Source organism: Pseudopodoces humilis, chromosome 19 (assembly GCF_049639895.1).
Source record: "Pseudopodoces humilis isolate 2021_Gansu_Grassland_sample_001 chromosome 19, ASM4963989v1, whole genome shotgun sequence".
Classification (NCBI taxonomy): domain Eukaryota; kingdom Metazoa; phylum Chordata; class Aves; order Passeriformes; family Paridae; genus Pseudopodoces; species Pseudopodoces humilis.
The window spans coordinates 6274509-6343676 of NC_142218.1; the positions used below are offsets into that span (position 1 = coordinate 6274509).

The 69168-nt window shown below is 50.6% G+C and overlaps 3 protein-coding genes and 1 long non-coding RNA gene across 7 annotated transcripts; 2 read left to right on the forward strand and 2 right to left on the reverse strand.

Annotated features, from left to right (window-relative positions):
• Nucleotides 1-966: 966 nt before the first annotated feature.
• HNF4A (hepatocyte nuclear factor 4 alpha) lies at nt 967-36675 on the reverse strand. Of its 2 annotated transcripts, none has more exons than XM_088064654.1 (10): nt 36507-36675; nt 15631-15805; nt 13748-13842; nt 11564-11670; nt 8945-9100; nt 5986-6073; nt 5317-5472; nt 4806-5042; nt 4037-4159; nt 967-3390 (listed from the first exon to the last, which is right to left on the reverse strand). In XM_088064654.1, exons 1-10 carry the CDS (start codon nt 36553-36555, stop codon nt 3248-3250), a joined length of 1329 nt encoding a protein of 442 aa, XP_087920780.1. In that variant the 5' UTR covers nt 36556-36675; the 3' UTR covers nt 967-3247. The 2 variants fall into 2 exon arrangements, with proteins under 2 accessions (XP_087920780.1, XP_005524737.1); XM_005524680.3 differs by lacking the exon at nt 36507-36675 and adding an exon at nt 19289-19505.
• On the forward strand, nt 23320-33966 carry LOC106628274 (uncharacterized). Of its 3 annotated transcripts, XR_015774182.1 has the most exons (4): nt 23320-23488; nt 26617-26844; nt 27928-28017; nt 29160-33966. It is a non-coding gene; the product is annotated as an uncharacterized LOC106628274 (long non-coding RNA). The 3 variants fall into 3 exon arrangements; XR_001331582.2 differs by having other exon boundaries at nt 27928-33966; XR_001331585.2 differs by having other exon boundaries at nt 26617-26812; nt 27928-33966.
• Nucleotides 36676-38636: 1961 nt separating the features above from the next.
• R3HDML (R3H domain containing like) lies at nt 38637-42305 on the reverse strand. Its single transcript, XM_005524682.2, has 5 exons — nt 42045-42305; nt 40703-40821; nt 40049-40181; nt 38876-38991; nt 38637-38776 (listed from the first exon to the last, which is right to left on the reverse strand). Exons 1-5 carry the CDS (start codon nt 42303-42305, stop codon nt 38644-38646), a joined length of 762 nt encoding a protein of 253 aa, XP_005524739.2. The 3' UTR covers nt 38637-38643.
• A 16566-nt stretch (nt 42306-58871) lies between these two features.
• FITM2 (fat storage inducing transmembrane protein 2) lies at nt 58872-63951 on the forward strand. The gene is made up of 2 exons (XM_005524683.3): nt 58872-59044; nt 61268-63951. The coding sequence occupies exons 1-2, from the start codon at nt 58872-58874 to the stop codon at nt 61908-61910; spliced, it is 816 nt and encodes a 271-aa protein (XP_005524740.1). The 3' UTR covers nt 61911-63951.
• The last annotated feature ends 5217 nt before the right edge of the window (nt 63952-69168 follow it).

Below are 69168 nucleotides of genomic sequence, written 5' to 3' on the forward strand. Positions count from 1 at the left end.
GATATTACTTATATGGAGTTTTTAGGGCATATACCCAGGTAAAACCAACCATGAATCACAGCAGATGAGTCCTGGGGTTTTTTTGTTCCACAATAAAAAAAATGAATTAACTCCTTTTCTTTCTCTTGCCTGGACTTAACCACTCAGTCCTGTGTGTGCTGGGAATACATGTCCTGTGACTGCCTTTGGTTCCCTTGTTCAGGCATTCAGCAGTGATGCTGGGGCTCTGGATCCTCACAGGTAGTGAGGGCAGGTTATTTGAGACCTGTCCTGTTCTCCCAAGTCCTTAACTTAGAGTGGAGACAGGCTCTAAATGCCTCAAACATGGGCTAGATCTCATCCCTGCATCTCAGCCCTGCTGGCAGTGTGACTGTCACTTGGACACCACTGGATGTGCTAATGGAATGGAAAATCAGGCTGCTTCTCATCCCTTGTACCTAGGATGAGACTGCCCACCTCAATTCTCATCAGAGGTGGGAGATGGGGGAACATGAGGGCAAACTCCCGCAGAGCAGAGCTGAAAGTGCTGGATGGTGTTCCTTCCCAGAGACCTAATCTTTACAGCCATCTACACCTCTCTCCCCTCTATCCTGTTCTCTTCCTGGGCAGGCTACAGCTCAGGCTACAGCACAGGCTTCTGTGGTCAGAAAAGCAGGTCGTTAAGAACCTTCACTAATTACTAGTGTATTCTTTACAGCCAGTGATAAATTGATTTTCACTTGATCATCTTACTGTGCCCTATAGGCTCAGTCTGGCTTCCACCTGCTGCCAGCAATATGGTGGCTGTGTTTGAAACAAAGGACAAACACTCACCCCAAAGTGCTCAGAAATTACCTTTGAAATAGAAGAGGGACATAAAAATGAACATGTTTGAAATGTGAATAAGATATTTTAGTTTCATTTGCTTGGCTTTCCGAATGTGGTTACTTCAAGCCTTTAAGCTCCCCGGAATCATGAAAGCAAATATTTATTCTTCATGTTTGTTTTTCTTTTAATGAAAATTTGGATTGTCATTCAGTCTTATGATTCCAGCACACGTGGCTTCAGGACAGATACCAGCCAGCATTGGGCTTGCCAGGAAATAGTGACAGCTGGCAACAGCATCAAACACTTGTTTGGGCTTTTTTTCTCCATACACATATGCTTTGTGCTCAGACCAACAGGGAGGTTAGCTCCTTGATTTAAAATAAATCCTCCCAGAAGAAAGAAATCCATCTGTCTGGGAAAAGTTAGAAAATATTTTTGCATTTATTTTTCTTTTGTTTTTTTTTTTTTTTTTTTTTTTATGAATACAAATTCTTGTGAAGAAATATTCTTCTGTTTCCATTGGAAGGCAGAAACCAGCAAAAATTAATGTACAATATCAAGGAATACCTGGTGCAAATGGACCAAAAAGGATTCCCCACAAAGTATGTCTACATACAAGAAAAAAGTTTGCTGCAGTTGGAAAAGACAGCCTGGTTATTACAGGGTTGGGGTTTTTTTTGCATTTAATCTCCCAATTATAAATAATCAATGTGATTTACAAAATAATTTACAGGAAATGATTGGATTCATCATTGCAATAAGTTACTTGGTACGATGCCACCAGCACTAAGACCCTACAATACCTCTGACACCACCAGCACGAGGTGTTTCATTTTTGCATTGGAAATCAAGGGACAGAGCTGCAGCTCCTCTGGCTGAGCCGGCTCAGATTTGTCCCCACCAGAGACCTCCTGGCAGCTGTGGGCCACCATCCTCATCCTCCCAAGAGGCCAGCAATGACTCAGGCCTGCAGTGGTGCAGGGCTCTGGGAGCTCAGCCCTGCTGGCACTGCTGGGTGCAGGAGAGCTCCTTTCCTGGTTTCAGCTGTAAACCAAAGGTCACATCCACAGGTTTTGGCACAGGCAGGCACAGAGGGACAGGGGCACGAGGGAGCAGAGCAGTGTGGGCAGACCCAAGGGGTTTGGGTGAGACAGGGTTATTGCTTGACCTCTGTCACATTTCTCTGCAGGACTTGAAGAAAATTCTATTTTTGAGGTTGGTGCTCTTGAACACTCAGAGGTCTGAAGGAGCCATAATCAATTCTTATCATGTTATAAAGACCTATAAATCTGTTATCAACCACCCACTGAAGGAGCTGAGGCTGAAGGAGTGGCACTGCACTGGAGAAGTAGATTGTGTGGCATATCTTAGCATTAAAATTGGGTCTGAACTGAGATCCTGCGTCCCAATGCTCCCAGCACTTAGAAAGCCCAAGACCTTGTCCAATCTGTGACACTCAACCTTCTCAACCCATAGGTCTCTCCCCTTCCTACCTCTTTCCCCCACTTCCTTCCCAATAGGCATCCAGTGGTCTTCTTCTGACTGCTGAGAAGGAGTAGTTGGGCCAGTGATATTTTGGGCAGTTGCTGCCAGCCTGTAAAGGGGTGAGCCCATCCCATTAGCTGAAATCTCTGGAGTCCCATGGTCCCTCAGATTCCCAGGAGGCAGTGGTGGTGCAAGGGAAGGGCTTGGCAGTGGTTGCCTCTCCGAGCATTGTGGTGAGAGGGCAGGCACGGCACAGAAACACCAACACCCCTCAAGAGGCAGAGGGTTACAAACAGTGGGGTATCTTGGTGGGCCAGACTTTGCCCCAGCATCAGCTGAAAAGACTTGTTAGATCTGGCTGGGGGGCTTAGAGTGCTGGAGGGTGACACCACGCAAAGACCGGGGACTAGCCGAGGCTGAGGAGCAGTTCTGGCAGTGCTGCCTGGGCAAACCCCATGCACTTCACCTGCTGTGATGCTCCTGGGGGAGCTTCCACCTCCACCAAGTCTGGCTGGACTGGGGACTGGCAGGGGGCTGGCACAGCCATGGGAGGGAAACCCTGCACTCCCACGGCACAGGGAATTGCTTGTTCACAGGGTCTGCTGTGTGCTGAACCAGTGCTGAGGTGGCAGTGGGGCAACAGCCTGTCCCCAGCCGGGCACTGCCACCTCCCCACAGAGGGAGGCAGGAATCTGGCCCTCCTTACAAGGACTGAGGGTTTTGGCTTCAGCCTTAGTTCTGGAACTCTAGGGCTGCCCATGGCACGTGCTGTCCGGAGCTGCAGGAAGACAGCTGGTGGTGGTCGGTCCAACAAACAAGTCCGTGTGTTTGTGCCCAGGGACCTCTGGATGGCTTCTGTTTTCACAGTGGCAGAGTCAGTTCGGGCTTCTCTCCCACTTCTCTCTTCTTCTGTCCCACACGGTGTTCCTAAGGAGGCTGGCTGCTGTGGGGGTTGCTAGATGACCTCCTGTTTTGTGATGGCAGGCTGTGGGATGGACGTGGGCTGCTTTGCCACGGTTGCAATGGCTCCAGGCAGCAGCTTGTACTGCTCTGATCCTGAGCCTGCGGGTGGAGAAGGCTGTGGAGTTTCTGGAGTAGCTGAAGAGAAAGAAACCAAATTAAAAGAGGGCCTCACAAACCTGACAGCACTGGGATCTGTCCTCAGTCCTGCAGGGTTCAGATGTCAGCACAGCCTCTTAAGGGCTTGTGTGTTTGCTCTAGGGCAGCCCAGACATGCAGGCATGGTTAGATGCCCCAGGAGAACCACAATAACCAACATCAAATAAGGGCAGCTGCTGATGTTTGGACCTGTACTAACCACATTTTTGGTCAGCCAAGGTCACCTCAGCACAAGGTCCCCAGTGGTGGCCCCATGTGGTGGGCCAGGTCCTCCTGTGTTTTTTCAGAGGATAAGCTGAGGTGTGTCTGAACCATTCAAGGGAAGGGGAGCCTTTCCACTGATTTCACTAAGCTCTGGATAGGATCGTTCATCCCTTAAGGGCTATGTAAAAGTTACAGTCTGCCAAGGAGTATCTTGTTGAATCATTTAGTCTGGCCTAATCTAATCTAACCCACCTCTCTGTTTGTCTTTCCCTCCTTTCTGCATAGGAATTTCTCACACACTCATTACCAGAGACTTTGTCTTGCTTGCAGATTTCCTTGCAAGATAGAAATTACCTCCACAGACACACTGGAAAGCTCCTGGTTTCTCCCAGGAGCTCTCTGTCTCTCTGGATATACTCACACATCTGCCCGTTGTGCATCTGAGGAGGCATTGTGTTGGCCACAATGACGTTTGTTCCCAGGTTCTCCTGGATCAGATGAGGGTGCAGGGGGTGGTGGGCATGTGGCGTTTCACTTGATGAGCCTAGAACATGCATAAGACATTAATTGCCACAATGGCAGAAGGAGACACTTCAGATGGGCAGACCCACTGCACCCAAGGCTCCAAGGCTTTGTGCACAATCTGCTTGTGCACAAGTGACTGGAGCACACCCTTCCCTTTCTCTCCATGGATGCCTTGAATTAATTAACCCCTACCTGCTGCCTGCATGTCCTCTTGTACACAATTGTATTCCTTATTCACACCTCCATGTGAAGAATGGCACAGTGGGAACTTTTCATTTTGTTTTGTCCCATTGGATTCTCCCACTAGAAAATCTAGGATGTTCTTTCAACCTGAGCTTTCAGACCTTTTTGTTTTGATGAGTCCCTTCTGGCAGAAGAGGATTGGTGTCCAGGGGTGCACAGCAAAGCTTCTGCATGTGCAGGGGCCTGGGGATGCCTCTGTAAACACAGGAACAGCTAATGCATCTCTTTAGGTGAGGAGAAGTAGAGAACCCTTGGTTACCCCTGTCAAGGACAGGGGAGATGATTTTGTGTGAGTCAAGGGCTGACCTGCAGGCTGGCTGTCTCTAACTTTTCTAGACAGGGAGCAGTGACTAAGGAAGGTCTCACAGGGACAATAATCAGGGTACACTGAGAGGCCTCTTGTCAGACCCTCAAGTACTCACCTCCCAGCAGCATCTCCTGCAGCAGGTTGTCAATCTTAGCCATGCCAAAGAGCTTGACAAACTGGATCTGCTCTATCATCTGCCAGGTGATGCTCTGCAGCACGGGCAGCAGCAGCAGCAGCTCCCCGAAGCGGCCCCGCGAGTCGTACTGCCGGTCGTTGATGTAATCCTCCAGGCTCACCTGCACCTGGTACCGCATCCGCTTGATCTTGGATGGGTCACTCAGTCCCTTGGCATCTGCAACAACCCACACAGCAAACTCTCCAGGCTGCTCCCCTGGGAGCTGCCTGCCAGTGCCAGCATGAAGTCTGGGCACAGCCTGAGGTGAGCTGCCTCTGCTTCCCCATTGTCTGCTGTGATGGACAATCTTCCTCTTCTTTGACTTCTCCCCTCCCTCTCTAAGAACAGTTTGGCCCAGACAGGAGACCAGGCACCATTTCCACCATGGTGTTAGTCAACATAGTCCAGACTAGGCCCCTCTGATGGGAACCCTTGCCAAGCTGGGGCATACCTGGGTCAAAGAAGATGATGGCTTTCAAGCAGGCATATTCATTGTCATCTATCTGCAGCTCCTGGAAGGGCAGGACCAGCTCGTCCAGGATGCGGATGGCCACACGATTCACCTCCACCAGCTCGGGGCAGTTCCGCGGGATGATGTGATCATTTCCTTCAGACAAGCAGCACAGACACCATCACGCTGTCATTGCTCAACACTTATCCAGGGTGACAAGGAGTTCAAAATGCAGGTAACTAATGCTGAGATAATCAAGGGGGTGGAGGAATTAAGAAGTCCCTCCTTCAGCCCCAACCCTGTCTCAGAACACCAGAAATTTTGATTTGTGTTGCCAGAGCAGCTTCTCATTACAGAGGAGCCACTCAAGTGAGGAAAAGCTGACCAAGGAGTGAGAGCTTTTTTCTCAATCCAATCACAGCCGGTTTACACAAACCTGGGGGTGCACCATGAATGTTCACACAGCCCTCACACATTGTGGCCTTGATGTCAATGTCAGCCAGGCCTAGCTGCACCCAAAGGTTTTGCTGGGCTTGCTAAAATGCAGAACAGCTCAAGCCACCACCCTTGCAAAAAGGATGTCCACAAACACTGGACCACCCTCTCCTTCACCCCAGCAGAGAAGTGTCACAGAAGCAGATGGGCTGAGAGCAGAAGGACAATTTTTACCTAGCAGCAAGACATCCTTGAACACCATGGACCTCTTGGCAGCTCCCAGTAACAGATGCTCCCCTGCGTGTGCACGTAGCAGTGCTACCTGCAAGGGCAGGGAAAGTTATTTCAGTGATGGAGAGACTGAGACAAAGCTGTGATTTCATGTAAGCAAGAGGGAAAGGTCAGCATTCCTGTACTGCACTCAGGGATGGGGAGTGAGGGCCCCTCTTCAGTTACAGGCAGAGAAAGAGATCAAAAAACAGTCTATGCTAAACCAGTTATAAATCCAGGAGAACCAGCAGACAGCACCTGAAATATCCCACATTCAGGACACATGTAATGAGCAAGACCGTGTTAGGCTGTCCCAGGATCTCCCAGCACTGTGGGCTGTTTGCACACAACTCCTACCAAGTGCAGAACCAGGGGCCACACTCCACCCTGGGAAGTGGGGTGAAGTACAATCTGCTGTTGGACAGCTGCTGTCCCTCTGGGCTGTGCCCATCTGCCACTGAAACCACAGCCTTGGGGACCCATGTCCTGCTGGCCCTCCACAGCCACAGGAATTGGGGACAGGGAAGCCAAAGGGATGTTTTTCTCCCCTGATGTTAATGATTGAAGTGTTTCACTTTACACCCTCCAGTGGCTCCTGAGAATGTTCTGAATCTTTTGCCCTCCTTCAGTTAAAATTTCAGAGATTTAGGCAGAAAGAGAAGTTAACAATTGGACATCCTGACACAGAGGCTTCTTAATGTCCAGCCAGGAGCTTCTGCTGGGGAAAACAATCATTAAACATTAATAGAGAAATGCTGAAAAGTATGTCCTGATGGGAATGGTCCCCTTTTCCAGTGTGTTATCCTCAGCATCTGTCAAAGCCAGGAGAAGTCTCACCCTACCAGAAATGCCAGGAGAATGTATCACCCATAGAAGAGAGCTCTGGTTAGGAAAGATGCTGATGTCTAGGAGAGGATTGTGGTTTTTTCCCCCAAATGGTAAAATAGGTTATGCAAAATAAAGAGAGTAGAGATCCTTGCAAAAAGACTGAACACACATGACACTGGGGAATCTTTATCTAGATGCCAAAATCTAGCCTCTCTCTATTGCTGTCCAAACATGGGTGGATATGTTAGCTGAGCTGCTTGGAATTACCTGAATTACCAAAATTTTTTACCAGGAATTAACAAAACTGAGCTTTCCTACCTGAAAAAACTTTGACAAGGAAAAAACTGCCAGTCCCAGGGGGGGAATGAAGCTCTCACCTAGAAATTTCCTGCCTATTGCAAATTCAAGAAGGTTCAGTTTGTAACCCCCTTTTTTATGTCCATAAAATTTTATTGTTTGAGCAGGGTTAAAGTGAATTAAATCTTCAAGAAGACCAAACCATGTCATTTGATATTTGTTCTTGCAGTGATGAACCTGAGATCCATCGTTCCATTGTGAACTAGGATAAATATGCAGTTGTAACACAACAAAGCAGAACTTGGATTTCGAGATAAAATGGTAGTTTTGACATTTTGGTGAAGAAGGAGAATGAGGGGTTGTGTATGATCTTTTCTACAAAAGGAGATTATTTCATGCCTGTGGAGCAGCCTCTCCCTTATGGGAAGGCAGGGTTCAAACTGTGCCATCTTTAGGTTTTGTTTTCTCCTTTGAGGAACTTTGCAGCCCCACAACTCGTGTAAAATGAACTCATGTGGAAGCTGCTGTAGTTTGCAGAGTTATTGGCCAGGTTTAGGGCCTCTGTTCCAAATGGCACAAGGATGTGATGGGTTGTGCAGAGCTGCCCCAGGTCTGTGCTGGGCTGCAGCCTATTTGCTGTGTAAATGGCTTTTGCCATTGGAGTCCATTTTGGTTTCCATAAATTATGAATTGTATTTTCCTCAGCAATTTAACAGATTTCTTATAATTTTAAACAATATAGTACTTGCAGACAATAGAAAAGAAGGAAATATGCTCCCATTTTAAGAGCACTGAGTTCCCCAGAGCTCTAGGAGCTGCTGGGTGGTTACTAAAGAGCTCAGATTTAGGATTTAGGAGGTTTTGATCAGCTGGATACTCTCAACTGGATATCCTTTTTCTTCATTACATAAAAATCACCTTTAGGTCAATAGGGCTGGAGGCTGGTCCTAGCTGAAGAGAGCACATGCTGGTTTTGTGACTGGACAGACTGGAAATACCTTCCTACCTGTGACAGGACCTGTGCTGGCCCTGCCAGAAGTGCTGTCCCAGCCACATGTGCTGCTCAGGACTGGACACACATCATGTCCTTCAACACCTGCTGCAGACCTCTGAAATTCAGACTTCCACAGGAGGCCTCTCCTTGTACCTCTTTGAGGCTGCCTGAGATCCTGCAGTACAGCTCTAGAGGACACCAAACCCACTGTGCTTATCTGCATTAGGCAACCTGCAAATGTCATTTCAGTAATTTCTGCTAAATGCAAATATATTATTGCTTTTTAATCCTGAAAAAAACATTTTCTACTGCTTTGGGAGCAAACTAGTGCTCAGCTTCAAAATTTCACGCTGAGAGCATGGATACAAACATACCCCTAGGCAGGAAGCAGCAAGGGACAGGCAGATTTTAGGTTTTGGGCAGACCTTAGGCCAGAAATCTCTGCTGCTAATTCTGATTACCCCAAACATTTGTATAGCACTTCAGGTTTTCAAAGTGCTGCACAAACCATAATTAATAAATGACTGGCTGACCCCAAAATGCTGCTCTGATAAGGACCCAGTTCGAGCTCAGCGTTATCTGGCTGTGCTCATCGGCTGATTAGCAGCACATGCAAGTGGCCACTGCTGGCATTGTATGGATGCCTGGCCTGTGCTGGCATTGTATGGATGCTGTTCCCAATCAGCTGCAGCAGTCAGGATAACAGAGTGCACAATGAGCATTTTCTTTGAAGGTCTCAGCTGGCTTTGGCTCCCCGCTGCCTTTAGCAGAGCAGAGCGAGGTGGGGTGGATGGGGGGACTTGCCTGGTCATCCAGGGGCAGCTCACAGAACGGGGGGATGTACTTGGCCCACTCCACCAACACCAGCAGCTGCTGCTTCATGGACTCACACACGTCAGAAATATTGGCAATCTTCTTCCCTCGGATGTCTCCGTTGAGCACAGGAAGCGGGGATGATATCTGGAAGGAGAGATCCTTCAGCTTTCAGTGCCACAGAGGAACCCCAGACAGGAAAATCCCCAGCCCATGGGCTGTGTTGGTGCACACTCCAGAAATTACAGTTACATTTTCCTATTGCACACAGCCTGCTCCCAAAGCAGGTGACCCAACAAGACTCACTGGACCTAAGATCAGCTTGGGGATCTGTGGACATGAATGGCTGCAGAGCAGAGGCTGTGGATCATCTTGATAAACTGTAATGCTTTGAATAGACTGGAAGGTGCAGAAGAAACATTCCTAAAGCCAGGATCTTCCTCCCACTGAACAAATGTGCTCAGTCAAGATCCAGGAGGGAACAGAGGGGCTTGTGTGGCCGTCAGCCTCACCAGTAGAAAAGACACGTCCACCCAGCACTGCTGCACAAGCTGCTTGGTCCCACCGAAGTGCAGGGAACTGTTCCCTCTCCCACCCTGCTCCAGAGGCAGTGCTTGGCCAGAGCTGCTGTGTCTGCTTTCCACAGGAGGCCAGCAGGCTCTGCTCCTCTCCTGAGTCATCATGAGCACACCAGGGCACAGTTTGGCAGCTCTGACATTGCACCTGGTCACTAATGTTTGACATCACGTGCTTCGAATAGCTAAAGGCAGAATTTAAAGAGAAAGCCTCCCACGTCCCACTGGCTTTTAGGTCCTTTTGGCAAAACTGGGCAAGTGCAAACATGCCCACAACTCAGGTCACATTTATTACATGGTGAATTTTTTGTGATTGCCATTTCATTTGCAAAGGACAAACCTGACAACTCGGCAAGTACTGTCTCCCAGAGCTGGGCAGAACATCTCCCCCAAACCAGGCACCCAACCTCCTGCCTGGTTCTCATGCATAGCTGCTCACCCAGGTCACCTGAAAATTTGCCCTTAGTCACAACTTCATCCTCATGCTTCTGTAAGCAATTAACTCAACCCCATCACTGCCCTCTGCCTGCCCTCTGTGCTCTTGTACAACATCAGCTCTTCCTGTCCTATTCCTGCCAGCATTTTCAGCTTGGACCCTGCCAGCCTCCCCAAAGAAATAAAATTCAAATACCACTTATTTTTTTTTTTTTTCTTTCCAGGTTGCATTACCTGGAGGCTTTCCAGCTCACCAGCTATTATTGAATAAATAAGATTGTAAAAATCTCACCATGTATTACCCTAATCAGAGGGCCCGGAAGGCTTAGCAAATAAATAAAGACCTCTGAGTGAGTGACCCTAGATCTTGGAGAAAGCAGCTCCTCAGCAGTATCTTGTTCTAATTAGCCAGGCACATAAAAGTTACCAATTACTGTGCTGGAGCCTGCCTTGTTTAATGAGTCTCTCTGTGCTCTGTGGGAGAGCAGGAGCTCCCCTGGATTTGTCCATGGCTGTAGTTTTTATCAGCAGACCCTGCTTACATGTGATGGCCCTGCAGGACTCTGAGCCCTGGAAATGTCCTTCCCTTGTAGATTTGGTAACTTGAGACCCCATCATCTCACACCTCTGGGAGCAGCACCAAGCTTATTTTTATAGGGTATATAAATATATTCAGGCCTGCATAGGACAAGGTGAGACGTGGGATGAGACTGGATATCCTTTTTGTGTACGAGATTGGCTCTTGGCCCTTCTGGCATATCCCCTCCTTGGGGAAGTGGACCTTACAGCCTGAGCCTAATGTGAAGCCCAGAGCACAGCATGTCCTGTTCTGGAGCATCTCCCAGGGCAGCCTTTGGGGTACAGTGACCCTTGAAACAGCGTGGATGCCAACTCAGCCCCTTGCTCTTGCCCAGGACACAGGGTGCTGTTCTCCCCAGCTCCCATGAAGAGGGGCAGCTCTTGCCTCCAGCACAGCTCCATCCTCATCACTTGTTCTCCCAGAAAAACCCTCCCTGCAGGCTGTGTGTGCCCATCCTGTCCTGTATCCTCCCAGAGCTGTCTACACCTTTACAGTACCCAGTCTCTTAAATCAGAGTTATCTTTTCAATGTGAACGCTCTAGGAAACAAATCATGGCAGCATGCAAGTGGAAACAGGGAATTTCAAGCAAGCACTGGAAAAGGTATCTGCATAAAACAAGCAGGAAACTGATTCCTCATGAAACTGTGCAGGAATCCAGAGTTCCTGACAGCTCATGGGGAAGGGAGGCTGCTCATGCAAGGCCAGCCCCTCGTGGGCTCAGGCAGCCACAGCACTTTGGATTGCAATGATTCTATCCTGTTTTCTTCCATCAGGCTCTCCAGCCTTCCTAAAGCAGAAGAAATCATTGCATATTGTTACAACAGAGTTCTGGACTAAGGAAATTTAAAGGGATGGCTTCAGATAACAATTTATTTTTGAAAAATCAGTGTTGAGCTGGCAGAAAAAGCACTTAGAAAAGAGGTGATAATTTGAAGACTGAGCTATTAAACACTCAGCTGTCTCTACAGGCCAGGTAGTGCCTGATGCTTTTGCATTTGCTAAGAAGAAAGAAGAAGTACCTGCTGTGCCAGGGCTTCTGCGTGCAGGAGGGCATTGATGGAGGGCAAGCTGCTGTCCTCGTAACTTGATCTTCGGGTGCTGATTCGGTCCCGTTCATTTTGTACAGCTGCAAGAGAGGATTTTGGCTGAGCTGCAGGTCGTTCATGGCAATGCACACTAAAAACTAGCACAGACTTTTGGCGTTCCCCTTCCTTAGCTGCAGTTTCTCAGCTTCCCTGCCAGGCAGGGCGGAGGTGCAGCTGTGTCTGGTTTGTGATGGGATGCCAGCGAGAGCCGGCTACATCTGGTGGATCTGATTTCTTATTTGCTTTATTAGACTTTCCAGGGATGGGGTTGATTCAGAACCCAAACACCTGTAGAGTTCAATGGGGAAAATTTCCTGGCAAAGGATCTGAGCGTTTTGATTTCATGATACGGGGTTTGAAGCGGTGGCCACGCTCAAGTACTCAGCCCAAAGCTGATGTGTGAAATGGAGGAGTATCTGCAAGGTTTCCTTGCCCACATGACTCCTGTGAGCTCCATTCAGAAAGCTGTTGCACTGGGCAGGTGTAACTGGAAAACTTCTGTTTCAACTACAGTATGGAAGGAAGTGCTGAACTGCTTCTGTTTGTCCATCCAGAGCAAAAGAGTTCTCTTTCACCTTACTGCAAAAGCATCCCAGGACAGGTTTGACCCCAGTGTGCCTCCCTGTTTGGTCTAGTCTTGAGAGCCTTGAGGGCTTTGAAGGGGAGGATTTGCCTGCTCTGTCTGTCACGAGGCCTGGGCTGGCCATAACTCACCCTGGGCACACCACTCAAAGCCATCTGCTCAAATAAGCTATTGATCCGTGGCAGGGGGAGCAGCACAGTCCCTGCCTTAGGCTGGTGGCTCTGGATTGATACGTTCTCGATGTATAAATCTGCCTGATAAAAAGCAATAATGAGGCTGGGCCAGGAGAAAAGCCCTGCAGTCAGCGGCTGTAAATAAGAGCTCTCAAGGTTATGCTGCTTGTTATCAGTAGCAGGCCCCCGAGTTCAGTCATGCCATGATGTTTTCCAAATGTTTGCTCAGTATTAGCTGGTCATGCACCTAATGTAACTTCTATTGAATATTAACAGACAACAGCACAACTCTGGGCAGGGGATGAGCTGCATGGAGAGGAGGATTCCTATATTCTTCAGGAAAAGTCAAGAAAAGTTGCTTGTGGTATCTCATCCCCTTTTATAGGGAATAAATGTTCCTGCTCAGAGGTCTTCCTGCAGCCACCAACGTACCAGTGGTACTTCCTTGTTGTCTTCAAGGACCCTTTTACTCCAAAGTTTCTCCTTGAGGAGGTGTGAACTGGGAGGAGCATGGGGTTTAATTTCCCTGCATGAAATAACAGGGCCAAATGCCTCCCAGTTGTCCCTCTGCAGACAGGAGCGGGGTGAGCTCTGGGGGATGCCTCTGCTCCTGGCACTTTGTCCCTCCACTAACGGGACCACCATCAAGGCCACCAGGTTTTCCTGAAATGGGGCTAAACAGGGGGAGAATCCTGCTGTGGGGACCTGGAAGGGCTGCAGAGACAGGGAGCTAGGGAAGCTGAGGGGGTGAATATGGGCCGTGCAGGGATATCTCTACTCTTTTCATACAGTTAAATAGCAAAATTGCTCCACTTTACTCTGGATCCTTTCTGCTGTGGCTGAAACTAAACTAAACTCACTGCCTCTCTGCAGTGGGTCAGCAAGAACCGATATATCTATCAGGAAAAAAAGGTGCAAAATGTCAGTGTGACTTTGGCTGGACTCACCCATCCAGCTGTGAGCTTTGTGATGACTCTGGGGCAACAGCACTTTGAGCAGTTTTACTGAAGTGTTTGCAAATTTCCAGGCCTTCTTTGAAGTTTCTGCTGCTCAGTGATGTGGAGAAGCATTCCCAGACCCCTCCAATGGACTGGCTGTGGGGGAGCCCAGGTTCTGTGTGTGTCAGTGTGAGCACGAGTGAACTGAAGAGCCTGGTGTGATTTGTGTGCACAAGCACGGGCACTTCTGAGACACAGGCATGGAGTGTCCCTAAATCCCCCTGTGGTGGGGTCAGGATGTGTGGAGGAGACAGGGCAAGGTGGCTGGGTGAGTGTGCACCTGGCAGGGACCAGCCTTGGGCTTCCTCAAATGTACACAGCCAACGTGAGGGGCTGCTGCTGGGGGAAAGCCACAGTCACCCACCTTCCTTCTTCATTCCTGCTCGGAAGCACTTCTTAAGCCTGCAGTACCGGCACTGGTTTCTTTTGTCTTTGTCTACCACACACTGCCTGTTAAACCTGGGAAGAAAGAGAGAAAGAGAGATGTAAGGAGCAGCAAGATTGAGCCTGAAGGCAGGGCAAGACAGAGCCCCAAGCTCCAAGATGTGCTCAGAGCAGGTTCCCAGAGGCTCACCCTGAGAAAGGAGCCCCACTCTGGGATTTTTCCACTCTAGCTTTAGCCTGTGGTTTCTTTTTTGCACCAAACATCTCAGCTCTCCCCTCTACCCCTGGATGTTCAATAAGGACAGCCTAGAATTGAGTCACAGGCAGGAGCTCAGGCTCCTGGTCTTACTCAGTAACCATTAGGGATAGGATATCTGTAGTGGACTAACAAACCCTAGAGAAGTTAAAAGTGTGATCCAGGAGAGTCAGAACCAACTTGGAAGCTGCTACTGTAGATCCCAGTAGAATGGAAGGAAGAATGTCTTTATTCTGAGTTTTAAAAAGAGGTGGAAGGTTGTAGTAAGGTTTGTGAGGTTAAGAAGTCAGTTTAAATCCCTGCATCTCTCCAGGGCTGTGTCTGGGATTCTCAGAGGTTGTTTCTGACCTCTGGGCAGCATTGCTGGTGTGCAAACTGCTCTGCTGCCACTTGCACTTCAGCTCCTTCCCTCCAGGCTTGTGTCACCAAATCCTCTGCACATGGGGGGGAAAACACTGATCTCCCATGTGTGTGACTCATGAGCCTGGTGGCCACTTGCAGCATGAATTTTACTTGCAAATTTGCTCTAATTTACAGCAGATTGATCCAGCTTGCAGAGTAAAGATAAAGGAGTACAGAGCTGGAGAAGGGCTCCCAGCCACGCAGAATTCTGTAGCTTTTGAAAAGACTTCCTTCTACTGTGCTTTTTAAAACCCCCAAGCTATGATTTGCCTAAATGGATACCCAAAAGCAGCTTTTAAAATATTCCTGTAGTACATATAAAAGCCTGAGCTTCCAAAGAACTGGGCACCCTGGCTTTTCTGATGGAACTGGGAGGGGGGGTCAGGTAACAACCTTGGGGTGCAAATGATGATGTGCTTCACAGGCACTCATAAACCTGGGCCTTCCCTCTGTCACTTAGGTTTTAGAGTCATGTTACTCTTTATGCTCTCCAAGTGCCTGTCAAGCCATCAGGAGTAACTGACTCAAAAAGCCCAAGGGATTTTAGACACTGCAAACTGAGGATTCTTCAGTTTCCTCTGTGACTCTCTCCAAGCCAGCAGCACACAGGTGACAACTGCTGATGGCACAGGAGAGCCGTGGCTGCCACCAATGACACGAGGTGCAGAGCATGAGTTTCAGGAGCAGCAGGAGTGCCTCGTCCTCAGAAAAGTGCACCTTGTGCTGCCCCTCATGGGGCTCCTCGGGTGTTCTTGCACCATGTGGCAGGCACTGTGGCTGGATGAAAGGCACACATCCATCTCGTGATGGAGAAGGATTGCCCCCAGGGAGTGAGCAAGGTTTGTGCTGCACACAGGGCACTGAGTGGTGAGGTGCTAAGTCCCTGAAATGGGGCTTCTCCCCTGGCTTCTTGCTGCTTGCTGGGTATGGTTGGCCATAGCCATTTGCAAGAACATGTGCTTGGCCCCTAAAATGTGGGGCAACACCTCTCAGGGTCTTTACCCAGCGATCAGTGGAGGGCAGTCCCAGAGTCAGGGCACTCACTGAGCCCTCCCTGCTGAGGGTTTAGGTCAGGGAACATGGAGGAGGATGCAGAGAAGCTGCGGAAGATGAAGGGCCTTGCTGCTGCACCTTGAGGGCTTTGCCATCGAGCCGTGAGGGGCTGTTCTGTCTGAGCCATGGGGCTCTGTGCCCTCTGTCCTCACCTGCAGGAGTACATGTGGTTCTTCCGGACGCTCCTCCTGAAGAAGCCTTTGCAGCCATCGCAGCTGGAAGCCCCGTAGTGCTTCCCCGTGGCGCGGTCCCCGCAGATGGCACACAGCGTGCTCACCCCAATGCTGCTGGAAGTGTTGAGGCTGGCTGCTTCTGACGGAGACGTGTCTGCAAGGGGAAGGACACAGCAAGAAGAAGACAGTGAGACAGCCAGCCAACATTTGCTAACTCAGCTACCAGCCAGAGACTCTTGGGGAAACCAGGCAGCTGCAGCCTGGCTGTGTGGCAGGGGCCAGGCAGAGAGGTGTGTGTAAGCTCTCTGTGCTTAAGTAAGTGCATTTTGGGTGCACTAAAACTTCCTGTATTCCACGGTGAGAGCCCTCTTCCCAAAGGCCTGGCTGCAGCAATGCCTTCAGATAAAGTGGAAGCCCATTTGCAGGAGTGACAGAGCAGAGCCAAATTTCCTTGGGGATTTGCGGACGCTTTGGGCTGCAGTAGTGTGGCCAGAGAAAAAGCTGATGCAGAGTTAAAGCTGAGGTATTACAGCTCAGGGTGAACAGCTGATTTATTAGGGAGGTGTTTGTGTTATAGCACTGAAAGAGCCCAAGACAAGCCCTGAGCAGATGAGGTGAACAGTTCCCTTCTGCAGGCATGGAGCTCCAGCCTGCACAACCCTTCTTTGGGAAAACAAGACTTTAGGTAAATAACAAACTCAAATGACTTCAGCTGGAAAACTCATGTGAGCAAAGGCTACCCATGCAAGGAAGGATGGATTAAAGAAAAAAGGTGGCACTCTGGCATGGAGGAGGCTGTAGGCTGGGTATCTTCCAGAGTCTGGTAGGATCACAGTGAACATTGATTTGTCTTGCAGTCTCTACAGACCAAGGGGGAATGGGACTTGCAGGGCTTTTTTTTTGGAGGATAGGGAATTGCAGCAGCCTCTGGAGGAAAAGACATCTGAAAGGCTGAAAACCCCTCCAGAAAGCCAAACAACCCTCAAGGCTGAAGGGATCAGCTCTTAATTCAGTTGATCTAATTGACCCCTCCCATGTACATTTTTCTGTGTCAGCAAAGGCACATCCCCCTCCCTCAGTGGAAATACCAGTCACAAATCATACCCAGGATCTACAAAGCCACAGAAACCTGCTGGGATTTTTAATGCCTGAGCATATTGGCCCCTGATTTCTGGGGTTTAGCAGGGACTCAGTTAAGGCTCACCCTGGAAGGGCCACAGCTGCTCCCACCTGGCACCCAGCAGAAGGGCTGCTCCCAGCTGGGATCCCATGCTAGCCCAACTGTGGGTGCTGGGGGGACCAGGGCAAGTCTGGCTGGGGCAGGGCTGCATTTTTAGCTTCTGTTTTGCAGAGAAAGGGGTATTTCAGCAGGTGCTGCACATCCTGCTCATCCCACCCCTCAGCAGGAGCAATTGGCACAGAAGCAGCAGTGAGCAAGTACAGGGGGTTTTGAGCCTTCCCTACCTCTGGCTGCATCTTTCATTTCCCTGCCTGCTTTCTGTCCTTCCAATTCCTCGTGTCCCTCCTGTATTTCTTTCTGAGTCAGTTTGCTGCCTCTCTGTGTCCCTGCCTGGCACACCCTGTCACGCAGCTACAGCAATACCAGAGCAAAGCTCCTGTCTCCACTCCCAAAGCCCTGAGCCTTCCCAAGGCTGTCCTGGCTGTCTCTTGTCCCTGTCAGCAGCTTGCTTCTGAAAACATCCTTCCTCCATATATATCCTGAGGGCTCAGCTGTGTCACTCCAGAAGGAAAGTCAAATTCCCAGTTTCAGCTAAACACAGGACTTAGATGTGAGAGGAAGAGCTGATCTGCCTGTAATCCCATTACTTGTATATCTGTGAGAGCCCAGATAAATCCCTTTTTAGCAATCTACCACGCTGTAATCAGATGGACATAGAACAGGAAAAACTGGCACTCTTATCGAAGAAATTGCAACATCTCAGTCTAATAGTCAACAACAATGAAATTATTGCCTAATGGATAATTTTCCAATTAAGTTTATTTTGCCAAATATGTGCCAAAAATGTGGGCTCTGGCTGCTGCAATCAAGTGGTTGGAATTAAGGTAAATAGAGGAAAGAAAAAATCTGATTTTGAGACCTTGCAGCTGAGCCCTGTGTTAGGACAGAAGCTGCTCAAGAGGTCCCAGAACCTGTCTAAGCACAGGATGCATTTTGCCTGTGAGAGGCAAACTTGGTCCCTGCTGAGCAGCCACCCTGGGGCTGGAGCTGCAGAGCTGTGCAGGGCAGTGGCTGGGCTCTGATGCAGTCCTTGGCCAGAACAAGAGGCAGAGGTTCTGCAGGTGGAGGTTCTGTAGGAGGTGTGTCCTCCAGGGCAGCTCCTGCAGTGCCAGAACAGCCCTGGAGCTGGGCCCAGGAGGAGAGGAGTTGGTGCTGCCTGCCCCAGCTGACTCATCCACCCCTGGAGTGTCACAGCGCACTGGATCTTGTCACAGGAAATTATCCTCTGCCCCATGGAGCCCAGGGTGGGAAAATCACAGCCCCTTGTGCAGATGCTTGCTGGGTGGAAGAGGGGCACAGAGACGGAGCAAGGCCTGAGCTTGTCCCAGAGTGCCCAGATGGATATCAGTAGAGCCAAAGGGGGTGACTTGTGGCACCTAAATGGGTAGGACCAGCCCCCAGGAGTGGAGAAGGGGCTGGGACCCAGAGTGGAGGAGGTTACTGCACAGCAGAGCCACTCTGGCACCACAGTGTTACATCCCTGACAGAGCAGAGCCACGACCCTGGGAAGACCCACACAGGCCGTGATGGAAGAGTCCACACAGGCAGCACAGCCCTCCTGGGACAGAGCTGGCCAGCAGCCCCAGTGGCACAGCACATGGGAGGAAAGGGCTCGGGGAGCCACGTTCTGTGCCTTTGCTTAGTCATTAACCTCATATTTAGAGAGACTTTAGGGGGGACTGGGAGAGGAATCTCCTGTTATCTCTGAGCATTTAATCACCAAGACTCTTTGGTCCCCAGATGGATGGGCCAGCATTGTGAATTCTGGAGGGTTAGGTGTGATGCTACCCTCCTGAAGGGATGGGAACATTTGTCTATCCTCTCAAGGCCCCCTTGTCCCTCTTACTGGGGGCTGAGCCAGAAAAGGGGATGCCACCCCTACACCCCAGAGCTGCACTGGGGAAGGGCTGTGGCCTCAGAACAGCTGCAGCAGCAGTGCCTAAATAATTTCTGGTGGTGATTTTCACCCCTACCAGGTGCTAAATGCCTTTCTGCTCCAGGGACTGGCTCTCAGCTCTGGAGACACAGGGTCAGTTGTGTGTCTGGTGAACCACCAACAGCACTTCATACAGAAACTTTTGGCTGAGGTATGAGACCCCCACCATGTTCAGCCCCATTCCCTGGGATGAATGTCTGGAGGGGACCTCTCATTCCACCCAGCTCCTGGCGTGTGCCTGCTCCCAAGGGCTCTGGGCTGCAGGACACCATCCCTGTACCAAACACAGCTCTGTGTCCCTGCTCTGTTTTCCCCTGGGGAAGCAGAAATCCCCCTGGGAGCTCCCCATCTGACACCCCTTCCCTCTCCGGGAACATTTTTGGTGCCACCCCAGGGACTTCTCCTCCTGCAGCCCCCGGCTCATCCCACCCAGCAGAGGGGAGAAGACAGAGGGGACTTACCATTGCCCATAGCCAGCACCTGCATGTTCTCAAACTCCAGGGTGGTGTATGCCGGGTCTAGCGCTGCGCTATAATCTGCCATCTCCATGTCTATGAGGGCTTTGGAAAGGCGCATTATCCTCGGCAAACACGGGCCAGATTGTACCGATTCCCTTGTCCCAGGCTATTGGCCCTCCTGCCTTCCTCTGTCTTCACTGCGTCCCCTACCTGTTGTCTTTTAATTCAGATATTTCTCTGAAAGGATTTGCTGAGCCTCAAGGCCTATACTCCCAGAGGGGTGGAGGCAGGAGGCAGGGGGTTAATCTTTAATCATCTCACCCATTGCCGAATACTGCTAAGCTGGTTTCTTTTTTTTTTTCTTTTTTTTTTTTTTTTTTTGGTGGAGCAGCAGTGATTCTTGTTGACTGTTTATTATTGGATCTCAAGGCGTTTCTGATCCAGGCAGCACCACAGGAGCAGGCACTCGCCGAGGGCTATTGACCTTGATGCTGAGCTGCTGGTGCTGCTCTTAATTGTCCCTGGGGTGGAAAACTTGGAAAAAGCCCTAGCAGGAGAATAAGGCTCTTCTCCACTTCTGTCATTGCCTTCCTCTCCTCACCACTGGTTGACTACACCCCTGTTTTTCCCTTTTCTTGCTCCCTCCATCCTTTCCAGTCCTTCTTTTCTCTCCCTCACGGTCAGAGAAGGTCAGCTCCTGCCTGGAAATGTACATGTTGCTATATAAAGTAAAACGTGTGACTCCTTTTACTTCCCTATAAACCAAGATTTACAGGGGGCTGGATGCTCTATAAACAGATCCCATCCTGCAGCCATGGCCAAACAGCGAGCAGGGCTGGGGGGTGGCACAGACACCCTGGGAATCACCAGGGTGGCTCTTGTCCCACAGCTGAAATCACCCTGTGCCAGACACCCCCCAGCCTTGGGTTTTGGCTGATATGGCATAAAAGTTTCATGAGACATGTTACAAGGGAGCAGCAGGAGTTTTCCTTCTGCGGGTGCACTGTCTGCTGCCAGCACCAACAGCGGTTCTGTGCCTCACCCAGACCTCGGGTCTGACCCCACTGGTGCTGGGCAGAGGGGCCAGAGCTGCCTGAGCTCTCCTCCCCAGCTGCCCCATGGCACATCGCTCCTCCACTTCAGCCAGAACTGAGACTTTTCAGTGCAATTGCGAGATCATTGAGTGGGAATTTAACCCATCTCTGAATGGCACCGGCTGCATGGCGCAAGAGAACCAGGAATTAATGATTTGGTATCAGGTCGCTCTGCAGTGAAAACAGCCCCGTGGTTTCGCAACCAGCAGCGACTGAGTCCACACGCTGCCGATCTGGGCTCCCAGAGCCTTGTGTTTGCTCTTCCCAGGCACCCCAATGCAGCCCCAACCCCACTGGCACCACAAGCTGCCCTGGCCACGGTGCCATCACTGCCACGACACAAATCCAGTCTCTGGCTCCACACCAGTAGATGCCTTTGGGAAGTTAGGCTGGTCGTGATTTTCTGTTCACATTTTAGGAGCACATGGAATTGTTCAAGCAGCTGTCTGCTCCCACAAAACTAGGACCTACATAACACTTCTGAGCAGCTTTCTATCCTGAGGCTACAGGTCTGCCGGAGTGAATCTGAGCACAGGGGAGAACCTTCTGCTTTCCCATACTTGGGAGGTGAGAAATGATCCTTTGCTGCAGGGGAAACAGTTTCAGTCAGTGCTCCTGAGGGACAGGCATTCATGTGCTGGTGGCTCTTCCTTTAGGCAGATACAGTCCTTGCCAAAAACTGGTTTTATGATGTGCAGACTGGGATGGAGATGCAAGAGTACAGCATAGACCCCTTGATAGCCTCGTCCCACAGACCTCCATCCCAATCCTGGCCAGGCCATGGTGATCCCTTTGATTAGATAAATGCTACAGACACCAGGTCAAATATGTGCAGGATTTGCCCCAGCGTCTAGTAAAATATCGTAAAAGCAGGGCCTGTTCTGCTCTGCTCAGCAAAACAAATCTTTTTCTTCAATAGCCTGCTGAGCAAGGAGGCTGCAAAGGCCATTTACTTCCCAGGCAGGAAGGATTAAAAGGGCCAGGAATAGAAATCGGAGAGGCAGCGTGTGCGGGAGAGCGGCAGATAAGGAGCGGGGAAGTTTGGAGAGCATTAGGTGGCTCACAAGGCTGGGGCTGTCAATGGGACATGGTGTTTTCCACCCAGGGTTGTGTTGACTGTTGTGTTCTCACTGCCAGTGTCCTCTGTGGGTCACCAGTGCCCCCTCCCAAATCCCTCATGTTGGTGTGGAGGTCGAGGGCCAGACCAGCCAAGGACACCACGCACTTTGCCCTGGAGATGGGCTCCGCTGGAAACGCGTTGGCTGCTCCCTGGGCCCTGTTGCTGGAGATGATGTCTCCCCTGGTGTCTTCTACCTGGGGAGTCCTCGTCTCCCCCTGGCATCGTTGTGTGCTGAGTTTTGGGACAGCTTGCCAATGCACTCGTGGCTTGTACTGGCCAGCAGGACCCCACAGCTCTGTTTTGGGTGGGAGATGTTTGAGTCAGCAGCTGCTTGTGGGGCTGTTTCAAACACTTCTGGCTACAGATGTTTAGCCATTTTTATTCCACAGAGAGACAACTCATAGCAGACCCCCACTGATAGGTGAAGGCTTTTCCCAGACTAGGTGCTCTGGGGAAGTTCAGCTCCCAGCTCTGCTCCTCTCTCCTGTCCCCATTTTCTGTACGCTGCACCCACTGTTTCCTGTGTCAGGACATGGTTGCAAAGGAGACCATGACAGCTCTGGGGCATGACCTGTTCTGTGCCAAGTGATTATTTAATTTTTATCTGTTCAGCAGTAAATCCTTTCCCACACTGGCACATCATGGCACTAATTCTTGCCTTATCTATATATCACCATCTGGCAAATTTATGCAAACATAAAGGGGATTCCCTGAAAATAAGATCTGTGCTTCTCAATAGGTGAGGATCAGGAACAGAGTATTTAATAGGGCATTTTTGGTAAGGATGCCGTCACCTGTGCTTGCTAGCTATGCATGTCAAGCAGGTGAGCAGGCCCCTCTCAAGGGGCTTGTCTCTGTTGCTTCTTGAACAGGTTGTTGTAGGATCAGAGGATAACTGATGTTGGAAGGGACCTCAGAGTCCCTGTTCCAGGCTCCTGCTGGAAACAGGGCCAGCTGTGGTTCCTTGCAGCTTCATCTATTTGGGTCTTGAACACCTCCAAGGATGGAGAGCAGCCTCAGCAGCCAGCTGGCGCTTGACTGTCCTCATGGTTAGACACTGGCTGAACGTCTCTCCAGGTTTTATGCCTCTTGATCTCCAGCCATGCACCCTGTGAGGAGCCTGGCCACACCTTTTTGCTGTTCTGTGTGTGTTATGCTCCTGCAGTTGCTGCTGGCCCAGCTCTCCCGCCTGATGCAGGACACAGCCCTGTCTACCAGTGGATCGACCAGGCGCCCCAGTCTGGGGTTGCCTGCAGAGTTTCTGAGCATTGACCATGACCAGGGGCCCTCCTGCCCTTTGCTTTTCTCTCTCACAGCTCTGCACTCTTAAGAAATGCCCGGCAGAAAAGGCAGTGCCCAGAGCCAGCAGGAGGACCACCCTCAGCTTTCATCGGCAGTGCCATCGCTGGCCCTGGCAGCCCTGACTCCAGAGCTCTGCTCCCGTGTCACTCACACTTCCAAGGCCATTGTAGAGCTGGAATATTTCACATGGCCTTTTTTCCCCCACATGCACACGAAGCAGAGATGGGCTGAGGTGTGAAAGCTCTCCAGAGCAGCAAAGGCCTGAACAGGCCAGGGCCCTGCTCAGCCCGTCGCCATTTCACGAGCGAGCTGTGGGGAAGCAGGAAGCCCAGTTACGAGACAAAGAACAAAAGTCCCAGGGGAACGTCACCAGCGTAGTCATCTCCACACATGCAAAGGTCCCTTCTGACTTTTTTTTTTTTCCCCTTTGAAATTTCAAATTCCAGTTTGTGGACAAAGTCCTGCCTATCTGAGAATATAGATCTCCGACCACTGACCAAACTCCACTTCAAGCAGTCCCGAGGACTGCTCTTCCCCTTGCCCATGGACCTGTCTGCTCAGTCCCTGGATCTCCCAGGATCATGCCGAAAATTTTGCTCTGGAACACAGCACTGGTACTTGCACAAAGTGGATTTTAAACTTAATGTCAGCAGCTTCCTTTCTGGGAAGAACCTCGGGAATAACCAGGTAGGAGCCTTATCAGCAGCAATTAATTTGGCCAGGCATTGCAGAGAGAAAATGAGAAGGAGAAACAAGGGCTTCCATTGTGCTTGTACCAGCAATTTTAGCTCATCATTTAAGTAAGGGAAGGGGGGGAAAAAAAAAAGCAGCTTCAGAGGGGATGAAAAACAAGAGGAAACATAAGCTTGTGGAGGCAGAGCCACTCTTTATGGTTAACTGATAACTCCAATTTGCCTCTTCCCTCTCATCTTTTCTGATTCTCCCAATTAAGCTCAACTTATTCTCATGCTAATCATTTCTTGACCTGTTTATTCTGCATTAAAAAATTAACAGAGAGCAGTTTACTGCATGACTTGCTCACACAGAGCTGCTACAGATTAGCAGGCATGCTTTAAGCCCCTACACAGGACTTTTGGGTCTCGCAGCCAGTCTGCACAGCTCGAGGATGAGCTTTTTTTCCTGTTTTTAAAGAACAGCTTTTTCTAAAGTCAATATAAACCCCCCTCCTTTCATGCCTTGAGTATATTTGCTCGGTGACTATTTCCAAATGGGAAAGATAAAGCCAAGGGCTTGTGTTTTGTCAGACTTTTTGTAAACAGGGGTATTTAGGCCATACTGTCAAACCCTCCTGCCTTCTGCCTTGGCGTGCCGTGACTCCAGAGCAGAGTTGTCAGAGTGTTAATAAGCAGCTCCAAGGAATTTGTTGGTGCTGGGGGGCTGCAGGTCAGCACAAGCCCCCAGCTCAGGGGGCAGATCTTTGCCTCTGCTCTTGGCAATCATATGACAGACACACAAATGGGGGTCTGCTCCCATGTCCCTCCCCAGAACTTCCCCAAAAGCTGTGAGAAGCCTCCAGGAAAACAGATGATTCAGCAGAGGTTGTTTAGGGTCTGTTTGCCCCTTGCCAGCTGCACACTGCACATCCCTGCCCCAGCAAAACACTTTGTGGAGGTGAAAATGAGCCACCAGCTCCATCCAGGGAGGTGGAGTGGAAAGATCTAGCAATGAGAGGCAGGAGGAGACCACAGCCACGTGCCAGACCTTGCCTGGGGAAGATACAATCAATTTTATCATCCTGTTGAACAGCAATCACTCCTGGTGATTTACTTTCCCCAGGGCCTGTGGCTGGGGTTGGGGCAGATTTGCTGTTTGGAGCTGGGGGCAATGCCCAGGACAGACAATCCCTGAGCAGAGCACAGACACACTGCCGCTGCTGAGCTTGTGACATGTGCTGGCACCCCAGCACAGCTCAGGGGGACAGAGGCAGCTTCATTGCAACCTTAGGCTGTTTCTGACCAAAGTTATCAAAACCAACTAATTTTGTCCTGGTCCCCAGACCACAAAATCCCCGTATGGAGAATCGAGGCAGCTTTTGGGTGTGGGGAAGAGTTAGTTTACAGAAGGTATAAGACTCTGCCTGAACTCCTCTCCAAAAGCAACATGTGCATTTCAGCCTCAGCTGGGATGATGTTAGGCCTGGAGGCAATTATTGGAGCTAAAATAAATAGCTGCTCTGCAAAACTGGTAGGGAAAGAACTGCAAACATGGGTACAGACAGACCATTTCAGCATATACTGCTCTGGTGATAACACTGTGCTTGCTTTTCATCCCAGGACTAGAGAGGGGTTTATTATCCTGCCTAACAAGGGCTCTGAACTCTTGAGGAAGTAATTCTTATTTCTCCTGAGAGCTGTTATTATGCAAGGACAGTGAATTTGAGCTGTTCCCAGAAGGAAGGCTGTACTTGAAAATGGCAGGGCACTTGCAGATGTGTATTTGCCATCCCTCTGCCTGCACTGCAGCCCCTGAGAGCAGCATCTGCCTCTGGGGCCTGCAGTTTTGTAGCTGTGACTCTGGAAACCTGCCTGCTCTGTCTTCTTGCAAAATCACACAATGAGCCCAGGGCCAAGAGAGGGAGGGGAATAGATTCATCTTCTTCCATTCCACCAGCTGCAGCTTGGCCCAAGCTACAGCTCCCACGACTGATCCCACCTGCCCCCTTAGGGCCCTACACCACAAGCACTGCACTCCATCCAAACCCCAACCCGGACACTTTCCTGCTAACACTGTTTGGGAGGAAGTCCAGAAAAGCTCTGACTTTGCCATGTGCTGTTCCAGGTTCACTGACTACACTGGCAAAAGCTTGGCTGAAATCCAGTGGTTTAAGCCCCATTTAAATGGGGGAGCAGGAGCCTCAGGGCAGCAGCAGCACTGGAAAGAGGGTTTGCTGTCAGCAGCAGACACCTATTGCTCTCCATGCCTGGCCAGCTCACACATTCAGTGTGGCAGGGATCTCAGCAGCCTGCTCTGGACCTAGGGGGAACTTGTTTAGCAGATGGGTATGATTCCTTTGGGCCTGAAGGAATCCTGAAGCTTCCAAGGAAGAGGATCCCTCCTGAGCTCACAGTCTGGCAGACAAGTGAGTCTCTCCCTTCAGCCCTGCCAGCTGTTTGCAGGGCTTTTACGTTTCATTGACATTTATACATTCATTATACACACATGAAACAGCCCCTGAATCGTTTAAGCTGTGGAGCAATAGGTGAAGGAGGAGAACAGCCAAAATCAACAGAGGTTAAACATCAAGTTTTAGCTCTTTTTTTTTTAAATAACTTTTTGAAAAGCTGAGTGCATCGGGAAGCCACATCTGGAAGTGACCTCCAGTGGCTGCTGGGGCTCTCAGAATCAGCTCTCCCTCAAAATTGAGGCAAAAGACTGAATGCTGCTGAGGGGTGGAGGGAGAGCTGCAACAGGACAGGGGTGTCAGGGGACAGTCTGAGCCCATGGCCCTGGAGGAGGGCAAGTCAAGGGCACCTCAAGAGCAAAAAGCATCTTCCTGGACCAAACAGCTCCAGCTGCCCTCCTGCCCCAGGCTGGCTGGCAAAGTCAGCCCCAGCTGGGGAGCTGAACCTGGGGGAACAGCCCAGGACAGGGCCATCTCTGCCTGGTGGGAGGAAGCATGAGGAAGGAGGGAGGCTGCTGCAAGTGGGAGCACTGGCAGGTCTGAATCAGGAAAGGCAGGCTGGGCATGAAAAAAACCCCATAAAACACAAAGGGGTGGTAAGTTAAAATTTGGGAGATTCTAGTTTCTGGAGACAGAAGGAGATAAGTTAATGCAAAATGCTTTTTCTCTGCAGGAGTGTGGGGAGTGCCTGAATAACCTGCTGTGTCCCCAAAGTCCTCAATCACTAGAGCACAGCAAGGGGTGAGTGAGAACCAGACAACACTCAGGAGCTCCAGGTCCACAGCAGCTGCACACCCACCACACACCCTCCTGTGTGACACAACCCTCCTGTCCACTGCCAGAGAAACAAAAACACAGCAGAAGGCAAGGTACAGGAACATGGGAGCCTTCTACATGAAAGGTTTGTTGCATGGGGGACAGCAAAGGCAGGAGATCACACATCCCTACAGTTCCAGAAAGCCATGGCCAGGCACTGCAGGGCCAAATACCTGGCTCCCAGCTAAAAAACATGGGAAACTGCTAATCAGCCCATGAGTATTTGACCTAGGTCTGCAACACTGGGTAACGCTATTGTTTGTCCCTTTACGTTCCTGCAAGTCCCAGTGCCATTGGCCTCTTGTATCATAAAGAAATTAAAATGTATTATGACCATAAACTACATCATTTGAGGAAATGAACCACTTCTAGTAAACATATCATGGGACACTGAAGCCATGAACTTTCCTAAATCAATTGCCAGCTGATAAAAGAGCGCAGATATTGCTGGGAGCAGCCCCCAGCATGTGACTCCCCACTGGCATGGGGAGCTCATCCAGTGGGATGGTGACTGGGGGTGCAGGCTACCCCAGGAGGCACAAACCTCACCACCAGCACAAGCCCTGCTTGGGAGGAATAGCTCAGGCAAGAGGAGCAGCTCAGTTTTTGAGTCCTGGAGTGGAATGGAGGCTGTTGGGGTGTTTTGGGGGTGAGGTTGTGTGAGGCATAGGGGTCCAGGGCTTAGGAAGCACCAAACATGTCCAAGTTCCTCACGGTGCTGGTAGTGGTCTGCAGGAACTTGGACACATTTGGTGCATCCTAAGCCCACCCAGCCTCCTGGCCTCCACACCGAGGTCCCCGTGGATGCTGGGGTTGAGGGGCTGAGTACAGAGCTGGCTGGAGAGGGCCACAGAGGGGAACCCTGAAAACCTGTCTAGTAAGGACTCTGTGCAACCAGTAGAGTTTGCACTGGAAGTGTTTTTCTCTTAGTTGCTTCTAAGCTTTCATTATGAGGGCTGGGAAGTTGGGCTGCAGACCTGGCTCAGGAGCAGAGGTTGTGCTGCAAGTGGCAGGATCTGTCCCCAGGCCAGCTGAGGCTGCAGCCCGGGGCAGTAATGCCAGGCACTGGGAACTGGCCTGAGAATGACTGAATCATTTCCCAGACAGCACAGGAAATCACTGGGGTACCCACGGGATGCCAACCTAACTCTACCACCTCTTCCCCCAGGAGTCACAGCACCCACCATGCTGCCCATGTTGGGGCATCTCTCTCTTGAGCCCCAGAACTAACCTGGAGCCATCACCACCCACAAATCTGGTATGTTCACCCTGCACGAAGCCAAACAGAAACCAGAGACATGGGGGTCCCATCCGGTGGGGACCAGCAATACCAGTGGGAATGAGCATGTTCTGGCAGCTCCAAATCCACACTGGAGACCCTGTCAATGCCCTTCATTCACATAAACTCTGCAGCGCTGGTTATGCAGCTGCTTCTCTCCCTGCTGAAGTGCTGGGGGAGCAGGGGGGTACCTGGTGTTTCCTGGAACAGGTCGTATCTGCTGCCATTCATCTTCCAGGGGCGCTCAGCTGCGTGGGCAGAGCTAGGGAAGTCTCGCCCCTGGATGGGGCTGTGCAGCCGGTGAGCCCCGCGCGGGCAGCGGGGCACGAGCCATGCCCAGGAGCTGCTTGTGGCGCAGAGGCAGGGACAGGCTAATCCCTTAATGCTGGTCACAATGAGATTTGATGGGGAGCAGGAGTTTGTGCCGCAGAGCCGCAGGTTTTAAAGGGTTCTGGCCACTGCCCGGAGGAAAATTCTAAGGTGGCTCTGGGTCTGTGCCCTGCTGCCAGTGCCCGCAGCGATGCCCGCTGCTTTCTGGGCCACCTTTCTGAGGTCCCTCACCCTCCTCTCTGGCCTGCCACTGCATTTCTTTAGGGCAGGGAGTACCTGACCATCTGTGCGGCCCTGGAGGTTGATCCAGAAAATGTGCCTGGGTGTGTCTAACAGCAGGAGTGGGCCTGGCTCCTCCGGGAGAAGCTGACTGCTTTTGCTTTAAAGTGTTTCTATATAAATAACCAGAACACCGTGTCCTTGAGCAACAATCTTGTTTTCCCCTCCCAGCTAACATCACAGCACAGGATGGCTCAGTGCAAAGGGGAGCAGGGACACTGCTGAACACCCAAAATTTTCTCCTTTGCAGGAAGTGTGTTCTGGCAAGTGTGGGCCTGTTTATAATGGAGGAGGAAAATGGTGTGAGGGAATAGAGTGGCACTTCACTGGGGTTTCACAGGCACTGGGTGGATTGCTGAAAGGGAGGCCTGGACACCTCTGAATTCAGCCTTGGGCTGCATGGCTGTGACCCAATTAGAGCCAGGTCTTATCAGCCTCTGTGTCCAGAAGAACCAATTCAGCGACAGACCCACCTGAAACATCCATTTCCCTGCATTTTCCTTCCTCCTCAGATGACTCTTTTCCTGCCAAGCCTACCTGTGCTTTTGCTGTGCCAAGGAGAAGAGAGCTCATTCCCACCCTCCAGCCATCAGGTCCCAAGCACCACCTCAAAGGCACTACTCTAATGGAGCAAAAGCATTCCCAAGCCATTCCTGTCTCCACAAGCTTTTGCTTCCACTCAGAACTGCCTGAGTTATATTTGAGTTAATTTGGAGTGCCCACAGTCAGCAACTTCCAGAATGCTGCTGGTGGGTCAGGAATGGGGAGTGAGCAGCAGCTCTGCCCCTCAGCTCTGTGCCCAGGGAGGGGACCAGCAGCTCTGTGCCCAGGGAGGGGACCAGCAGCTCTGTGCCCAGGGAGGGGACCAGCAGCTCTGTGCCCAGGGAGGGGACCAGCAGCTCTGTCATCAGCTCTGTGCTGGCAACAGGGGCTGATGCCCAACATTCCCATGTGGAGCAGGGAGCAGCATCAAGGGCAGGGCTGGGACTGAACTGTGCCTAACCCCATGACACCTCCATGCACCCCTGTGTTGCCACACAGGTTTTAGTGGCTGTAACAGGGAAACACACCCAAGTCAACAGACATTTCTCCCAGACAATGGCAGTCTCCAGGCACACGCCCATGGATGAGCCACAGGCAGCACTCGGCTCTGCTTCCACCACCTCGGTCCCACCACCTTGGTGGCAGCAGACTCCAGGCAGGGGAGTAGCCAGGGCTGTGGATCTGAAGCCTGGCTGTTTGTCCCCTTGTCCCTCCTGCCTCCTTATTCCACTCTTCATTTCCTGTTGCCACCTTTGGCCTGCCAGCACTAAGCTCTGCTTGAGCCCTCAGGCATCCATCAGAGCTTTGTCCATTCTTCCCTGCTGGGCCACTTCCACCTCAGCATGTCCCTGGCACAGGACCTGCTCAGGCTGCAGGTGAGAGGCTGCTGAGCTGGATGGGGACCTGCAGCAGTTGTTACTTTACACCTTCTGCTGAGCCCCTGGTGCTGCCCTGTCCATTAACCTGACAGCATGCCCAGCCTCACAGCCCATGGCAAGATTCCTTGGGTGGTGTTAGTGAATCCTCTTCCCAGGCTGAGCTGCTGCTTTTCACCAGGGTGGTGGGGTGGCTGCTGCCATCCCACCTGCTGGATGGGCTGCAGGCATTGTCCAGCTGGATGGAAGCCAGGGCAGGCTGGAATGCTGCAGAGGAGCAGCACCAGCCTCTTCTCATGGGGTATCAAGGCTTTGGGGACCCTGTGGCAAAATGATCAGCATCCCTTGGGAACAGAGGGGGAAGAGAAGTGGCTGAGTGGGGCAGGAGGAGCTGGGCTCTGACTCCATGAAGGGTACTGGGCCATAAACCCAGCACGGTGGCTGTCGTTTGTGTGTCGGCAAACATGTTGAGTGGGCTTGACTATTGATTCTGACCGTATAAACCGGTGTTGTGGCACTTGTTCAGGTTTGTGCAGGTTTTACAGCTCTTGTTATGAGAAGTGCCCATGTATTTGGCTTTGCTCCTTCCTTCAGGTCTATGTGTTGACATTGGCTCTCCTAACCAGAGCGTTGGACCATGCCAGGAAGCTGAGTGTGTGTCTCTCCTTGTGTTTCCCACTTTACCAGGGGTTATCACCTTTCAAAGCTCACACACACCCATGGCTGGGACAGGTTTCTGGTGCAGAGGCAGGTGAAAGGTGTCTGCTGGTCCCCACCACTGGCTGGTGGGTTTGGGTTCCCTGTGCTCAGTGACAGGAGATGAGCACCCACCCTGACAGATGGATGAGCAAAACTGCAGGGTTTGCAGACTTGTTGGGATTTGTTGCAGACTGCCCTGGGAAGTCTGGAGTGGAATGAGCGAGGTCTGTAGGGCTGTGATGAGGATCAGGCTGTCAAACCAACTTGCACGTGCAGAGAAGGAAAAGATGCCCCCAGAGCACCATCACAGAGGATTTGGGCTATGCCTGGTCACCTACAGTGGAGGCACATACTATCACCCATTCCCTGCCTCCAATCCGCTTCCCAGCAGGAGCTGCCAGCAGCAGTTGTGCCCTCAGGGACACCTTGGTGCTGGAGGCTCAAGGGCTTGAGCTCACAGTGATGGTCCCCATCTGTCACTCAGCACCAGAGCTCCATTACTGTGGGGATGCAGCTGGAATCCCTCTGGTGACTGCAGGATTTTGGGATAGGAAGTCTGGTCAGCCTGGCAGAGCCAGGGTCTGTTCGCTCCTTGACTGCTGGTGCATTTTCACAGCCACTTGCTCTGCATGAGCTTCTCCTCCCACCCCTTTGGTGCAGCATCCTGAGCCTACCTTTATTTTTTGAGACATGTATTTCCTGAAGGGATTTGCTGAGTAATCTCTCTTGATGCCCAGGCTGAAGCTTGGACAGGAGCCATTCCTGGGAGTAATTGCTTCTGGGACTTAGCTTTGCTCAGAGGCCCCAGTGCCTCTGCCCAGGACAGGAGGGCAGACCCCTCAGCCCCGGGTTCACCATACAACCCCTACCTTCAAACTCGCCTTCCGTGAAAATTCTGCAACATTTGCCATTTCCACATACATTTCTGCCAGGAACCTTGTTTGCTTGAATATTTGAGGAAAGCAAACAGAGAAGGAGCCTGAACACAAACAGTCATGGATGTTTTTTTGCAGTCTTTGCCCTGTTCTAACCCCAAGCCTGCCAGCAGGCATCCCCTGATGTACCCCTTGGCTCTGCCCTGTGTGCTGCCCTGTCCCCCACTGCTGGCCCTGGTCCTGCTGTATGTAAAAGAAACTCACCCAGCCCTTGCTGTCTGTGGGACCACCATCACTCACACCCCTTTGCACTCATGCTAAGTAAACATTGTTTAATGCCATTTAAGAAATGTCAGCAGATGACTAACAGAGTACAACTGGCAGACTTACACCTGCCCTGCTGAGCTCAGAACATCTCTCAGACACTCCTCAAGCCTTCCTGAGCCTCTTGCTGCTCACCTTCCAGAGCTGGAGCTCATTTCCTGCTGACAGCAGCCCTCTGGGCTCACTCTCCCTATAAAAATACCATTGTGTTTCAAGCTAAGCCCAAGCTGAGGGTGTGCTGCTGGCCCCATAAATGGCTGGAATGAGGTGGGAGAAGTCACAGCCCTGTGGGTAAGTGCAGACACCCTGTGACACTGAGCAGCATCCCCAGCTCTTCCCCAAGGGAACCTTCACCAAGCACCAGAAAACAGCTCTTGGGAGCAGACCAAGGTGCTAACACAGTGATTGTCCCTTTTGCATCCTAGCAAATACCTGTGTTTATTCCTGGCTGCACCAATACTCTGCTCAGGCACTGGAACGTGCTGACCTTGCCAGCACCAGTGTTACAGCCACCCCAACATCCAGCAGGGATGGCCAGAGTGGGAACAAGGAGGGGGGATGTGCCAGATGTCCTAAGAACCATCAGTCCCTGATGGCTGCTAGGCCACGGACACAGAGAACAAGGAGTAAACAGAGGAGTTAAAGAGCAGCTGACATGAGCAGTCAAGGAGGAAAAGTTCAGTTGAGGTCATATCTAGAGGAAACCTGTAAAAAACTTGATGTATTTGGCAGTGAAAATTAAAAATACTCAGGAAATCGGCCCCCTCTTCTGTTTCTCAGTTGAAACTATTCCCCACATCTGACCAGAGCTCCTGAGCAGCAATGACGTCTCGCATTTTTCAGCTGTTTTCCAAAGCTGCTTTACTGCTCAGGGCCAGCCCTAATCATGCACTGGTCCCTGCTGTAACCACCAGCCCTGGGGATCCCCAGCTCTGAGAAGATCCAAAATATGAAGGAGCAGTGCTGCCTGCACTGGGATTGAGACCAATTGCCCAAATTGTGCCCAAGTCTCAGTGGGAGGACAAAGGTGGGTCAAGGGACCCATCCCTTCCTCGCTGCCCAGGAGATGTTCCCCTTGCCCCCTCTCCATCCTCCACCTTCTGACACACCTATTTGCAGCTTCCTGCAGGATTTAGCACCAGTGGAGCCCTTTCCAGCTCACAGCCTGTCCTCAGGTGCTGGTGAGGATTTTGAATGTGCCTCCAGCTCCACATCTCTCCAAAGCTGCAGCATCAGTCCCTTGTCCCCCAGGGACCCACCCAGGGTGCTGGGGACAGGCCAGCTTTGTCACTGCCTGGCAGGGCATCCTCCAAGTCCTTTACACAAGGCACAGGTCTGATGGGAGGGAGATAAGTGCCCCTAGGGTGTCATTTAGGGAAAATGCTGGTGATAGTCTGGAGCAGGGATGGATGGGGAGGGTTGCAGTAACTGCAGTGGGGGGATGCTCCTACTGATGCCACCACTGCCAAGAGAGGGCCAGACCTGCTCACTGTCCCAAGGCTGAATGCCAGTGCCAAGCTTCCCCATGGGAATATACCCCTGGCTTCAGCTGGATGCTGAAATCCTGAAGCTCCTAAGACAGATGGGGAGAAGGGAAAATCAGAAAAATCTTTCCATCTTCCAAAAGAAACTGAAAATAACTCTGTGACCCTCTCCAAGGCTGAAGGCTCCTCTGGAGGACCCTGGTGTGCCCCCATCAGGCATGCCAGCTCCATGGCCTGTCCTGCTGAGGGCTGGGAGCTGCTGGCTGCAAGGGCATCACTATGGGCATGGCTGGGGCTCAGCACCACCACTGCTGTGTGAGCACCCACACTGCTTTCAAAGGGAATAAACTTCTCTCTTGGGAAGGGTTTGGCCACCACCTTGCCATCTGCAGGATGGTGCATCCTGGCTGCTGTGCCCCCTCTGCTGCCCAGCCCCAACCCAACCCTACAGAGCTGCTGGGGAAGCCAGGCACTGCCCAGTCCCACATCCCACCAACCCTTCCTCACCTCTATTTGGATAACTTTTTCACCCGATTTATTTACAAGGACTCCCCTCCTTCTGCCAACACTCTGAGTTTCCTCTCGCTTTAGTCTGGGAGGCCCATCTCACTTTTTTATTCTTATTATTTCTCTCTCCCCCTTGCCTGGCCCCAGGCTTGCAGCGGGTGCCGGCCAGAGCCTGCTTTTGTTCAGCCACAGGAGCAGATGGGGAGAGCGGCCACAGGTGGGATGGGCAGTGATTCCTCCCCATCCACCCCACAGCACCTGGCTCTGCCTGCACTTGCCCAGGCTCAGCACGTGGCTCACTTACTGACTCTCAGACTGAAAAGTTAAAACCAACTTTAAAAATCATAATTAATAAAAATAATTTTTAAAAAATTCTGGAGAAAATTACTGTCAGAAAAATTTACTTGCCTGTGTTTAATGTCACTGATATGCCAGGGCTGGCCAGTGGCTGCTCACATTACAGCCAGCTGCAAGTGGGCAGAATAACTTCATCCTAAGTGATAAAAGAGCTTGTTCAGCTCCTCATGTGTCAAGCAAAGCTGGTTGCTCACTGCAGAAATGAAGTTGGCTTTGCACCCTGGGGTGCAGGCACCCTGGATGTGGGCACAGCCAGACCTGGCCACCCTGCACCACCAGGTCTCCCAGGCTGATGGGAACATCCCTTGACCCTCCCCCTCTCCAAATGAGGTGCAAGTCAGTCTGTGAGCTGGCTGGGTCAGGAGCTGTCTTCCACCAGCATCAGGGGCTTCATCCAGGAGGATGCTCAGCACTGGCTCCTCCTGGGCCAGTTCTCACCCCAGCATCTGACCCTCTGCACATCTCAGAGGCGTCAGTCCTTCGTTTCACCAGCTCACACATGTCCTTCACCACAGGCCCCTTGCACTTTGTCTAAGCAGCACCAGCTGGACACAAAGACACAGCCTGCACTAAACAGACCAAAACCTGGACAGTGTTTTCTGGGCATTTTCCTGCTGCTGGCTCCTGCAGCTCAGAGGCAGGAGTGAACAGAGCTCCTCCAGAGACCTGGCTCCTGCAGGCTGGGGATGCACAAATGAGCAACCTGATAAAAGCAGGCTAAAACACCATTCCATAACTGCTTGATCACAACTGCCTGCTCCAGCCCAGGCCAGTGACACTGCAGCAGATCCTATACAATTCCTACACATTTCCATTGCACTAGGCCATGGACCCACTGAAATGCTGGTATGCCCTGTGCCTGCCATGGCTCACCATGGGGTGATGTGACCTGAAATGATCTGCAGGGTACTAAAGTGCTGGGGGCTGGGGCAAAGTGGCACAAGGCAGAATGCCACGACAGAGGTGGGCTGGGGCTGGAGGTGACACCCGTGGGAGGCTGCAGGCCTGGATCAAGGGAAGCAACCACCCAAAGAGAGGCCATGAGCAAAGTGCAAAAAGGTGTCCTGGGAGTCTCAGAAGCCCTCCTGGGTCCTGGGTTTTCACACACAGTATCTGGGAGGTGGGCTGGGCAGGGGCTGCACACTTGTAAAAGAAAAGAGGAGCAGGACATGAAAAACAGAGTGAGGAAAGGAAAGGTAGTATGATGGAGAGCCTCATGAGGTGTGATGGAAAGCCAGGGGAAACGATGGAGAGTTCTGGAGAGCCATGAGGAACTGATGGAGAGCCACAAGGAAGTGCTGGAGAGCCATGAGGATGTGATGGAGAACCTCATAACTGTGAGACCTCAACTGCTGGGACCTCACTGCACAGCCTGGCCATGCCCAGGGAACCAGGATTCCCAGAACACACAGGACCAAACCTGCTGCGTGGGGATGCTGGCACAGTTGCCCCATCTTGAGGATAATGATGTCAGCCCGGGCAGGGGCACCTGTCCCCCGGGGCCCAGGTGCATTTGTTGGCTGTTGGCATCTGGCACAACCAAGGAGCACAACACGGGGCTGCTCCAGGCTGGTGCCCGCTGTGCCACACCGGGAGCACGGACACAGGCCTGGCAGGCATCTCGCCGTGGCCAGGTGCCCAGGCAGCATTGTACCACCTGGTGCTGAGCCCCGCAGAGGCTGGAGGCTGCTGCTTGTCCAGGCACTACACTCCCTGCCGGGAAGCCAGCCCAGCCGTAACGCTGGCCCTGGGCAGGAGCGCGGCGCTGGCAGGAGCCCGCTGTGCCCACTCACACAGCCCGGGCGTGCCACGAGCCACCTGCAGCCTGTGCATCGGGGCTGGCTGTGTGTCCTAGGGCAGCACTTCACCTCCTCTAAACTGCTGCCACTTGCGCTGCGAGCCCGGCAGCAGCAGCCCCTCTGCCAGCACGTGGGGCCACGCTGCTCCCTCGGGCACGTGCCTTCCTCTTTGGGTCAAGCAGAGTGAAAGAGAGAAAAACACACACAGAGGATTTACATATCAAAATCAACCAGAACCCTTCTCCTGCCTCCATCTCCAGCCTTTGCAGATGCCTGAGGCAGCGGGGAGCGCGGCGGGGCTGGGGCGTGGGGCTGGGGGCTGCTGGCTGCTCCCAGCCCCGCTTCCCGCGAGCGACGCCAGGCCGGCAGCGCGGGCGATGGGAACGCTGTACTCACCATATGGAGCCTCCATCTTAGCGCTTAGCTGGGTGCTTACATTGACCATGTCTCGCCGGCTACTGCTATGGGCACTTGGGGCGAAAACCAGAGGAAGTAGAGGAATAAAAAAGAAATCTAAATAAATAAATAAAAATGTCTCTCACTAAGGAATTAGGTGAAGGCAGGAGGGAGCACGGAGAGGCAGGGCGAGGAAACCTGCCTCTCCTGTTATCTTATTGATTCGCTTAATCAGGGCTAATGTGGGTGGAGATGTTAAATAGTAACCAAGCTCTTATGGAAACCAATCTGCAAGGTGCCGTTGCTGTAGCTATAGTAACTGCTGCCAAGCTAGAAACTCAAACACGGCTTTTACTGGACTCTTTTGGGGCTCCCGCTTCCAGATGGTGTCAAGGCCGGGGCAGCCGCCGGGCCAGGGTTCAGCCCTGGCCACGGGGAGTCAGGGCTGCTGGATCCAGCTCTGCGGTGCCCCAGGTGCTGCTGCGTTTTGTGCCGTCGCCCACCCAGGTCTGAGCCTGTATACAGCGAAGGGCAAACACAGCCTGGGGGGCCAGGGGCTGTGGGACCAGTGTAGGGACTGGCAATGGCACAGCAGAGCCTGGCTGAGGCACAAGAGCCAAACGCCCAGGCCGTGAGTCGGGGCTTGTCAGCCTGGTGCCAAAGCAGAGAGGTTGCTTGGGGATGGGGAGATGCAGGGATGCTGTGGTGGGATGCAGGGTGATTCCCTGAGCACAAAACTGGGCACAGGGTGCTTGCAGCTCCTCTCCATCTCAATTTGCTCCCCAAATTGGGGGTACTCATGAGGTGCCACAGACACTTACGGTCATCTGTGCTCCCTCTGGGACTGCTGTGTCCAGGACCTCATGGTAGCAGATGTGCAGATGGGCTCCCCAACCTCCCCACGAGGCTGTGGCAGCCCCTGTGCCACTGGGGGCTCCATGACTGGAGCAGTCTGGGCTGCCAGGGGCTATGCTGAGGCCAGCAGGGCCATGTGCAAAGAAGTGTTGCTGAAAGGACACCAAGTACATGGGGATTCCAGAGCTGAAGCTGAAAAAATGATTATCCATCAGCACAGAGCCTTCCATATCTCCTGAAAACCGCAGGAAGAGGCCAGGCTGGAGGAGGCACAGATCCTTGCCATTCTCAGGATCCCCCCAGAACCTCAGCTATTGAAATCCTGCATCCCTGAGGGGGCAAAATGAAGGATATCTGCTCCTCTGAAAAGCACATCCCAAGGGAGCGTGCAGAGGGGGGAGTGCTGCTGGATGCAAAGGGCTGCAGGAACCCACAGCTGGATGCTCAAATCCAAGGACTTTTAATTCAGGAATCCCCGAGTCTGCTGGGTGCTGAGAGGTTCTAGAGAGGGAGGGGATGTGGATAATGGGGTGCTCAGTGGCACTGGGGGCGAGGTAGAGTAGTGGGATGGTGTGGGACAGCCTGGGAGGGACAGGGAGTTTGTGGACCTTCAGCGTCATCATCACCTCGTGTCCCAGCAGTGCTGGCTTCTCCCACACGATGGAGCAAAGCACCCAGGAATCTCCTGTGCCCACAGCCCTTGGCCCCACCGAAGGCTTCTGCACCCCCTTTGCTGCTCACCCCCAAAACCAGAGCAAAGGCAATGACTCGGTGTCACCCCGAGGCTTCAGGCTGTGAGTAAGGCAGAACCAACAGGATGGGGGTCTCCAGGCTGCTTTATTGGGGGGCTCAGAGCTAGAAGCCCCACAGTCAGAGGGGCTGCTATGGAGCAGGAGCATGATCGGGGCTCCCCACTTATCCAGCTGCTCACCACGAGGGGAACATCTTGGTATTCACTTGCACCGACCTCTGCCTCAGCACTGGGGGGCAGAGGGGAAAGGCCTCCCAGTCTGCAGAGCAGGGACCATGCCAGCCAGCCCCACTCCCTCCATGGACCCCTAAACCATCCCTATTTCAGAAAACAGGGACCTGAACTGTCCCTAGTTCCCCCAAAGTGGGAAGCAGACAGACAACACTGCTGGAGAGGTGTTAGAAAAGCATTTTCCTACGTGGCATTAGGGATGAAGCAGGTTGGACAGCCAGACTGCCAAGGGGGTCAGTGTTATAAATAATTCTTGTTCGCCCCATCTCCATTCCCAGGGCTCCTCCTGGGGCTGCAGCCCTAGAACCAGCTGACTTGGTTGGATTTGACTCCGGTGAAGCACATGTTGTTGGAGCAGCCCCCGCCGTAGGTGGGGGGGCAGGCTGAGCAGGGCTGCCCCACCTTGTAGGGCGCTTCTCCCAACCAGTTGCCCCTAAAAAGAGAGGAGGGTGACAGCTCTGAGCATCATCAGCCACTGCTGACACTGGCGTGGGGAGGGAGGATGGCCTGGGGGCTCTCCCCAGTCACTTACTTGATGGCGTAGTTGCAGACGAGGAGGATGGCGTGGCGCCACGTGCTGCCCCACACACGCACGTTGGCACAGGTGCCCAGGGCACAGCCCAGGCGGCTGGAGGTGGCCCACACCATCTGTGCCAGGACAGAGAACAGACACTGTTGGTGTCCATCCACCCAGACATCCCACAGCTGATAGCCCCAGGACACCAGTACAGGGCTCTGTCCCACCAGGGAATCGCATCCCAGCTGCCCCAATCTCTTTGGCTGGATGCTGTCCCATCACAGGCAGTGCTTTGTTACCAGAGGGTGACTTTCTGCTCTCTCTCTCCTACCTGCAACCTTCACTGCCCTGCACAGGATTGCCTTGCCTCGCTCACATCCATGAACAGCAGAGTCTGGGCCAGTGCTCCAATTTACCCAGATTAGCTCCTAAACCTCACGCTGAACCACAGCCAGTTTACCCTGCACACAGGGAGCTCAGGCAAAGACAAAAGCTCCTCCTTAAGCCTTTCCAGGTTAAATCTCTTCCAGAAAAAGTGTATATTGCCCTTTTGCAACCAAGAGCATCCCTGAGTACCCCCACGTATGAGCCACATGGGGATGCAGATGCTCAGGTAAAGGTTGGAGCTGTGAAGAAGAGGTAATGGGGCTGGCACAGCTCTGCTGCCAGGCAGAAAAACAGAGGAGTTTTCCACCTTGTGCTGGCCAGGCTTTATCAGGATGTGCCAGGGGATGAAGGGGCTGCATTCCCAGGGAGCCAGAAACAGCTGGGTGCTATGAAGCTGTTCCATCACAGAGAAGACTATTCATGCTTGGCAAAAGTACAAAGCGGCTTATTTTTTTCTCTTCACCACCTTTAAGTTGCCAGAGGTGCGCTGAGAAGAGAAAGGCCAAAGGAGGGGGAAAAAGCTTTTCAAAAAGTGGAAACCTCCTTGTCAACTGGCCAGAAGGTCCCAGCTGCTCCTCCAGTGAGTTGTGAGCTGCTGGGACCTTCCTGCAACAGCCCAAATGCTAGAAAAACCTAGGATGGGAGGCCATCGATGGCATCCCTCCAGCAGATACACTGCCAGCTGCCAGGACCACTGCCTGATCTGAAGCTGGCAGCTGCCAGGGTTTGATCCTGGATTCCAGGAGCTGTGAGATGCCCAAGGCTCCCCTTTGCATCTGGATCCAGGGCTGTGGTGCTCACCTGCGTGTAGTGGCTGCAGACGGAGCCGCTGCATTTGGAGGGGCAGCGGGGGTTGCACTCACGGGGGTGGGGGAAGGAGTAGTGCTGCCTCTCCTGGTGCCAGGATTTCACCATGTCCATGACAGAGCGGTACCTGCAATGGTGAGACAGGTCACCTGGATCTCCTCCACATCAGAGCTGATGGGTGAAGGAAAGGAAGGGAAGGCTCCATACTGAGGAAGTGGGGGAGAGGAATGGTTTGGAGCCAGGGCCCACTGGGAACAAGCATTCCTGGGAAAAAGGGGGGGTAATGACATCCTTGTGCAAAGCCCACTTGTGCTCAAGGCCAGAAGACCATAGACACCTGAGCTCAGCCACATGGAGGAGATCCAGGACCCATAACCCCTGGTCCAGGTGCCTGGCAGAGAGGGCAGTAATGGCACACTTCCCAAATTAACAGCAAGCACCTCTGCTTTCCTGTATTTACCCATGTGTGAGAGCTGGCCCCTCCTCCTCCCCCCCAGGGTCCTTGATGTGACTCTCAGCTCTATCTCACTCCTGTGCAGTGCCAGCTCAGAGCCCCTCTACCCCTTGACTGAGGGGCTGCTGCTCCTCCTCCAGCACTGTGGGGTGTGAGGGTTTCCCAGGAGCTCACTCTGCCTGCAGGGCACTCACCTGCCCGATTGGATGGAGAGGTTCTGTCCCACATACTTCATCAGCTCGGGGGGGCCGTGGTCCCACAGGCAGCGCGCAGCCCACGCCTCCGCTGCCCTGGCCAGCCGCTCATCCCACACCTTCACGGGAAAGGAAAAGGGCAGGCAGGAGGTTTGGCTTGCCAGAGGAGGGAAGAGGAGAAACCTGCTCCCTTGTGCTCTGGGGGTTTTCTGAACACCCTTGAGTGTCCAAAATATATGGATCATGCAGCAGGCTAGAACATGCCCAGGGGAACGAGGGACAGCAGCATATCCAGGAGCAATGGACCTCCCCAGCTGCTGCCACAGCACCTGCACACACAACATAGCAGAGCAGGGATGTCCTGCAGCCCTGCAAGCCCTGTGTGTGTGATTCCCTCTGGGAATGAGCTCCTGCACAAGGTGGAGCTGAGCACAGGGGTGAAACCTTGCAGCCCTGTGCTGCTGCAGCTCACAGCTGTCCCAGCCCTCAGTGCAGCCCTGGCCACAGCCTGACCGGTGAGCACAGCTGGTTCCTTCATGCATTATTTAAAGCTTCCTCACCCATCCTGAACGCCTTTGGGGAGATGCCTGTGTGAGTTATTTTGGAAGGCAGGAATTTAGGCCAAGCAAGAAGCAGTGCAGGATGCTCCCGGGCATGTCTGACCTGCTCTGGTACCCAGCAAGCTGAGCTGCTCTGTGCTTCTCCCAAACTGCATCCAGGGACCACCCAGCTGCTCCCTCAGAGCTCTGGTCCCTTTCCTGGGAGCAGAGCAGCATGTGGCACCTCCTGAGCTCCTCTTGGGGGACCTTTAGGGTGGGGTCAGGAGCTCCAAGCAGGGTGGGCAGAATCTGGGGAAAGCTCTGCCCAGGGTGACCCTCATCTGGAGCTGCCCAACCTGTCAGGGCTGTGCATCCCCTCCTTGACTCCTGCATGTTTCTTCACCTGGGAGCTGGCACCACTTGGAACACTCAAAGAAGACCCTGGAGATCGTGGTGGGATCATCCCTCACAGATGCAATCAGGGAAGAGGCTCCTGCCTGGGCTTTGGGTTGGGACCTGAGCTTTTCATGCTTGTAGCCACCTCCCAGACAGAGGCCCACAGATCCTAAATCTGCCCTCATGGGGAAACGTCTCTGTGCTGGGACTCCATCCCTCCTGTACAGGGGCTGCACGGGTCTGCTCAGCCCCTGGGACACAAAAAATCCCCCAGGGCATGTGTTCAGCCAGGAATCCGGCCAGCATCCTGACATCCCTACTAGGCTGGGGCTCCCACATCAGAGGTGAAGCCCCTTCAGCCCACCAGGGCTGTGGACCCAAAACTACCCTGCCACAGCCCAACTCACCATATATTCCATATTGGCAGCGGGGGGGGACACCTGTGCCCGCACTTGGTTGTGGTAGTCCAGGATGACACTCATGTCGTGGGGAGAGAGGTATCGCTTCCTCCGGCCCCGCGGGACCCCCTCGCCCCACAGCAGGCCCGCGGCCCTGCCCTCGGGGGGGGACAGCAGCTCGGTGGCATTGGGCAGCAGGAAGGAGCTGGACAGCTGTGTCACCCAGCAGCCCAAGGCTGTCAGGTACAGGTGCAAGTGGAGCACAGCCATGCCAGCCCTCCTGGTGGGATCAGCCGGCAGATTTCTGCTCCTGCACGGAGTTAAACAAGGACAAGGGGGATTGCTGGTCCCTGATGCTGGTGTGTGGATCTAGGAGAGAAAACAACTCAGGCACCACTCAGGATTGCAAACACCATGCAAGCGCCACTTCCCAAAATAAGATGGAAACAAATTTTCTTTTTTTTTTTTTTCCCCTATTAATAATACTAGTTTTTCCCTATTAAAAATAGTAATATTTAAAATTAATCTCTTTAATAACCTTATTTATCAGAGCATATTCCCCAGGACCGTCAGGGAGATGCCTGTAGAATCGGTTTTCTTGTTTGTTTTAAAAAAAGATAAAATCAGTAGACAGTCTCCCCCATTTTTTCACTTATGGCACATACCTGTGGCACAGGGGATAGTTAGGAGTATACTGAGTCACTGCAGCCGCCTGCCCTGTGGCTTCCCAGGAGTTTGGTTTGTTGAATAAATCCCCAGAAAATCACACAGATAAAGAAATGCACGGCAATGCTTAAAAGCATTGTCGAGAAATCCTAACGACTGTGAAAATCTCGGGAAAAGAAAAACAGCCACTGCAAAAGCAGAGTCAAAAAAAAAAAAAACCAACAAACAAACAAAAAAACCGGGAAAACGCTGGAATATCCCCTCATCCGTCAGGCGATGCACCTCCTAGCATCCCTGCCAGCCCTTCCCGGAGCAGCGGGAGGATGTCGCAGGGGTACGTACCGTGAGCGCTGTGCCGGGAGCGGGCTGAGCTCCGAACAACCTGCCGGGGCAGATGCGGGAGGCTCGGCTCAGCCCCGCCGGGCAGCCCGCTGCGGCCGCTGACGCACAAGCTGCATCTTAACTCTTCCCCCGGGGAACGTCCTCAAGTTTGGAAAGAGCCCTGCCAGGAGATTTATAGGCTGGTGGATGCTCACGCAGGCACACGGAGCCCCGCACGGGGCCGGGGGGAGCGAGCAGAGCACGGCTCGATGCCTCGGCGGGCGCAGGGGCTGCTCCTCGCTGCTGCCTGCGGGTTTGTTCAGGCTACCTGCAGGGAGAGATTGACAAAGCCTCTCTCCTGTTCGCTCCCTAGCTGGGATCTTGCTGGAAGCGGTGGACAGAGAAGAGAATGCAGTTCGGTGAGGGATGCAGAGGGGGGTTTGCCCCGTTAAGTACTCGCCAGGAGCCCCAGGGTCACCCCACTTCTGTGCGAGCTTAGCAGATGGCAGAGATGTCCCTTTATGGGGGTGGCTGGGAGGGGAGCTGGTGGCCACACAAGTCCCTGGGTCATCAGCTCTCCCCGTTCCCGATGAAGCCACCTGCTGGGCTGGGCGCTGCCACCTGTGTGCAACCCAAGCAGCGGGGCTCGTCACAGCCCGCAGGGACTCTGCCCGTGGCCCCAGCGCTGACCCGGGCTGGCAGTGCCCAGCCAGGGTTATCTCAGGGAAAAGCAGAGGGCTGTGCTCCCTGCACTGTGCCCATGTGTCTGTCCCCAGGGAGGGGAAATGGCTGTAGCATCTGAAAGCCATATCCTGCAGCATCTTCCCTACAACATCCCACACAGTCACGACGCCGGGGGACAACTGAGTTATTGCAGGTCACAGAGACACCTGGCCAGTTGGAGGGGCTGCTTGCAATGCCTGTCACATCCTCCCACCGTGCTCAGAGCCAGCTCGGGTGGCCATGTGTGACCTGCAGCAGGGCTCGCTGCTGTTGTCCCCCCATGCTACAGTGCCCCAGGTAAGCGAGGTGCTGCTCCTCCTGTGCCTCACCACGTTTGGGTTCACCACAGGTGGGTTTGGAGCCAGGATCTGGTTCTTCAGTGTCATGAGGAGGAGCACCAAGGCCAAACTCCCACTCCTGAGCTGGCAAGGGGCACAGAGATGGAGTGCAGAGAAGAGAAGGCAGTCCCACAGCAGCAGCAGGTCACTGCTTCTCGTTCCCACAGCTCTGACTGGGACAAGAGCTGAGGATCCCAGACCCATAACTCCTGCCTGTGCAGGGACTGGCAGCATGTCCCAGAGCCTGGCTGGCTGCACCCAGCTGCCCCAGGGAACTGCTGTGAGCAGAAGCTGACCAGGAGCTCAGGGAGGCGCAGACCTGAGCATGGAGCAGGAATAATGCTCAGGTGCTGAGCTGATGTGCTGTGTCAGTACAGCCTCACCCTCCTGGGGGCCTCCAACAAAAGAGACCCTTTGTATATGTTTCCTGGCATTGTCTCTCTTGTAAAGCAGCTCAAGATGCTGTGGGCCCTGGGGAGCTGCTGAGATGTGTGCCAGAGGGGTATTTCCATCCACCCCCCAGCCAGCAGGTGGGATGATGGCTGTGCCAGCGAGGAGACAGGGAAAACACAGCTGAGGTGTCTCCGGCCCCATTGCAGCACTGCAGGAGGGGATCCCTCAGTGCAGAGAGCAGCAGCACCCCATGAACCAGCAGGGCTGGGTATCCTGTGGGGGGCTGTGCTGTGCTGTGGATGGCACTGGGAATGCCAGGGCGTCAGGGTGGCTCCCATAGCCCTCCAGCTTTCCAGGCTGTAGGGATCTAACCTGCTCAGCTTCACCTTCCTGCACCGGCTCACCCCAAAACACCAACACTGTTCAGGTGCTGGGCAAAGTGCCATCCCCAGTTTGCCAGTCCTGCAGATACCCCTGTTTCGTGTTCATCCATGGGGACAGGCGTGTCAGCTCCAGGGGCCAGCGGCAGGACAGCGCTTCGTGCTGCACCAGCGGGGCAGGCACTGGTGCTGCCTCCCTCCACTCAGCCCCTGATATCAAATCTCTCATTAGCGAGGCTGGTAAAGGCAGTTTCATTCCCAGCAGATTAAAAAGGCAGATGGGGACATGCAGCAGTGATCTTAACTGGGCAGACTGGGAGGTGCAGCTGTTGCCAAGTGCACACTGAGGTAAGGACACTGTGGCTGTGTTGTGGAGAGGGCGGTTTTTAATGATCTATTATTTCACAAAAGACAGAGCCCTGAGCAGCAAATGCTCATCCAACACTGAGAACTGCAAAACTTTTAATTTGTGATTTTTTTTGTGTGTGTTTTTGTCTTGCTGGGGGCTTGGGGAGAGCGAACCCACTGCAGTTCCCTCTGCCACGCAGCAGCTGAGCCTCTGCGCAGAGGCAAGGCGAGGGTTTTGTCTTGGGTGCAGATTGAAAGCACTGCTTAATCAGCACTCTGCGAGACAATCCAAATTCCAGGAACTGGAAGGGGTTTGTGTCCCTGCCAGGCGTAATATCCTGCAGCCCAGACTGGCCCGGCTGCCAAAGCACACGGTATCTGCAGCGAGGACCTTGCTGGGAGCCAAGAAGCACATGCATTCAGCTGGATACAGCAGCATCAGGCAAATTCCCATTTTAATGAGCATCAGGGGGAACAAAAAAGATAAATCACTGAGTTCAAGCACTCTCTTGGCAGAGACACCCTCTGATGCTTTTATGACCAACAGACAGCAGCTCGCTCCAGAATAAGACATAATGGGACTTGCAGGATTTCTCTGTCATGTTTATTTCTCCCATCTGTTGGCTTTGGGCATCACCCATCACCCACATTCCAAGGTGGCAGACGGTGACATGAGCCCATGCAGGACTGAGCAGGGCTTTGCCCTTTGCTGACGTCAGGATCTGCTGTGGTCCCTGAGTGTCCTGATGCCTGGAGCAGGTCGATGTGGATTTCCATAGCAGGAGCCTTCTCTTTACTGGGGTAAAATCAAATGAAACCAAGCTCCTGTCTGAACTTTCCCCAGGCAATGCACAAACTCTGTTGCTTGAGTAAAATATTGCCCTCCTATCAACTGACAGAAAGTCTTATTTTCTATCTCTACTGAAAAGTGTTCCTTTTCCCCAGTTCCACCCCAAAACATCAACAAGAGCTTCAGCTACCTTGGTGCCTACCCTGGCAGGGAAAGAAAGTGGGTCTTTTGGTAGATTTTTGCATTTCTGGAGCCCTGTAGAGGTCCAGCATACCCAGAGCTTGGTTCCTCCTAACACATTATGAAGGGAGATCTTCCCTTTGACTTGGAGGTTGGAAGATTTGATCTCCACATCTTGTGAGTTGAGTAAACCCAGGCTGAGCTCCTGTACGCTCTTTTGTGACCTTCCAGGAGTGAAACACCTGTTGAGGTGTAACACAACTGAGATCAGTCCTGAAATCTGAGGAGTCCAAAATCATCCTCCTTCCTGTTTAGGAGCAGTTCCTTGTGAATGCTGAATCCCTTACTGAGCTAAGCTGAACCTTGGAGGAAGAGCTACTGTCAAATCTCACACTGAAGATGTGACCATCAACAGGGACTGGAGTTTTCCTGGAGCCTTTCATACGATGCCCAGCACATCCCTCTGCTTCAGGTGCAATGTTCTCTCATAACCCACAGTTTCTGCCTGTGGGTTTGCTAAGGTGAAAAAAAAACCTTTCCCATTTTATATACAGTGATGGTGGGGGGAGCCAGCAGTCAAGGGTATGGGCAGGAACCGGCACGTGTGGGTCTGACCATCCAGGCTGGGCTCAGCAGGGCAGCACAGAGCAGCCTTGCCCTCAGTCCACTCTGACCCCTCTCCAAAAGTGACCTGGGCACTACAATTAGCTCCCTTTAGTGGTGCAGCTGGCCAGGACTAATGCTTTTGAGTCCTGAAGTAAAAAACACTTGTTTTGGGGTATTAACTACGGTGTCCCTCAAGGCTGACATGATCCTCCATGAACTCCTTGGTGAAGAGGTGGGTGTCAGCCCCCACCTCTCCCCACAGCACCTGTGGCACTGTCAGAACTGTGGCCCCACCATCAGCCTGTGACTGCCTGAGAGGAAACTCTGATGGCAAATGGCTCCAACCAGCACCAAGATATATTTGGAACCTTTGAAAGGTGAGAAATTTTTCCACTAGCTCTAGAAATAAACATCTCTGAAGTCAAGCTCTGTGGACAGTAGTTGCTCGCAAAGGTATTTTTTAACAGTAACTGGGCTAAGTTTAGAAATTCACTTAAATAACACGGAAGCTCCTCTCAGCACAATTTGGGAGATAGTTTGCTGCTTGCTAACAAATGGTTGTTCAGTCCAGTGCTGTGGGTGTGTGATGGTCTCACTGCACACTGCCAAGGTGAGAAGAAACTCTCAGCTCAGTGGGAAGAGGGACCCATCACACCCCGAGTAAGCTGAGAGCAAGACAGACCCAAACCTTGGAGCTGAACATCAGCTGTGACCTCCTCACCACCTGTAACTAGGCTGGGTCCTGAGCCCCCCAGCCCCACAGCAGTGCTGTGCCCACCACCCCATCCCCACTGCACACCCACAGCTCACCCACACAGGTGCAGCCCACATCCAGCTGTGCCCACAGACGTGCCAGAACCAGCAGCCCTGGAAACACGGTGCTGGTGGGGCTTGTAGTGTGCTGCTGCCAGCTTTCCACATGATGGTTTTCCAGGCTCAGTGGGGGGAAACCCATCGCTCACACCCAGGAGTCATGGTGGGAATTTCCCATCCCACCAGCCTGCACAAAATTCATCATCTGGGGTGCACTGAGATCACGTCTTTCCTCATCATCTGACACAGTAAGTGCTATCTGTGTAATGGCTGGAGTGCTGTGGCTCCAGCAAAGGGCTGGATCAGCTGCTGGACAGGGGCTAGTGCATCCCAGCCCCAAAAGCCCAGACCCGGGGAAGTGAAGTCAGGACACCCTGGCAGCCTCACCGTGTAATTTTCTTGCTTGGACGGGGGTGTGCCACAGCTTGACTGCAGCCCCTGTGTATTCAGTCCATTCCCTTTTTTTCCAAGACCAAAATTAAGATAGAAACTGAGCACCTGGCACTGATTCACAGGCAGGTTTTTTGTGGCTGCACAGGGAGGTCTTGTTCTCATTGCTCCTCTTCTTGGGGTGGCCCCACTGCTCACATGCCCAGAACTCCACTGAGACACCAGCAAACACCCTCTGACCATCCCACCAGATCAGGGTTCCTCATCTGCAGCTGAAAAATGTTTTTGCTGTAGAAAAACACTGCCAGTGTTTGTTTGGCTCAGGTTAAATGACGGGGGCTAAAAGAGATGCTGCTTTTCCTCTCTGCCTCTGAAGGAAGAGGGCAATGTTTGCACCCAGTAGGATGTTGGGATGGGTGTTGAGTTCTCCCCGGGGTCTGCCTGGGGCGGGAAGGAGGAGATGCAGCTTAGGTGGGTGATGATCATTCAAAGCCTGGGGGGATTTAAAAGCAGGCTCTGGTGAGCACAGGAAGGTGGTGCAGAAGGAAGGACGGAGCACAGGAGTTCTCAGGGACATCTAGAGGTGATTCAGGGGTTTTGGGCAGGAAGGACGTGCCTACAGAGGCTCTGGGTATATTAACATTTCTTCACAAGGCTGGGAAACAGCAGCAGTTCAGCTCTCCCCAGCAGTGCTGAAACAGAGCGAGCACTTGACAGGTGACACGGGGATGAAATCCAGAAACTTTTGGTCTCCTGAGTGACACTGAGCAAACCACTTTCCATACATATTTCTCTGCCCACACTCTCCCATCCTGATTGAGCACATCTACCAGAGGACTCTGAGGGGTGCCTGTGACCTGTTCTGCATCAGAGCAAGTCCTGCCCTTCCAGGTGAGCAAGGCAGGACTATGCAGGATTTCAGTGACATCTGCCAGTTCCTGGCATTGAAGCTGAAAGGAGTCTGTGATATTTTTCCTCTCTTTTCAAATCTCTTGCTGTACCTGCACATCTTGGGGCTTCCTGACTTCTGCCTAGGGAAAGTGAGAAGTTTGATGGACATTTTGTATTTCTCCTCCACTCTTCCATAAAGATATATTGTGAGTCTTTGCCAAGAAATCTCCCTTTTCTCGTGGGACTTTCAAGCTTTACCTCGTCCAGATGGCTGGATTGAAGCCACCAGATTTTTCTCTGCCTAGACAAGAAATTTCTCAGGTTCAGCCATGGAAGCTGAGAAGTTTGCAAGAACCCCATTGCTCAAAGCTGGGAAAAAATCTAGAAAAGCATAACTCAAGACTCTTGGGATGCTCTGCAAAATGGGAGCAAGTATCTCTGTCCTCTGTCCCGGCTCCTGCCCCTCTGTCCCATCTCCTGTCCCCCTGTCCCGGCTCCTGTCCCTCTGTCCCGTCTCCTGTCCCTCTGTCCCGGCTCCTGTCCCTCTGTCCCGGCTCCTGTCCCTCTGTCCTGGCTCCTGTCCCTCTGTCCCGGCTCCTGCCCGTGTGCTGCTGCCGAGCCGAGCCTGCCGGGTCCCTCCTGTGCTTCCCCTGCCCTAAACCAGGGGAGGTGGGAGCCGTGTGCGAGTACAGTGCCCCCGGCACGGGGAGGGGGCACCCCCAGAGCCTCCCCCGGCATTTTCCCAGCCCGTGTCCCTCCAAGACACCCTCAAAATCTTTGCATATTCCCATCTGGACCCCGTTACAGCCCCTGCACTTCCTTTTGTGGTTTTAACATCCAGCTGAGGGCTTGTGGCCGAGAGAGAGGGAGGGTGGCATTGCCCCAGGGGCATTGTTGGAGCAGTGAGGGTGCAGGGTCAGGTTTGGGCAGGGTGGTGAGGAATTAGCCTAGCCCCATCCATCTGCATTCATCTCATCTGGCGCTCAGCTGTTCCTGCTTTTTCCCTTCCCTTTTTCTCATTTAAGCTGCATTTTCAGGCTGTGCTGATAAGCAAGAGGAGGCCTGGGAGCGTTGGTGGGTGGTTTTGGTGTCTGAATTTCCCCCTCCACCGGCTGCTACAGTACAGACATCATGGACAGCGTGGTCCAGCAAAGCCCTCTTCCCAAAACCAGCACCCTGAGTCCCCCTGTGATGGGTTGGTGGGACATCAGAAGCCAGAACTCGATAAATTCATGGAAGTGTTATGTGATGGTGTGTCCCCTGGAATAGGTGACTCACAATGTTCATGGATGAACCTGCAGCAGCAGGTGGGACATACAATGTGCCCTGTGAGCAGCTGATGCCCATCTGGAATAACTGGCGTGAATGAAGTTGTTACAAAGCTACAGCAGCAGAGCTAGGAGCATCTCTGTTTTTTTCCCCAGACAAGAAAAGGATTTTCCCCTCTGCCTGCTCCAGTGATGGAAAGGATGAGGTGTCTGCAGGAGTTCATGGACCGTGCCGAGGGGAGGCCTCCAGGTCTCCTCACCGCAGTGTTTTGTGTCTGCCCACCTCCTGAAGTGGTTCAGTAAATCAACAAGGCTCCCCTCTGTGCCTGCTGAAACCCCTCCAGCCGCCTCGCACAGATGACCGTTGAGGTGGTCAGGGGGGTTAATTGACTCTGACAAATATTTACCTGTTTCTCTGGCTTTGCAGAAACCTCCCTCCAGCCCCAGCTTTGAAGTTCAGTTCAAAGCCCCAGCAACGCTGACGTCTTGGGAGGATCGAGCTCTCCCCAGCATGCAAAACCTCTCCTTTAAAAGGAGGGAAACTGCAATCCCCCCATTCTCCTCCTTGGGCACCAGGTGCAGTCCTGGGATTTTCCATCATCTCACAGGGTCCTGCTCATCTTCCCACCCCAGAGCAAGATCTGCTCTGCCAGTTCTTTGGGGCCTGCATTAAATAATCAGCCCAAAGAAAGGTCTTGTTCCAGCAAAGAGGCAGAACATGTTACACATGTATTTTTGTTCCTAACCTCCAAATGGTGTCAACAGAGATTGGGCTGAGTCTTACATCTGTGGTGGGCTTATATTTTAAAAAAAAATCATGTTTGAACTGTACAAATAAACACTTGTGAGAAGAATCCTGTTTCTTTAAGTCAAGTTGGTAAAAGCTCTGATTTAGTTAAAGCACTAGAATTTGGCTTTAATTTTATTTTTCACCAGAGTTAAAGCTAGAGGAGGAAAAAATAAAGTTGTTTATTCTCAGAACAGGTAGAGTCGAGGTAGGAGGAGCACAACATTCATCACCTACCTCCTCCTCCTCAGGCTGTTGGTGACAGGGGCTGGTCTCTGTGCACTGTTGACCACCCTCCACACCTTCCTTCTGCTTGGTAAGGTGCAGGCTGAGTTGCTGTATTTTGGGAGATGCCTGGCAGTCTGGGATGTGCTTCCTTGGTGAAAGCCAAGAGCAGCCAGGCTGGTGCACCTCACACTGAAAATCTGGGCCAGACTGTACTGAAGCAGTAATGAACTGCCAGCCCTTCGTGCCTGACAGTAAAATGCCAGGAGATACCTTGGAGAAGGTTCAGAAGCTCAAGAACAGACACTTCAGGCTTAGCTGATGTTTGGGAGCATTTAAGCCTACTTGCAGTTCTTATGTTATGGGGTTCCAAAACTGCTGCAGATGATCAAGGGAAGAGTCCTGGATGGGAAGAAGTGTGAAAAACTGGAGCCCAGGCACCAGAACAACTCTGAGCTTCCTCTTGAGGCAAATTCATTCCTTCCCTGCCCTCAGGTTGGGGATGGCTGAGCTGGGCATTGCTCAGCACCCTCACACCGACACATCCTCTGCCTCAGTGCCTTCCTTCCCATCTTGTCTTTTGGATGCCACCCATGGATGGTGACCACACCAATAAATTCCATGGCCTGGGGTGTCCTGGTTTCTTCTGCCAAAGGTTGAGATGTGGGGCAGTCCTGTGGTGAAAGGGCATGGCAAGGTTAGCAGGGATGTTGAGCTCACTGAACACAGGGAATGCATAGGTAAAAGACTGAACAAATAGCTTTTAAAAATAATAATCTGTAATACTGGGCATCCAAATCAAGCCTGTGACAGAATTGAGTGCACTGGCTCTTCAGTACACCCTTTGAACATCTTTGTAATTATTATTTTTTGTCTGCAGAGCATTTCATTGTGGTCAGGAAAAATCCAAATCACATTTCCAGCCAACACTTTTAACATTATCCAAGCCAGTAAAGCACAGATTAAATATTATGTATGTATATATTTTAGATTTATACTTAAATATTTGTAATTATATATTGGACTGAAATAGCTCTTGTTTTGTGGCTGGCTGTACCTGGTATCCAGTCAAGAAACCAGGCAGAAGTGTGGTCCTGCAGCTAATCAACACAAAGTCACTTCCAAATTTTACACTCTGATTCTTTCCTGAAAATATACGAGCTAAAAATGCACCAGTGAAGTTTGAAAAGTTCATATTTCTGAATTTGAATTAATAAACACAGACCATTTCCTTCCCATATTTGACCAGTTGCAATAAACGGTAGTTTCTTAATCTAAAAATATTTTTAAAAAGCAATGTTTTAGTGCAGTAACTCGAGGGCCACCCACCAAATGGCTTCGTGGAAGTTGTCCCTGAGTTTTGTGTGATCTTTAATCTATGCTTGATAATCCTTATAGAAAGGGAATAAATGGGAACAATAAATAATGCTTTTGGTGCATGGCTAACAGGAAGGTTAATTGGTCTGGGCAGGAGTTAATTCCCAGTAATTGCTGCTGGGAGAGCACTTCCCACTCAACCTGCAGGGAAAAAACTTCTCAGCAGCTACCCCTGAAAGAACAACACATCGAGAATCAAATTAATTCAAATACACAGGTGTGGGGGTGAGGAAGTTCTTTGGAAGCATGGAAGGTGTGAATTATGTGTTGTGGAAAAAGGGGAGTGTTTCATCAAGGAGCTGCAAGTGCAGCCACCACAGCTGCTCAAGGAAGTCAGGCAATTAGACATAAACATGAGTAATTAAGGTCTTTTTATGCCCAAGTACATTTACCCTTAATCACATGAATTATATATTTTTTCACATGTAATCTCATCCCCACCTCATCTGCTAATGGGGCTCCTTAATCTGTATTCTAGGCAGAGTAGGTAGTTTACATCTTTGTGAACTCTGTTTATTTTTAAGCTCTTTGGATCATTATCACAGCCCTCTGCAACCTCATCATTTTCTCCAAAAGACATTTAGGAAGGAGAAGAGCAGAATCTCTCCCTTACTCTGCTCAGGGTGTGGGGATACAGAACCTAAGGGTCTGTGGCTGGGGAGGGAGTTTGTCAGAGCCACAAATTCAACTCAGCTCCTCATACTTGTCACAAGACCATTCTCTCTTGTACATCAAAGCCTGTCATTAGTCTGCTCTGCTGTGATCTAGCTGTGCCAAACAAGAAATGTAAATATTTTGTAGCATGAGGTATTAATTTTTAGCATTAATAAAGTTTGCACCACTGAGAACTGAATTGGTTCTTTCTTATGCTTTGCCCCATATACCAAAATATTTTGATCTTTGGATGTAACCACCAAACACACTGCAAATTCCCTACAGCTCAGATCATACCCTTCCTATTCACTTGAGGAGAGTTGGGGGAAAATGTGTGACCTGCAGAGGTTTTCAGGCTGGGTCCAGCCAGATTCAGTCTGTCTAAATTCCCTGGGGTTAATTTCCACACCTTTTTCTAAAATTCCTGGGGTTTCAGGATGGGGAAAGACCTTTCCCATTTATTTGGGCAGCCACACAGGTGATGAGTTATCTCCCTTCTGTTTCCCAGCTCAGCATCTCCACTGCAGACAACACATCATCCCCTCACAGATCAGCCTTGTGAGGGGTCCAGGTTCTGCCTGCAGCCATGGCAAGTTTGGGGCTGGCAGGAAGAGCATCCCTTCCTTCAGAGATGGGCAGCAAAGATCCAGGCCAGTGTGAGAGAAAGGCTGCAACGCCTCTGCCCCAGGCTGCATTTCAAAGGCATCACTGACACAAGGGAACAAAGCACCATATTATTTTTTTAATCTCTTTTCCTAAGCCAGCAGTGAATAGAGAAGGCTGCGGAGCTCAAAGCACTGAGGTTGATGGACAGTGTCTCAGCAAAGGGCCAAAACTATCTTAACTTCAAGCTTAAGCTCCCATTAGGCAAAGAAAATACAGCCCAAATTATGCTTATGTAGCACCTCTCATGCAAACATCCCAGGACACTCCAGGATCAAACTCAAACACAATCAATCATGGAGATGTGAGCAGTGCTCAGCAAGGAAAACAGAGAGCAGGGGAGGCTCGGCAGGAATGAGCGGCACGGCTGCCATGAACACCTGGCTCCCCCAGGGAAGGGCTGGGGGCTGCGAGGGGCCCCGGGCAGGCAGGGATGGGGAAGCAGGTGCTGGCAGGCTGTGGGAATTGCTGGGAGGGAGGAGGATGAGCTGGGAATACAGAAGGTCTCCCAGATCCAAAGGGGTTGTTGGCACTGGGGTATCTCATCCCCACTGAGTGTGTGGACATGGGCCGATGGCTCTGCCAGCCCCGGCGGGCTGGGTGCTTGGGTGGGCACCCACCAGCTGCTCCTGGTGTCCCTGGAGCACACCTTCCCCCTGGAGCACACCTTCCCCCTGGGGCTGACTGGGCTGTGAGAACCCACCTTACTCCAAAAGTGGGTCAGAGAAGAGCCATTGCTTGAATTTGGTAAAAAAAAGTGTGCAGTTTTCTCTTCTTCCTCTTGCAGCATCCTTCCTTGGCCACAACACAGAGTGAACCCAGAAATCTCATAAAATAGATTCCTATTTAGCACAGTCAAGAGGCTTAGTTTGACTGTTTGAGCTGAGATTTCAGTTCAAATGTCTTGGTCCTGTTCCACAGCAAACCTCCCAACCTTTGCCAATTTATTTTTAAGTGTCAGGACACTCCCTGGCTGGGGCACTCATGACGGCTGAACATCCTGCAGAGCTTTGCCAAAGGGCTGAAGAATTAAACTCCAGTAAATCATCCTGTGATGGCTTTAAGGCATAATCAACTTTTCAGTAACTATCTTGCCACTTTCTAGCCTGTAATATTTTTAAGTGATCAGCAGGAAGGATTTGTGAGGAGGGGTCTCGTGACACTGAGGAGTGAGGCTGTGACCCCACTGCAGCATCATTTTCTCAGCATCGAGGCGACAGCAGATCACAAATGCAGCACCGGAGCAAAATGCCACTGTCTTGCAAGAAGGTCTGAATTTCACCACAGCTAATTTTAAGCATGCCAATAAGGTGAACAGCTTCCCTGGGCTCCTGGAAAGGGCTGCTAAGGCTGTCTTTCCACTGACTGTGTTGAAACTGGGGTGTCTGCTTCCTGATGAGGAGCCTCAGTTCTGCAGAAAATATTCATACCATAGTCTTACATCAACAAGACAGACTTCTTTGCACTCAAAATGATTAGCAGATAATTAACAGAATCACCAAGACAAATATAATGTCTAAGCAACTTATTATTTGTCTTATTAGACAAATATAATGTCTAAGCAACAATTATTTAAAATAATTAACTCCTTGTGTCATTGTTCTTTGTCTAATTAATAGTTGATATCACATGAACTATGAGCAGGAAAGATTTCCCCCCAACCTGCTGCAGCTCATGAGTGAGGATGCCTTTTTCAGCTCTGTTGGATCCTATTTCAAATCTCTGCTCAGGGAGCTGGGATCTCCCCATTACCTGTCCAAATAAGTGTCCCAAGCTCCGGGTGACTGGCCATGAAGGGACAAGGCTTACCAACCACTCTTTAGCTCTGCAAGTTGTTCTACAGCTCCTAAAGAATCTGTCCCTGCAGATTTTAGAGGCAAAATGGGATTTCTCAAAAAGAAGCAATTTGTTGGAGGCCTTGGTTAAAATTAAATCAGAAAAAGAAGTGACTCCCAAACCAGTTTTTGAAATCAAATAGTCTGAAAAATTTCAGCTTCAATCAGGCAGGGATTTAGTGAGACTAAGGAGGAAGTTAAGGCAAAACCCACATCTGCTGTACCTGACAAATTAATTCAGTTTAGTATTGTTTATACCTGTCACACCTTGACCAAGTATCCGTGAGAGCTTTTTAGGAGCCTTCTGCAATCCCATAGAACAAACTTTAGTACTTGTTTATTAATGAAAACTTTATCTGCTGGTTTAAAAGACCTAAATTCTGCTTCTCTGATTCTTTATAGGGGTACAGCAGTCAGCTCCTCAGAAGGTCTGCTGGCCTTGGCTTGGTGCTCATGGCAGCAAATACACGGCCTGAAAGTAGAGCTTCCCCCTAAATCTGCAGAACACCTGGACCCAGTTGAGCTTTGCTCACTGCGCTTATGAGAATCCATGATTTACAGGGATAATCCTCAGACATTTCAAGCTGGGCTGAGGATAGACAACATTTCTAGCCCATGCCATCAACTGCATTCATCTGGAACAGGTGCCAAGCTTACGAAATCCCCCTGCGTGTGGCAGACACCACAGCATGCTTCATTAGCAGCCAGCCGAGCAGCTCCCACCTCCAGCGCCGGCACTGCAAACAGTCTGCACATCACAGCCCCAAACCTGGGAAGCAGAGGAGGCAAGGTTTCAAAGGCAGAGGGGATTTAGGCAGACAATGAGGGACTCTGTGAAACCTGCTCCAGCCCCTCTCATCCTCACTCGTTTGAGTGAGCGCAGCTGCCTGTTGTTTCTAATTCGGGGTGCAATGCCGGGGCTGGGAGTGCTGGACATGGCCGTGGCAGTCTTATTAAAAACAACAGCTAATAAATTGCCAAATGCCATTTACCCTGGATAACCTCCTTAGCCAAAACCCTCCATATCTGCTGGGGATGCTTTGATGTGTTGTTCTGCTCTCTCAGCCCAGATGTTGTCATAGATTTGCTGACGATGACAGCGAAACAGCTTTGAAATGCTCTGGCAAGAAATACTTTCCCATCCTGCCTCAGATAGGGTCTGCTTCTCCCCCCCCCCACCACTCTCACATTTTTCTTACTGAGGTCACTGGGATGAATAAAGGCTCTTTGTTCATTGAGCCATTTCTCTTCTTGCTGATGCTTTTTTATATTTTAAAAGCTAAGCTGACATGACAGCAGCAGCTGTTCAATAGATGAAATAGGTCTCAAATACCACAGCGACGGCCAGTGTTTGGACACCACTTTCAGCACAAACATGGATAGTCAAAAGGCCTGGGTGCCTTAACAGCTCTAGAAATATTTTCTCCCTCCCTCATAAGCCCTAGGAAAAATTAAAATAATTGTACCGATTGAGAAAATTCTCAGATTTTCTCATTAATATCACAATAAGACCCTCTTTTCATATGTACTGCTCTGGCTACTGACTGACTGGTACCTTACTTAAAAGTAGAGCTTGCTCTTTTATCAGGCAAGAGAAAACAGCCTCAAGTTGCACCAGGGGAGATTTAGATTGGAGATTAGGGAAGATTTCTTCACCAAGAGTGTTACAAGCACTGGCAGAGGGTGCCCAAGAAAGTGGAGGGGTCACAATCCCTGGAGGGATTTAAAAGATGTGCAAATGTGGCACTTGGGGACATGGTTTTGTGAATGCTCTCAGGCACATGGTGTGACTCTCGAGGCTTTGCTGTGCAGGGCTAAGAGCTGAACTCAGTGATCCTTATGGATCCTTCCAATATTCTGTGGAATATTCTGTGTTTCTGAGATTCCACAGCACATGCTGCAGCCCACGACCCCTTGGAGCATCTCTTCAGACACTGTGCTCTGGGAGCACCGTGCACATCCAGGGAGAGACACAAAAGCCCATCTGTGTTCTCATTTTGACAGGCGAGGGTGGGAAATGGATGTTTCAGAGCACGGCTTTATTCCCGTGGCATGGACACACCACAGGGTGCTGTAGATGGATCCATGTGGATAGATTTGTGTGGATGGCTCTGTGTGGATGGCTCCCTGTGGATAAATGCCTATGGATGGATCCCTGTGGATAGATCCCTGTGGATAGATCCTTGTGGATATATCCCTGTGGATATACCGCTGTGGGTGGATCCCTGTGGACGGCTCCCTGTGGATATATCCCTGTGAATGGATCTCTGTGGACGGATCCCTGTGAATGGATCCCTGTGGATATATATCTGTGGATATATCCCTGTGAATGGATCTCTGTGGACGGATCTCTGTGGACGGATCCCTGTGGATGGATCCCTGTGAATGGATCCCTGTGGATATATATCTGTGGATATATCCCTGTGAATGGATCCCTGTGGATATATATCTGTGGATATATCCCTGTGAATGGATCTCTGTGGACGGATCCCTGTGGATATATATCTGTGGATATATCCCTGTGAATGGATCTCTGTGGATATATCCCTGTGGATATATATCTGTGGATATATCCCTGTGAATGGATCTCTGTGGACAGATCCCTGTGGATATATATCTGTGGATATATCCCTGTGAATGGATCTCTGTGGACAGATCCCTGTGGATATATATCTGTGGATATATCCCTGTGAATGGATCTCTGTGGACAGATCCCTGTGGATATATATCTGTGGATATATCCCTGTGGATATATATCTGTGGATATATCCCTGTGAATGGATCTCTGTGGACAGATCCCTGTGGATATATATCTGTGGACGGATCCCTGTGGATGGATCCCTGTGGATATATATCTGTGGATATATCCCTGTGAATGGATCTCTGTGAATGGATCCCTGTGGATATATATCTGTGGATATATCCCTGTGGATATATATCTGTGGATATATCCCTGTGAATGGATCCCTGTGAATGGATCCCTGTGGATATATATCTGTGGCTATATCCCTGTGGATGGATCCCTGTGGATGGCTCCCTGCGCACGGCCCCGCGGCGCGGCGGGCGCGCTCCCGCGGGCGCCCAGCAGGGGGCGCGGGGCCGCGCTGAGGGGCGGTGCGGGCGGCGGCCGCGCGGGGGCGCGCGCGGGGCGGGGCGGGGCGGGCGCTGCGGCGGCGGCGGCGGCGGCCATGGAGCGGCTGGAGCGGAGCGGGCGCTGGCTGCGGGCCGCGCTGGCCCGCGGGAGGCTGCGCCGCCGCCTCCCCGCGCTGCTGCTCGCCATCGTCGTGCTCGGCTCCGCGCTCAAGGACAGCGACCTGGTGCCCGACACGCCGCTGCAGAACAAGCGCAACCCGCTCAACGTGTGAGGAGGGGCGCGGGGGGCGCGGCCGGAGCGGGAGGGACGGGCCGGGCCCGCTGCGCGGGAGGGGGCACCCGGAGCGGCTCTGAGGGCCGGGGGCCCGGGCCGGCCCCGCTGGGCCTGGGCTTGGTGCTTCGGGGGATGGGATTGCCTCTTCCTGACTCAGAGGTTTCAGAATATCGCTACTTTCTGGCTCGGTCTTTATTGGAAGAGGGAGGAAGGAGGTTTTCTTTTTTTTCTTAACCTCGCCGATAATTCCTCGTAGTTGAGTAAACTGATTTCACTTTATCTAGTAGGACTGGCAGGACCCGAGGGCATGGCCTGAAGCTGCGTCAGGGGACGGTTAGGCTGGATTTTAATAAAATATTTCTTCATCGAGAGGGTAGCTGAGCACTGGAACGGGCTCCCCAGAACAGTGGTGACAGAACCAAGGCTGACAGAGCTCAGCGTTTTGACAGCATTTTGACAATACTCCCAGTATTGTGGTGTGATTCTTGGGCTGTCCTGTGCAGGGCCAGGAGTTGGACTCTGTGATCCTTGTGGGTCCCTTCCAGCTCAGCAGATTCTGTGATAGTTACTGAGCTGATCTAAAACCCAACTAACTGAAGGAAATAAGTCTTTTAGCGTCTTTCCTAAAAGCAGAGTGGTTGTCATCCTTTTCTAGCACCTGGACAATGATCTAACTGGCTTAGTCATTCTGTGAAACTAGTTTGAGCATTTTGAAGGCAGCAATGAGCTGGGCCAGAGGATGTGTGTCCTGCTAGAGGTCTGAAACTAAAATTGCTGTTTTCCTCTGTAACTTGGGGAACTTTGGACTTTACTGATTCAAATTTGTCATTTAGTGACGTGGGAAAGGAGCTGCTTTTAGTGTGGCTGAAAGAGCATTGACAGGAAACACTAAGAAATTGATCTTACAGTAAAAGCATAGTTCAGTTCTCCCTTTTAAACAGAGGAAGGTGATCTGTACTGACAGTTCTTGAAGCAAGTATTTTTCCTTGCAAATTGCTTTCCTCCTGTGTTGTCAGCAGTAACCTTGGTATCCTTTTTTGCTTTTGAATAAAATGGGGAGTTTATTTTCAATTACTGTTTCATGGTAGCAGCTGTAGTTACCACACAGGCATCTTCTGTAAAAGAAGAAAAACAGACTTCTGTAAAATTAAAGAGTGAAGGAGGTACTGCTGAAAATCCTGGGCAAGGCCCTGACAGGTTTGTTAGGGTCATAAGGAAGATGCAGAACTCTAGACTGGTTTGGCTTTGCCTTTGATGCTCAGGTGAGGATTAAATGATGACTCTGTGTGTGTCTGTCATAGCTCAGCCACAGAGCAGAATTCAGCTGTCTAGGTTTTCAAACTGGACTCTGGGTAACAAAGGGGCTGCACAATTCCCCTCTCCCATCAGCTGATAGGAAGCAAGCTGCATTGGAAGGTGCTGATGGGAGAAGCAAGATCCTGGACTGTGACCACTTTAACTCATTAATAAATTCGCTTACATGTGCTCTAGTTTAAGATTTGAAAAGAGAACAAGTTACACAATACTTCTTTTAAACAAGATATCAACGTATCATCAGCTGGGTTTCAAGATTTTATGGGTATCACAGTAAAAGTTTTCAGGGCAGAGAGTGAATTTAGAGATGCAAGGATTTGTGTTTGGTAAAAGAAGGCTCTCATCAATTGAAAGGACAGTAAAGGAACAGACCCATAGTGCTGCTTCATTTATTTAGAAGGACATGAGAGGAAAAGCTTCACAGGCTGATGAGGGGAAAGAGCCAGCCCTTCTGGCTGTCTTAAGAGATTGAGTTTGTGAAAGGCTTTGTACGGAAGGATAATTGAGATGGTGGAAGAGTCAGAGAAGAGGTTACTGTGGTCAGGGCGGCAAGCTAAAAATACATTCTTTGCAGCTGCATTTTGAGTAGGGCAGAGTTGAGCTGGCTTGTAGGGTAAAAGTGATTGCAAGTCTGAACTGCAGGTCTGCTGCAATGAATGAGGGCTCTGGGTCCAGTCAACGCTGCCTTGGGAACAGTACCTGCCTGAGGAAGTGTTCAGGTTTTAGGCTTGAGGGAAGTACAGGGGAGGGTTAAGATTGTAGCTAAGCTGTATTTTGACGAGAGGGCACAAGTCTCTAATTTAGATGGTTCTGAAGACTGACCTTGAGCACTTACTCCCCTGCTTGCCCCACTGCTGTGGCATTTCACCCATGCTCGTGTCTCCTTTGCCTTTCCTCTGGCAGATACTTCGTGAAGGTGGCCTGGGCTTGGACGCTGTGGCTGCTGCTGCCCTTCATCACCCTCACCACGTACGAGTTGGCCCGGAGCAAGTTCCTGTACGGCCGCACCAAGAGCGTGCTGCTGGTGCTGCGGCGCCTGGGCGCGCTGCTGGTGGGCACAGCCGTGTGGTACCTGTGCACTGAGCTCTTCATCTACGTGGAGAACCTCACCGGGGAGTGCTCCCTGCAGGGCAAACCTGGCCAGCCCCCCCGGCTCTACGCCTCCAAGCGGGAGTGCCACCAGGACAGCGGCGTCTGGAACGGCTTCGACATCTCGGGGCACTGCTTCCTGCTCTCCTACTGTGCCATGATGATCCTGGAGGAGGTGGCTGTGCTGGAAGCACTGTCCATAGACCACAGCTCCAAGCTGCGTGTGGTGATCAACGTCCTGTTTGTTTCCCTGTGTTTCCTCACCATCATCTGGGTGTTCATGTTCCTCTGTACTGCCCTGTATTTCCATGACTTCAGCCAAAAGCTTCTCGGTGTGTTGATAGGTCTGTCAGCCTGGTATGGGACATACAGGTTTTGGTATTTAAAGCCCTTTTCTCCTGGACTGCCTCTTCCAAATATACCTTTGAGTTCAAAGAAATACAGCTATAGCAGATAAAATAAGGTTTGAAATGTTTTGGATTTTGCTTTCAGTACTGGAGTAGTTGAATGTAGGAACGGTTACTGTATTTCCACTGTAAGGAACTAGGTGATGGGTTGGAGGAAACCAAATCTGTACTGGCCATTGGCTGGCAAGTGGTAATGAGGTTCTTCCCTGGGAGAAGAAAAAAAATCGGTATTGGGAGAGGTCTGGTCTTGTTTAGGAGCTGACAACCGGGATTGTCAGCAAAGAAATCAGAAGCTGAATCTGTTTCTCTTACTAATAAAGGGAGAAGCAGACCCAAGGCTAAAAGAGGCCTTTGATCTTGAGGAGTGTGATTTATCTCAGTTAATTCTCCCTCTTCCTTATCGAATTATGTCAAGATATTGTGGATGATCCAAACCTCATGCTTTTTTTATTGTTCCTATTTGTATGGCCTTATGGGAAAGCTCTAATAATCACAGTGCTGCTAAGCATTGCAAAAATACCAATTCTTGTGAAAGCAGTTCTGTTGTGAAACTGGAACATCTCATGTTCTCAAGTGTTAAAAACACTAACTTGCCAGAAATGCCTCATAGCTACCTGCACCTTCTGCAACAGAGAGTAAATCTGAAATGCAATGTCTTAAGCAGACTGTGACTCTAAATTCATGCCTGCCTCTGAAAAGGAAACTCTTGAAAAACAAGCCTTAACTTTCTCCTTAGGTGAAATAGATGTAATAATATTTCATCATTTTATTCTTGACACTAAAAAACCCAAACTCCTTTCTGTTTTGTTAAAAAGTCTAGTACGAGGATTGGGGTTTTAATTTTTAAAAAATCTAATCCATTGCACACTTTGCAACAACAAATTCATTGTGTTTATTCTTTCTTCTAGAACAACAGTGGAATTCTGGTGTTCTGAACAAGCTAGCTTATCCTGCTATTTCCTAAATAGTCTGCTTGATAATGAGTGAAATGCATTGTTTATCCTGGGAGCTGCAAAGCAGAGTGTGCTTGAAGCAATATTTATTCTTGCAATACCAATAAGCTATTTAATTTTGATTGCACAAAAAGCTGTGGCCACTTTTGATGTGGCTGGAAACCCACTACTGAATAAAAAACTACTATTAGATAATGAACAAGGGTAAGGTGGGTTTGCTCATCATATCAGTCAGATGTTTAGCATAGTTTTTATCTCAAAAAGCTTTTTATGATTTCATAAAGGCTCATTCATGATGCAGTTGCATGAAGTGTGTTTGACAGCAGTGACAGGACTGCCTGGAAGGTCTGTGGGTCACCTCCACTGACCCCACAGTGAGGTCACTTGGGCCGCAAGGTGACTTTTTCTGGATACAGGGTATGATGCTCCATCGGTTAATCTTGGCACATTTTGCCATCTCAACCTCTCTCTTCCAGCAAGAGAATGGAAGCATTTTCAGTTCCTCCAGCAGTGTTAGTTCCATGCTGTGGCCTGCTTCTGAGGAGAGTGAAATTCACTGGAATTCCCACTGAATTCAGTGGCTAGTGGGAGTTGTGTGTCCTTAGAAAGAACAGTTCACCTCTCAGAAAGAAGCTGTCCAGGGGGTTATGTATTTTCTGTCATGCTCCTCTTGGTTTTGTATTAAATTGCCTTTTAAGCTGACTCTTTGAAAATTGCACTGAGTAACTCATATTGGGTTTAACTAAATTTGTTTAAACAATGCTAATTTATTTGCAGACACTCTTTTGATGTAATTTAAGCCTGCTCCCAAAAGAGCTAAGCTAGACCGCAAGCCACTTTCACCATGAAAAAAGATTATATACCCAGAAGGTTTTAGGATTAATTTCATTAAGTTCCTATTTTAGGTTATCTTTATGTAACTTTGCTGTATAGACAAGCCCTTGGAACAGGAAATGCTGTTTACTTAAACCAACTGACTCTCTGAAATAATGTTCATTTTCACAAATGTTTTGTGCAATCACTGTGGATATTTCTATCCACTTTAACCAGTGTCATGCAGATTATTTTTTTAATGGTTATAATGTAGGATATGGTTATTCTCTTATTTAAACAATGAAAGAAAAACATTTGAAAACTTTATCAGTGTTTGTGTCTTTGAGAATCTGTTCCTGATATCTGTGAATATGCCATTGTTGCTCTTTACTTCCTTGGATGACCCAGATCCTTGGAGTTTGTGTAACTACTGAGATGTGTGATCAGACTGGCACTGAAAGTTCTGCACTGCTTGAAAGGGTTAACAGATCACGGGTTCTCAGGAGTGCAGGGTTTTAAAAAGAAACAAAACAAAAGCCATGGCTAAAGCAAGTTTCCCAACATGTGCCTGTTACACCAAGCAGTTAATTTTGTGGGCATGGTTTTGTTGTAGCAGAGGGAAAGCCTAATCCATTGAAATGTTTGGGAGAACTCCCATGGGCTGCAAAACTGCTCGGGAGTTTGGAAATCTTGGGGTCTTTCTCAGTTACCCAGTCCTCTGCCTTGGGCCAGCTCCTGGCTCAGAAGGTTCCTTGTGCTCCAGACCTTTATTTGTGCTTTTTGACTCTACTCCAGAGTAGGAATCTGCTTCCTTCTGTTTCATCTGGAATCTTAAGGTTGCAAATTTCTTGTTCACATATTTGCCATCACATTTGTTGACTTCCCTTTTCCTCCCAAATTTTATCATTAAAATAAAAATTGTAGCCTCTCCACAGCAGATTTGCAGCCAGAGAGAAACAGTGCTGGGAGCAGGTGGATTTGGTATCCTGTGCCAAAGGCACAAATCAGCTATCAACAGGTATTACTGGTTTCTTTCAAGTGTTGGGGTGGGTTTTTTTTTTTCTTTTTGTGCATTAAAGTATTCCTGTTGTTCTCACAGAGCTATATTTCTGTCTGTAGAATCACCTAGGGAATTTTTAATGTTTCCAACATCTTACTAACATATTTCAACATCTGTCTGCTAATCTTTCACTGCCTGTGTTTGGCCTGTTTTGTGGGCCCTGTTTCACAGTTCTTTCACAGAAGCAGCATTTGGCCTGACTTTGTGGCTAAGGCAGCCCTTCGTGCCTTAAGCATTCTTCTCTGCTGGGAACAGAGCAGTGGGAAGAGAAACTGCCTTAGGATTCATTTCACTCTTCACTTACCTGGGACTCTTTCAAGTGTTGGCGTCACTGCAGGTGAGATCAGGCAAACAGGAAAGTTGAGGTCTTTCATAAGAGTCATGTGAGCAATTCAGACTTTAAACATGTCTGAACCCAGGGTTTGATTCTTCCTCCAAGTTTGTTCAAAGCAAACGTGAGCCATGAATGCTTCACTGGTGCTAAATGATATTCCTGGTTTCCCAGTTTATTTGTGTGTGCTGAAACTTGGGTTGTGGGTGGCTGCAAAAAAAGAATTCTGTTTTCTGTTTTGGTGTGTGGCAATTGGTGACAGTGAGAAACACCCAGTTATGCCCTGGGGTGCACTTTTAATGGAAGAAACTGCTGTGATATGTTAAACGTTTTGGGAAATCAGTCTTCAGTTCTGAACACAAGTCTATGGTCACTTCATGAAATAGTATCTTCATTTTTCCACTGTAGCTTAATGGCCCTCAAACCAGGACACTTAAAGCAGTTCCCTGCAGCTTCTCTGCAATCGGCCTTTGCCAGCTCTCTGATCACCTTGTGTTATCATCTCCTTTTGCTCAGAAACCTGCTTCCTGGGATTATTTCTTTCATAGCTTCACTTCTCCTCCTGGAGCACAGATTAGTAATAAATGCTCTTCACCTCTGCTGGATGTGTGCTCTCTCTCAGTATTTTGCCTTCCCTTTTTTGAGGTATTTTGCAAAGCTTAAGATGAAAGTAATTAATACACAAAAAGACTGTTGTGACTCTGAACTGACATTTAACTGTTGTTAAACAGACCTGCTCTTGCTGTACTGGTGGAAAACCTGGAGAAAAGCAAATGGTTTATTCATCAAAGCAGAACTGCACCTGATGTGCTTGAGCTCAGGGGAGGAAAAAGGTGATGTGACAGCAGAGCTCGATGATTAGGAGAGTTACTTTTGTCCTTCTCTTGGGGACCGAGTGCTCACTTCAGTGGAGGGTACTTTCACCCAGGTGCTTAGCAGGAAATAATAAATTTGGATATGAGTGTCTTAGTGCTTAAATGAAGTATGGAATGAGAGCATAAAGTTTAAAAGCTGAAAAAGCAGACAGAAATGGCTATCAAGATTGAGGGCAGTCCATGAAATCTCATGCAATTATGTAATTGTAATGCTTAGTCTGAAAGGTTATTTATTTTTAAATTACCCCCTGTCCATCACAAAACAAAAAACAATGCCATGTGCTTGTAACAAGCCAAATAACTCTAAAAGATGACTAAAGGATGGCTTTACCAGCCTTTTGGGAGGGTTGGATATCACAGAAAGCAGCACCTGGAAAAATGCCCTTTCCCTGTTGTGCTCTTCCTGACAGTGTGTGCAGTGGCAGGAGATCTGTGGCAGAACTGAGGATCTCCCCAGTGGTGGGGGCTGAAGAGAGGAAAATGTGCAACAGGAATAAATGCAAACCATTGCTTTTCTTCTCACATCTCCGCAGCCTTTTCCCATGCCCAGTCCGGGTTCATCTTGCAGGTCTGGGCTGAGTATTCCCTCAGGCACGGTTGATGTCAGAGCTGGAACTGGGCATATCCTCAGTGTAAATATCAGCTCTCCTGAAATGCCTTCCCCAGATCCTGCCCTGCCTGCAGAGCCTTCCCATCTCGTGGGACTGTGCCGGGAGGGCACGTGTGGTGTGACCGTATCCGTGACAGGCTTAACGTCGTGATCATGGCCGAGGCAAATTCAGCTAAAGAACAGCCGACTGTGATGGAGAAAGCCATGCAAAAGGGGTGGAAAATAAGGATGATGCTCAGCCCACAGAGCCTGCTGGCCTTATACAGATGTGTGGATTGTTGTTCCCACACTGAGCAGGATTGTGCTGCAGGGAATGGCACCCTGGGCCTGCTCTCTGCGGGTTTTGCAGGAGCGAGCACGGATCTGCTGTGGGTTTGGCCCAGCACCACTCCAGACCACGGCTCTGGTGCTTCAGCTTTGTCATAGCCTGACCTGATTCAATTTTTAGAAGAATGGGAGTGGTAGAGGTTTGAAGTTTACAAGAATATATGTATTTTTTCTTTTGATTGTCATAGTTTAATTAGGAGGAAAAAAACTGCCAGTGATTTTTTGGTTTATTTTGTTTACTGAGGAATTTCTTGGTTTTTTCCAGAGGTTTTGTTGGATTTTTTTTCCTTGTGGCCAAGAAAAAAAACCAAAACTATTGCTGTTGTGTAGTGCTTGGATCCAAGGGCACAGAATGGAAAGAAATTGCTTCTGGTAAGCAAAAATAGGAGAATGTTCAGGAGGCTGGTGGTGGAGTGACATGACCTTGTGATGTAGAGAGTGTGTGCGAATACTTAACTATGTAGGATACTTGGTTCTGTGTCAAGAACTGCCTGCAGCATTACACAGCACCCTCAAACCTGGTTACACTCTGTTCTGATTGCAAAGTAGCTTTATTTGGATAACTCTCCTGGAGCTAAAAAGGATTTAGGTCGCAGGAGAGATGAGGTGCTGGTAGGAAAGAGCTGAGAAGGGAGGCAATGCAAGTAGGGAGATGGATGGTGTTATTTTTAAAGGAATGTTTTAGAAGTCATTGATTTGTGCCGTTTTTGTTAAGAGGTTTTTAGCAAGATTCCATCTCCTTCCTTTCTCAGCAGTTCTTCCTCAGACAGGGGGAACAGGAGGTGATGTGTTCACTGATGCAGAACCTGACAACCCAGGGACTCCTGACAGCAGGAATGTCTCTGGAGATGGTCACGCATTGCCTGCTGTCTGTGACAGGAGAGTGACACCAGGGAGTCCAGGACAGAGCAAAGGGTAGGACAGCAGAGACGGGTAAAGAAAAAGAGGGGCTGAAAGTAGATCATTGTGCAGAGGGAGCAAAAAGGAAGAAAAAATACTGTGAGCTCCTGAGGAGTGGGTGGAGGTTGGCATTTTGCTTACTGCAGCTTTTCAGCACCAAAGTGACACGGAAATGGAAATAATCTCCTCTCTGCAGGTAGAGCCTGGCCAGCAGCACACAGGTACTGCTGCAGTGATGGCCACCCATGTTCTGACAGAGCAATTCTTCATCCTCATTATTTATGGCAGAGCTGCTATTCCTTCTTCCACTGAGGGCTGCTCAGTGAAAGCTGTTTTCTCTCTGTTTAATCCTCTAGAGGAAAGCAAGTTAAAAGGAGAATGAAAGACAACGATAGTGAAATGTCCTTTGGGCACATTTGGGGATCTGCACCAGGGGAAAACCAGGAAATTTGTTTGTCATGAATGTGCTTTATCAGAGAATCCAAGTTCCTGTGTGTTTTTATTACTGCTTATAACTTTAGATTCAGTAGAAATGGCTGGGTCTGAAACACCTGCAATTTGGCCACTGAGGCCATGCTTTGGGAAATCTTTCAGGCGTACAAAATCTGTTCCTGTTCACTACATACACAGATGTTTTCACTCTCATTTCACACCTGTGGGGTTGACCTTTTCCCTGGGCACTGCTGCTGAACTGAGGACTTTGTTCTGACCCACCATGGAAGAAGGAGCTTTTCTACAGACTTGTGTAGCAAGAGAAGCTTTGCTGTGAACAGAAATTGCCCTTTTATCCTCAGCCATGCCACAGATAATTGCAAGTTTGGGGTTATAACAGTTAGCTCTTAAATTGTACATTATTTCCTGTTTCTTTGGGCTTTTAGATGTTAATCTTAGATTATCATATTTTATATTATCCCTAGCCATCTCAAAATACTATGTTCATATTTTCCCACATTATTTTAATCCCATATATCTTTCAGCAACCAGAGGGATTTAGTTGCTGTCATTGCCTGCATTGTGGATCCAGTCTGGGTGGTTTTGGCTTTGATCCTAATGATTGCAGTGAATGCCACCAAACACAACCTGATGTTAAATATTTTCACAAGCTTTAATGGTTTGTGTTTGGTGTTATGTGGGGAAATCCTTCATTTACTTCCACAGCAGAAAGGAAGGAAGGAGCAGCTCTTACACCATCCCTCTTCCCTCTGTCGCCTGGATTCTGAAATTGCAGTCGGATGGTAAGGATGGGTTTTATTAATTCAAAAACAGAGGAACACTTGGCAAATAATTTCTGACAGGGCCACCAAATGGTCACTAGACATTCTCAGGCAGCTCTTGATCTCGGTTTCTTTGGCAAGTTGTGAGAGGCTCTGCGATGTGTTCCCTGTCCTCTGGCCAGCTTGGTGCTGAAATCCTTTATTCTTCATGGAGAGGTCTTCTCC

Coding starts and splice junctions, on each gene's coding strand:
- FITM2 (XM_005524683.3), top strand. CDS start 58,872: ATGGAGCGGCTGGAGCGGAGCGGGCGCTGGCTGCGGGCCGCGCTGGCC. Junction 59,045..61,267: donor AAGCGCAACCCGCTCAACGT/GTGAGGAGGGGC, acceptor TTCCTCTGGCAG/ATACTTCGTGAAGGTGGCCT.
- R3HDML (XM_005524682.2), bottom strand. CDS start 42,305: ATGGCTGTGCTCCACTTGCACCTGTACCTGACAGCCTTGGGCTGCTGG. Junction 40,822..42,044: donor CTGCCAATATGGAATATATG/GTGAGTTGGGCT, acceptor TTTCCCGTGAAG/GTGTGGGATGAGCGGCTGGC. Junction 40,182..40,702: donor CTCTCCATCCAATCGGGCAG/GTGAGTGCCCTG, acceptor TCACCATTGCAG/GTACCGCTCTGTCATGGACA.
- HNF4A (XM_005524680.3), bottom strand. CDS start 19,403: ATGCGCCTTTCCAAAGCCCTCATAGACATGGAGATGGCAGATTATAGC. Junction 13,843..15,630: donor AACCACATGTACTCCTGCAG/GTGAGGACAGAG, acceptor CTTTCTTCCCAG/GTTTAACAGGCAGTGTGTGG. Junction 11,671..13,747: donor AGCAGGAATGAAGAAGGAAG/GTGGGTGACTGT, acceptor CCTCTCTTGCAG/CTGTACAAAATGAACGGGAC.